Raw genomic sequence first — 72,089 nt, forward strand, 5'->3', positions numbered from 1 at the left:
TAAAACCTAATTATAATAAAAATACAAAGAAGGGGTCAAAGTATTAGACTTTGTGTTCCCGATAATAGCTTTGCATTTTCCTCAACCATGGGAAAGCTTTAGACCTATCACCTTTATTTTTATTTGAATCAGGTAAGTCCCAGGATTTTAACAGTATAAATGATGGTATTTTAATACAGAATGTTAATATCTGCATGCATCTGGGTCCATGAAAACTACTTTACAATGTGTGTTTGAAACTTAGGCAAGGCTTGTTTAGCCTTGAAGAGATTAATAAAAATTCTTAGTATATAGAGTATTTAAGCCACTATGAAAAGCACCTTTGGGTGGCTTTTTGTTTATTTATTTTGTTTGCTTTTTTATAAAGTGACAATCAAGTTTCTTAGTTACTATTTAGTTTGGATATTAAAACTAGGTAGTACACTTTTATTAAGAAATTTAGCAAAAACTGTCAGTAGTAAATATTTTTTTACTAATCTATATTTCAAAATATGTGAGAGGGCTCAGCAGGTAAAGGTACTTGCTCAGAAAAAATTGAGGACCTGGATAATATCCCTTGATCTTATGGTGGGAGGAGAGATCTGGCACCTGGGAGTTGTCCTGTGACCTCTGTAAACACAGTCTCTCTCTCTCTCTCTCTCTCTCTCTCTCTCTCTCTCTCTCTCTCTCTCTCTCTCTCTCTCTCTCTCTCACACACACACACACACACACACACACACACACACAGGCGGGGGAGGGAGGGACAGGAGAGGGACAGAGAGATGACATATAAAATAAAATTTAGATAGTTTGGCAATAACAACTTTGAGGTAGAATAACAACTTTGAGGTATAACAACTGAGCCAGAATGCACCTGAATTAGGAAAAGAAAGTGAATTCTATTACAACAGTTCTGCATAGGAAAGTAAATCTTCTTTGCTCTTTGAATCACTAGGTCTTATGTTTGAGATAAATATTTACTGTTTTGTACCTACCTCAGATAGAACCATGGAATTTAACAAATTACAATCGTGTGACTTAATTTTCCTCTTCTCAGAACTTGGTTATACATCTGTCTAACAGAGGGCTAGGGCTGAGTGGTGTCAATGAGCAACATCTGGTTACTTTAACTTGGCAAAGACCATGTAAGACACAGAAACCTAAATACAAGACAAAAATAAGAAAATTAACCTTCAATTCTCCTCCTTTCCTGCCTTGAATTTACCTAGATGCCATTTTTGTTCCATTCCTTGGTTATACCTAGGCACTGGCTGGGGAGACACATGTGTCCAACCTATTGTTTTTTTCATTCAACCTCAGATTAATTTTGTAGACCAAACAAGGTACTCACTTTTTGTTATACAAATGAACAAATATGCCCTATATTTTCATTTTCCTGAATCAGATAATAATTAGAATCTCTTATTTTTATACTGAGTCTTTAAAATAATATCTATAAAATTGATGATTTTTACTTGACATCATCAAAGACTATCATTACCTAAGGTGCAGAAATATTCATTTGCCTATGCAATAAAGACCTGTGTAATTCCCCTCCAAATAAATTGACATTCTAGAAATATTATTGAATTTTCAAATGGTGCAGGGAACTACAGTGCTTTCCCTGAGCTTGTGAACTTTCTCTTCAACAATACAGAAAAGCAAATCTATCAGAAAGGGTAATTCTCCTTTAATCTCCAAATCAATACATAATCATAGTGTAAAATCACCGAATTCCAGTGGATGAATAGCTGCTACCTCGGACAGCATGAATGGCTGTCAAACTTTGTTCTGGGGAAAAATGTCAGAGACGAGGCCAATAGGCTAGAAAAATGTTTAAAAGAGATAATCAATCAGCTGTGAGAAAATGATGAGATGTATTAAATTCAATCCCTAGAATCATATTGCCCACTCTCAGAAAGTCAATATAACAAAGCAAATGGATTTTCTAGTCTTTGTGTGTGTGTATGTGTAGTTCAGTCTGCAGAATAAATTGGAGCAAAAAATAAAAGGGAGTTATTTTCCTGTTTCCTCCAGTCATTGATGGTTTGAATTTGGTCCATAAGGTGGGTAGACATTTTTAATCAGAAGAAATGCATCTGAGTGACTTGATGCTTTTTGTCCTCCAAAAACCATTATCTGATTTCCCAGCCTAGGTTTTTCTGTATGTGTGTCAATCTGGATAAACATATTTAGCATGTCTTTCAAGCAGTGAGAGTTCCTAGCAAAGAACTGTGACTGCATGTGAAGATCGTTCCCCACTACAGCCTGAGATGTTAGAGAAGAAGTTTGTCTGCTTGTCTTCATTCAAAATAACAGCTATGCTTGAGCTGTGCATCATCACAGAGGGCGAAGCAGAGAAATCAGAGAAGCCAGTAAGCAGATGGCTTAATTGTCTAGTTCGCTCCATCCACTACTGAGCCATGTGCTATTTTGGCACTCTAGGAAATGGTATATCCAGGAACAGCAGGAGCGGCTGTTAGAGCCAACGAATAGATTTCTATAGTAGGACCATGGACCAGCATCACCAAATAGCACTGGCGTTGATGAAACAGTGGATGCTATCACAGATAATGGTATTAAATGCCCACTATCATAAGTATAGGGTATTATCTTTTAAGTATCTTTTAGATACCAGGATAATCTCTCACTATGAATCCGTGTGTGTGTGTGTGTGTGTGTGTGTGTGTGTGTGTGTGTGTGTGTGTGCAGCATACTCAGCAGGGCCTGAGGCCAGGATTTAGATACAAATGATTTGTGTCTCTCACAGTGGTGGATGCCTAAATTATAGCATTTATTTGGTCATAACCTAACATTATTGAAAACCTTTGTGGTAAAGAACAGTTTACTCAATATACTGAATGAAATGAGGTAGAAAAAGAAAAATATATTTTTCTTAAAATGGATTAATAATAAGTAATATTAAGTAATAATAAATCAATGCATTGAAAACAAAGCATTATATCAATTAACAAAGATATAAAAATTTTATATTGGTATGAATAAAGAAAGAGAGAGAGAGGGAAAGAAACAATATACTAAAAATAGCTCTTTTAAAGTTCAGTTTGGGGAAGTAGTCAGTTTTACAAATATCTTCCTTTATGCATTTGTGGATGTCAAACAGGATTAGCATAAGAACTCATAAAATTTTGTCAGCTCTGAGTATTTGGCAAATATTTGGTAATATTTCTTAAGAGTATCATAAATGTGATGTCTAGACATTTGTATGACTACTCTGCAAAGGGACACAATGGTTAGAGCACAGCTAATGACTATAAAAACCACCCAAATCTGAAGAACCTTGGAGTTTAGTCGGTTCTCAAAATCCAGATTTCCTTTTCTAATATGCCAAGTGATCAGTCTAAATCTATAGTCTGTAGATTTAGAAATCTATAGATTTCCATAGTCTGTAAAAAAAAAAAAAATAAGAATATTGGAAAAAAAATCCTAAATAGTCTCTCTTTATTCCCAGAAAACAGAGAAATAAAATGTATGGTCATTTTCTGAAAGAGACAGAAACTGCTTAAATTCTGACACTCCGGGGCAACACTGGAGCTGGGGTGTGAGTGCGGAAGGGGGTGCCCTGTCAAGGTCCTCCCTACGTTGAACACATTTAGGCAGGTAAGGCTGAGGTTCCATGTTCTGTAGCTGATAACTGAGATTCCTTCAGTCTCCTCACCACAAGTGGGTCTTGTTCTTCCCTCCTCAGTGGGCCCTGGGGCCAGGATTTAGATCCAGTGACTTGTTAAGGGAGTTCCCCCTGGAAAAGTCAATACAACCAACTGGGAAGCAGCAGCAGAACAATTGTTTGGTTTCTTTGGATCCTTGTCTCAACCACAGAACCCTTGGGGAGCTCCTGGGGAAGGCCAGGGAGACTTTGCTCTCTCAGTACCTTCTCTGACACTGCTGGCTCAGGCTGGGCAGCCAGTTAAGGCCTTCCGTGGGAGTGACCAGTAACATGTAGAAGCAGATGGCTGGAAAGCACAGTGATGGGATGGGGAAGTGTCCAAGTTTGCATAGGGTGCTCAGAGGGCACTGCCTGGGCCCCACAAGCATCTGCGACAGCCCCATTTGGCACCTGACCATAACGCCCACATCTACAGAGATGTATGCCTATGAAATCCCAGCAGAGGTCTGTTGTTTCCTAGTAGCTGTTTCTTCCCTGTCCCTTCTCCTGTCTTTTCTGAGCCTGACCATCAGTGGCTCAGACCACCCACTGGCTGCTTCACAGGGCTGAAACTCCCCCTTTACAGACTTGGAAAGGACAGCGGCCTTTTCTCTTTTCTCTTTTGAATCCAGAGATCACATTAACAGACTTAATTTCTTAAGGTAAAGGACTTACAGGGTAGGAAAGGAACTGGAAATAGGATGCTTGGCCTTTTCTCCACTCTGCCTGCACGTTCTTGAGACCTGAGCAGTTCCCTTCCACAGGGAAGGTAGGACAGCTCCTCTCACCTAGTACCCTTAACAACCCCTGCTTAACACACTGTGGGAGTATTTTTTAAAAGTTGTTATAATTCTCTTTGTGGAAGAAAAGAAAAAACCATCAAAACAACTTATCTAAGAAGCAGAATTCTTTTTTTCTCCCTTTTTGGTTCTTGTATCTTGCTATGTAGGTCAGGCTGGCCTGGAACTTTGAGTGGTCCATTTATCTCAGGCTTTGATTGTTCAGATTACAGGTATGAGTCCCTACAACCAGTTAAGAAACACTATTCTAATAATCCTGTCTCAGTTGTTCTTGTGGAATTATGTGCTGTCTTCATGCTGTCTAAGTATGTCAAGGTATTGAATAAGTACCAGTTTATGCTTGCCAGACCCCACAAAATACTGTCCCAGGACAGATTTCATCTTTACCTCTAGAATAAGAAATTGTTGGTAACTTTTTTAAAATCAGCAATGTCTTTGTTTTTTTCTTTCTTTTCCAACTTGTATATCACATTGTTTTCATCAGTCATGATAAAATATCCTATAAAAGGCAATTCTGTAGGTGCACATATGTATATGTTGATATATGTGAGTATAGGTGTATGCATGAGCCTGTCCAAGTATGTGCACATGTGTGGGGCATGGGATATCTTCCTATATAAATCTTGACTTTAGTTTTATTTTAAGATTTATTTGTTTTATGTGTATGAGTGTTTTGCCTATGGGTATGTATGTACACTATATGTGTGTGTGTCTTCTACCTGTGGGACTCAGAAAAGGGTGTTGAGTCCCCCAGAACTGAAGTTGTAGATGGCTGTGAACCACCATGTGACTGTGAGGGAATTAACTTGGGTCCTTTGCAAGAGCAAGAGCAACATATGCTCTTAATGGCTAATCTAGCTCTCCAGCTCTTCAGTCTTAATTTTTTAAGACAAGCTCTCATACTGTACCTGGAGCTCACTGAGTCAGCAAGGCTAGGGAGTCATCAAGCCCCAGGAATACTCTCTGTCTCTGTCTTCCAGAGCTGGGATTTCATACTTGTCTCTTTACAGGCACACACATTCTTGAGGTTACAATGTAATTACATCATTTCTCCCTTCCTTCTCCTCTCTAAATTCTCCCATGTACCCCAACCTCTCTTTCAAATTCATGGTCTCTTTTCCTTTAAATGATTACACACACACCACACACACACACACACTTCTACATCCAAAGATACCACCTGCTCATATTATTTTACATGGGTTCAAGGAACTGAATTAATGTCTTCATGCTTGCCTGGTCCTGGCAAGCACTTTACCAACAGAGTCATCATCTCCCCAGCAATTCAGGAACTTAAAAATGTTGTATTGTTACTCTATGACAGAAACAGGATCCCATAGCGTTCATCTCCAACTTCATATTTTTTTTACTGCCCCAATTTGTTATTAAAAGTATTATAGTGCTATGTCCCCCACTTTGGAGTACTTATTATGTTTTTTGAGGCTTTAGAGTTTCTAAGACATCATATTTTATCTTACGATATTCCAGAAGCAGGAAGAGGCCATGGCTATAAGAAAACTTGATGGTGAAGGTGCCTGCAATTGTTATGAACCAGAAAAAGTTGGAGAAGGTGCCGTACACAACATTACTATAGACTCTTGCACTCAGTCCAGAATATCAATAAAAAATTCACTCCTTTATCTAGGCGACTGAGACGATAAATAAGGTCATTTATGATCAGTGCAGAACTGTTCACACCACAGAATACATCATCAACACAAGGTAGGTTTTATTTAAAAAAAAGAGTGTGAAGGAGAAGAAAGAAAAGAAGGAGGAGCAGAAAAAAGAGAAGGAAGAAGGAGAGATGGAGGGGAGATGATTAATATTTTCTTGAAATGTTTTAATACATCTCCCATGCGTCAAGAAGGCAGTGCTGCTCCACTGCTTCGGTTCTAATGGCCTCCACCCAGGAAATGTTTCTTCTTTTCCCAAACCTCCTTTCTCCACACTGATGACCCCTATGGGAAAATGTAGTATTTCCAGGAGTCTCTGTGCCTCCTGGCATGCTATTCTTTCTCTAGAATTGCCCTTTCCTTGGTGATGACAGGTGTGCAGGTGTGTGTGTGTGTGTGTGTGTGTGTGTGTGTGTGTGTGTAAAGCATTTAAAGATACATTTTTTAAATTATGTCTCTTCTCTGTAACTATGATTTGAATTCTTCTTAGTATTAAAGGTAATACAGACTCAATATTGATTTAAGTATCTGATTTTCCACTCACCTTTTTAAGAGTGTGGAATATCCCTTATTTGAGTAGAATTAGTCTCCCCTTACTCCTTGAACTTCTTCAATGAACTAAAATAATTAAGTCAGAAAGAGTTGGTAAAATAAATGAGACCTTGAATCAAAGTAGTGTAATTGGTGAGACCAGCATCCACTCTTGCGAAAAGTCCAAGGGACAACAACTGACCACTTATCACCAAGTCCTTGATAACTCTCCATGTCAGTAATTGCAATGAACAACTTCTGTTTCTTGGCCTGGTAGATGTTCTAAAAACACTGCAACATCCCCCACATTGTTTCTCTTCCCTTGTCATCCGCCTCTACCAGGTATACTCTTCTGAGCATCTTCTTCATGCTCAAACTTTCTCCTGCCTTTCCTCAAATTCTTCATGTAATCATCTACAGCCTGGATCCTTTCTTGTTTGATATTCAAATCAGTATTTTCTCTAGATTCCCAAGGTATATTATGTTGTTTGACACACAGTAGTCAAGTTCTATTTGTTCAGTGCGTAACTGAGCATCAGCTAGGGACAACAACAATGCTCTGCTGCTCTCACATCCCCTGCTCTGGTTCCTAGGCTGAGAAACAAAAGGCCCAATAATTATTGTCCCAATAATGTACAGTCACAATGTGTAGACAATTATGATTAGACTTTTGATGGGATTGTCTGCTTACAACTGAGAAAGTTCTGTTATTTAGTAACTTTTCCTTCAGCAGACTCTCTACACATAAACTTTTCAAACTTGAATGTGTCAGGTGGGACATAGATTGAATTGACTACCATATTCATTCAAATGATGACCTGAACTCAACTTCAGGCTTGTGGTGCCTGAAAGAGGCAAGAGGAAAATCTTCCTATTCTTGAAAAATATTTAAATATTCCCTTGGGAAACTATTGGGTTTTGGATGTTATAGACTTGTCATTTTTGAGGTAGATGGACTGTCTGCAAATTTGAGAAGGAAAGAAGGATTATGAAGGAACAGACTAGCAAAAAAGAGATCTTCTTATCACATCTGTAGTACAGGGTTCTGGGATCTTTCCTGCTCTGTGATTTACATGTCAACTTAAAGTCAGTGGCATGAGAATATATGTGCTATTCTAAATGTTGATGTATGTGCTGTCACTAGATCTAGATTTAGTATCAGAATGGCTATATTGCCAAAGCATAGCACACATAAGTACTATATAAGAACTCTATGACCTATATATCATACCATTTCACGAGAAAGAACCTGCATGTACAAGAGAGTCAATCGAGATCTATCATTTCAAGCTGGGCAGTAGTGGCAGATGCCTTTAATCCCAGTATTTGTGAGGCAGAGCCAGGTGAGTCTCTGTGAGTTCGAGGCTAGCCTGTGATAAAGAGTGAGAACCAAGACAGGCACCACAACTACACAATACAACTAACTGATACATCTTGTTTTATTTCATTTAGCGTAGAAAATGTGTATTTAGAATTAGGTACCTGGGCTTCATTCAGATGATCACCATTTTCTTGTTTTACACTATTTTTAAAGTTTTAAACCTAACTATATCATTTCCCCTTCCTTTCCTTTCCTCTGATCCCTCCCAGGTACCTCATCCTTAGTCTTTCTTGGAATCATGACATTTTTTTACTAGGTTTCACACACTATATCTCAGAACATGGCTGCCTAAACAAGGCTTGAAAATGTACACTACCAATAGACACCCTAATATGGAAGGAGGAAATCTCACCTAAAGAGAAAGGTAACTAAGGAATTCTGAGAGTGGGAGATATATTCCTTCAAGGGATGATCCTCTGTTTTGTTTTCCAATACCAGGTGTTCAGTCTTGAAATCATATACATGCAAGCAACATTACACAGTACCAATTTTCCTGAAACCATCCATGGCTTCATAGCCAACAACCAGCATAAAACATGCCTGCTCTCCATCAGGCATGATTGTGGTGTTGAGCTGGGCTACATGAGTGTCCCAGTACTTTTCAAACCTAGTCTGTCCGATTCAGTGATTATTGGCCAGCTATAGAGAGAACAATAATGCTGTGTCTTAACTTCTTCATCACAGCCTCAGTGGTTGTTCGAATTGGATGATAACACTTCAGTCAAGCCTGTTCTTCTTGGAGATTCTATCCAAAAGATGCTGACTAACTAGAGGTAGCTGATTGTGATTCTTTTCCTTGGGAGGAAATGGGGGTGGCAGATGTCTTTTAGTACTGCCTCTCTCGGCTTTCAATTATCTATTTACTTAGTATTCAGCATTTTGGGTAAAGCTAAAGTTCCTTTTGCTTTTAGCACCATTTTGGTGAAAAGCTAGCTTTTTGTTTTAAAAGGTCAGTATTATTCATTCACTGAATGCTAATAGAATGGAGTCCTTACCAGTAGCTTGATTCTGGTAAACACTTAGATATGTTTACTGGATGAATGAATGTTTGCTGGAAAAAAAATCAATGAATGAATAAATTTTAAAAGTGACTACTATGCTCTAAATTTTGAAGTGCATCAGGATAGGAAAAGAACATTACTCTGAACTGAGCAGATGAAACATATATCTTTCATGATGTTTAAGAGGTACACAAATTTTCCTATGGCAAAATTAGATGGTAATCTAATCAATAGCTGCTTCTGCTTGTATCTCAAAACCACACATACATTGTAAGAAGGCTATGACAATCAGGATTGGAATTAATTTTAAAAATGTTGTAGCAAAGAATATATACAATGTTAATATAATAATAGGGAGGAAGTATGGTTAGTGATTGTCTTTTGATATTATAATAGTGGTGTTTATTTGGAGCTATTAGGCTCATATTGTTGATTTATATCTTTTCCTTCTGGAGGTTTTTACCTAGAAGTCTTCACCAGCTCTTTAAATAACAGGAGAGTTTATTAATATTCAGAAAATAAAGGCTTTGTGATACCTTCTAGGAATATGATGTGATTGGTATACATTTTCACTAGAAGTCAGTTTCTTTGATCATCAAATGTGCTTCATGTTTTGGACAGGTAATCTGCAATGTGATTATTTGCTAGATGTTTAACAATGGTTGATGAAGTATAGTTAATACAAACTTATCTCACAGGGGACTCATGTATAATACTGTTTACTGCTGTAATGGTGGTGGGATGGGACCTGGGAGAATGGAGCCAATAAGTGAAGTAACTAAAGTCTCCTTCTATAGCCAACTTTATTCAGAGGATCAGACAATTTATACGCCCAAAGCAGAAACATGTTTTTCCATAGAGGCACATAAACAAATAGCAACAGCCAGTTGTAATGAATAATCTGAGGTAAACTTGTTCCTATTTGCTACACCTGGGTGAGGGCACAAAAGCATAATCCAAGAACAATTCTGTGTTTTTGAAAAAACTGAGGTCATAAGACCCTTGTTTTCTCACAAGCACTCAGAAATCTCCTTACACGACTCCATTCCTAGACACTGTTCCTACATAATGCAACGGCAATTCATGATTTTGCGTTGAAATCTAATGATGTTCACACCTAGAAGCCTTCCTATGCTACACAAGCCTGGCCGGTATGACAGAACAGGACAAATGTGTGCAATTGTAGAGCTATTTGGTATACATTTTAAGGGTCATTATTATTCCTTTTATGGATGTTTCCCAGAACAATATTAACAGAAATTTAAGGGTGCTTCTTTCTTTTTTCAGCTGGTGTAAATTACCTAAGGGCACAACAGAGAATGCATCCAGGAACTGGAAAGATTAGAAGTGGTGGGATGAAATAAATGTTATCAATAAACGATGCTAAGTGTTGCATATACAGCTTCTTTGAATATTTATGAGGAATGCTGTTAAAATTGTATGTGAAGGTTATATACATTCAGCTGTCTAACTTAGTCAGTCTTATTTCAATTAGCTCAAGTTTCTGCCTAAAAATTTAGGAAATGATCATATAGAACAGAGTTCATGACAGCATTTGATGTCTTGAAACACACGGAGCAGTATTTATTTTCCTTCTCAAATATGTATTTGAAAGTACATATTTCTTAGGCTTACCTAATCCTTCTGCCCTCTTGACTTTGTCATGGTTTTATTAGCTTTGCTTAAATGACACCAATTACCCTTCTCCACAGACAGCACACCTGGAAACTTTGTTCCTGAAAACATCCATTAAGTAAGTTCACCCAGTTAAAACACAGGTCCTCTAGCTTCAGCAAACACAAAAAAGCATCCCAAATGGGAAATACAATTTTTAGCTTTCTCAGGGAATCCCTGTAGCTCTTCATTCTAAAAGTGTGATTGAAATTCAGGGATCCACACTTTTAGCAAACACCTGAAATGATTTACTGGTGTGGACTCATTTCCTGTCCCCATGAAAATCTCCATGCTGTGAGTGTCCATCAAACCCACCACCCTCTTCTACTGACTTGGCTGATGCCTGTTCTTGTCTAGGTGATACAGTGGGATGTCTCATACCTAATGATTTGGCTGAATGACAACTGGTACACTAGGTAGTACCATGAAGTGTATGTGCATCCAGCAACTGTTGGGATGGACAAGACATTATTCTGATGAGGACTCACCCTACCACCCAGCTTATTGCTTAACTATTATTCCTGCTATCTTGATTATCCATCTGTCTGTTCTCAAAAAAAAAAAAGAAATTTCTGAATATAAAATAATTTTCTTTGTCTTTGAAAGTATTACCACTCAGATATCTTAAGGAAGCTAGACCAAGTTTTATCTGCATCAATAACAAAAAATGGATCTTTATGTTTATCTCTGGTGGAATGACTTACACATTCCTAAACAAAATCCCACAATTCACATCAGCCAGTTCCCTGTAAAGATATACTGGCTATTTTGAGATCCATTGTGTAAACCTGAATCAAACATTTCTCTACAATGAACTTGAGTTTCACAGACAAAAGACACCTTTGAATCTACAGTTTTTAAAGAGTTTTCTTAGATGTGAGTTGTCCACAACCAGATTGCAGTTATTATCAGATGATTGTCCTGTTCTCTTTTGTGTACTGCAACTTTCTTGTTTTAAAAATGTTCATTTATTTTTGTGTTTGCAGAGACATGTGTAGGATGCCAGGCTTGTGTGGAATACCGGTATCGGACCCTCCATCCTTCTGATTACTCGGCAAACTCTTCTAATGCCTCACAAATTGCCTCACAAACTTTACATAAGTTTTAATACTTACACTTTTGTAGCTAAGATTGAGGCTTGATCAGGGTAACGAATACTGTATGGGGTTGTCTTAGACAATCTGTTTATTTTCTCTTGTTTACACTTGACAATAATGGGTGCCACTTTTATACAATGCAATACATATAGCTGGTCCTGGAGCAATATTTTTTTAAATAAGCTAGGAAAAGCCTTTTACTTTTCACATTCTGCCTCCTTATCTACTTACTATAGACTTTGAAAATGTCACACTTAGTTAATAAGTGCTAAAGATTTTTCATAAACATGTTTTTAAAAATTGTGCTCAAACCATTTCCTGGCCTTTTGGCTAAGATCACATATAAAAATCTGCCCTTAGGGAAGTTGGATTTACACCTTCGATTATGCATGTATAACTTCATTCCGACAATCTGCAGCATTTCATTTTATGACATTTGTTTCATAATAGATACTAATCCCTTATTTTTCTCACCTTTCAGATTTTGGCCTGTACCCTCATCCATCTGGTAACTTAAAGTAATTAATTTAATGATATACTTGGATGGAGTTGTATATATACACACTGATAAAGCTTATGATTCTCTCTTCTAATTCTATTTTTAACAATTCTATCTAATTAACAAAAGGGCAGAGTGTTTCAATATAAACCAAGCACTTATATGTTTGTACATTTGTTTTCCTGGGGGCATAAACATTTTTTAAGAGAAAGAACTGTTAACTGTGAGTATGGGTGAAGAAAAGAAAATTAGTGTAATATTTTTGTGCACTTTAAAAAAATCAAGTGTTTTTTTAAATATAAAATTAAAACATGATAAAAAATTAAAAACAGGCTGTTTCTGAAGGTGTTTCTTTTTTATCTTTCATAATAGTTCCTTGGGGGCATTGTCATTTGCTCTGCTCATTGGTTTGAAGCTCAAAAATTATATGAAACTTTTCTATGTGCTGTGTTCTTTTTTTATATATTCACCAGAATAATCCTGAAGTCCATGAATTTAAACTGGTTTAAAGTGTAGCTGAGCAGATCTGAAAGTTGCCCCAAAGGCAGCGTTATTCTGGTGGTGAACCCATGCTCACTAACATAACAGTATCAGCACTCAGCAGGAAGTAATGACTCAAAGCAAGGTTCTAGATGATCTTCTGATCAAATAGCTTTTCAAAGTTCTCTGATTAGATGAAGTCTGGGAGATGCTTCTATTTCTCTTTTGTATTTCTTTCCCCAAGAAGACATTGATTTCTCTTAAAATGTACAGTAGTAGTTGTACAATAAGCTAACAAAATCAAACAGCCGAATAAACACCCTAGCATGCTGCTTTCCTGTTTGTTTGCCTATGAAACCTAAAGATGTTAGTTGCATTAGAAGTGTGTGAATGCTTGCTTTTCTTTCTCGTGTGTCCTTTGAGAAGATACAAGGGGATTACAGTGTGAGTGAAATGGTACCCACTGGCTCATGTGAGAACATGGTCATTTCCAGCTGATGATGGAATATTGCTTGAGGAGACTATGACTTAGGGCCCAGTATAGGATTTAGATTCGCCAAGGGAAGATGCTCTGAAGTCCTAGACCCTCTGTGTGGTGATATTGTGTTCCTCAAAATATTGTGCACCCTAATAAACTTATTTGGGGTCAGAGAACAGAACAGCCACTAGATAGACATAGAGGCCAGAAAATAGTGGCACACACACCTTTAATCCCAGCATTCTAGAGGCAGAGATCCATCTGGATCTCTATGAGTTCTAAGCCATACTGGAAAGAGCCAGGCATGGTGACTCACACCTTTAATCCCAGAAACTGATGGCAGAAAGCAGAAAGGTATTTAAGGCTGTGAGGACCAGGAACTAGGTTGGTTAAGCTTTTAAGCTTTTGAACAGCACAGTTCAGCTGAGAGGCTTCCAGTCTGAGGAAACACGATCAGCTGAGGAATTGGTGAGGTGAGGTGACCATGGGTTGTTCTGTTTCTCTGATCTTCCAGAGTTGACCCCAGTACCTGGCTCCAGGTTTGTTTTTATTAATAAGACCTTTTAAGATTTGTGCTACACCTCTGCTTCCATCTGCCTTGAGATAGCAATGTCTTCTTCCACTTGCTGTCAACCTGTGATGTTCTGCCTCATTTCGGGCCCAGATTCAGTAGACACAAGGCCTATGCACTGAAGTCTCTCAAACCATGGATCACAATAAAACTGTCCTCTCTCAGTATGTGACTGCTTCATATTTTCCCACAGAGATAGCTACAGTAACCAATATAAAACTAATATAAAAGAATGCTACACAAAATGCAGGTGAGAGCCTAGTCATTTGATGCAATGTCTGAAACCATGATTGTCCATTGCTTTATTGTGGTCCCCCTAAGGCCAGGCCCGATTTCCTGAACTTTACACTCAACTGTCTTTTGCCAGAACCGCTGACCACAATTATTATCTTCTTGCCGATGCTGCCTATCACCCCTCCCACACCTCCATGCTGGCTACGGCTGTGAACTCCTGTTTTTCTGATTCCTTCAGAATGCATTTCTTAGGCTAAGTTATTGGGGGGGGGGACATTTCATCGGCCAACGCCCATGTCCTCATAATGGAGCGGGTCTTTCATTCCATTTTCTTTTGACCAATGGAATCTTTCATTTTAGGATGGAGAATAAGGGGTCAGCTCATTCTGATGTCTGAGCCTCTTGATATTGCTGGGTTAGATCAAGGCCTGGACAACAGAACCTATCTTGATGAATTGCACAATCTATGAGGATACATGGGCCAGAACATAAAACGAGCAGGAGATGATAGGGAACCCATAATGGTGGAGACAAGGGTCGTAACCATGGTGACTTTGGAACCATCCTTTAAACCATCTCTGTTGAGCATGGCTACTTGGAGCTGTCTGAATTGGCCGATCTCCATAAGAGCTGCGGTCCTGTATCTACCCGGCAGCTTTCGCCCATGGAATTTCAGTAACAGGGCCAGCGTCAGGGAAACAGCTCTGGTGATGCCCCCTAATATCAGGAGGACTATTAGGGGATCAAGGGGCTGGTGCTTTATCTTTATTTTTAGTCGTTGCTCCTCATGCTTCTTCCCAGATTTCGTTTCTTGCATTTATTCTCTCTGGCTGCCAGCCTCTGACCTACCTTGCTCTGCCAGCTAGACAGTTCAGCTCTTTTATTAGACCAATCAGGTGTTTTAGATCAGGCAAGTAACACAGCTCACAGAGTTAAAGAATGCAACACATTTTGCTTCATTAACATGTTCCATAGCATAAACAAATGTAACCATCTTAAAAGTACATTGCTCTTCCACAATTGGAGGTGCAGGTGCGCCTCTGAGGTAATTAGACTCAGTAGGGAGTCATGCTGGTTCAGTACTGAGGAATTTAGCTAATTGGCCTGGGGCAGCTCTACTTACATAATATCACAACATGTGTGTCACTCATGACAACACAATTTTGTGGAAGCTGGAGGACAGCCTGGGGGAGTTGGGTATCTCCTTTCATCATGTGGGCTTTGGGGATAAACTTCAATTTGGTAAAGTCTCCTTAATGGTTTTTATTTGTCATCCAGCTCATGAGTCCTAAAATGTCTTTTTATTGCAAAGAAAGATTAGAGCTTCACCAATCTTATAAATACTAAGAATTATCTCACTTCTAGAAATCAATAATGCTACATTTAATATATATTACACATATCATATTGATTCCAAAGTTGTGTTTTCAGATTTAACAACACTGAAACCATGATATTTTATCTTACAATGGCCTGCTATTTAATTCTTCCTGTTACTAACCCTAACTCAACTAAAGAATAATTTAGCAGATACTACAATAAGATTTGGAATTCACCTTCCCACTATGGGGAATTTACAGGCCCAGTCTCTTCTTCCAAAGTCTTTAAAATCATTTGACCATATTTTACACAATGCAAGCTACTAGCAAAAATTCCTCTAAGCCATATATTTGTATATTATTAATTATATTGAATAATAAAGATAGTCAGCTTATAGGATTAAACATTTTTGTTTCATAATTAGAAGATTTGGTTGCTTTGGCAGTATACAAAAGACTACAAATAATAACTGTGTGAGTCAAACAAAAACGTTTATTTGTGGCACAAAAGTAAAGAGGGCGTGGGAAAATTACCCAATACCATATACACTCCCTCAAGAATACGCTCCCAGAACACTCTTCCACTGTTGGTAGGAGTGCAAACTTGTACAACCACTCTGGAAATGATAGTTTATTAGAAAATTAGAACTCGGGGGCTGGAGAGATGGCTCGGAGGTTAAGAGCACTGTCTGCTCTTCTAAAGGTCCTGAGTGCAATTCCCAGCAACCACATGGTGGCTCACAACCATCTGTAATGAGATCTGGTGCCCTCTTCTGGCCTGTAGACATATATGCAGGCAGAACACTGTATATATAATAAATAAATAAATAAATCTTTAAAAAAAAAGAAAAAAGAAAATTAGAACTCAATTTACCTCAAGACTCAGCAATACCACTATTGGGCATATATCCAAAAGATGCTCAATCATTTCACAAGGTCACTTGCTCAACCATGTTCATAGCAGCACTATTTGTAATAGCCAGAACCTGGAAACAACCTAGATGCCCCTCAACAGAAGAATGGATAAGGAAAATGTGGTACATTTACACAACAGAGTATTACTCATCAGTAAAAAACAATGACATCATGAAATTTGAAGGCAAATGAATAGAACCCAGACACCAAAAGACAAACATGGTATGTACTCACGCTTAAAGGGACATTAGACAAAAAGCAAAGGATAACCAGGCTACAATCCACAACCCCAGAGAAGCTAGGCAAAAAGGATGACCCTAGGGGAGACATAAATGGAGGGCCCCAGAAAGGGAAAATAGTTAAGACCTTCTGGAATAGTTGTGAGGTGGAATAGAAGGGAAGGGATGGTGATGGGAACAGGAGGGACTGAGATGGCCAAGTGGAGGGAGGGATGGAGAGGGAGAAAAATGAAAGAGATATCTTGGTAGAGGGAACCCTTAGGGAGTTAGGGAGAAACCTGGTGCTAAGGAAATCCCCAGGAACCCACAAAGATGACACCAACTAATACTCCTAGCAATAATGGAGAGGGTGCCTAACCTTACCTTCTCCTATAATCAGTTTAGTGACTACCCCAATTGTCATCATAGAACCTACATCCAGTAACTGATGGAAGCAGATGCAGTGATTCACAACCAAGCACTGGGCTGAGCTCCTAGACTTCAGTTGAACAGAGGGAGGAGGAATCACAGGAGCAAATGAGGTCAAGATCATGATGAGGAAAACCATAGAGACAGCTGACCTAAGCTGGTGGAAGCTCATAGACTCTGGTTTGTCAGCTGGGGAACATGTATGGGACTGAAGTAGGCCCTCTGAATGTGGATGACTGATATGTGGCTAGATCTGTTTAGGGAGATCCTGGCAGTAGGACCAGGACTTCTCCCTGGTGCATGAAAGGCTTTTTTTGGAACACATTCCCTATGGTGGGATACCTTGCTTAGTTTTGACACAGCAGGGAGGGATTTGGTTCTGCCTCAACTTAGTATGCCAGACTTTGTTGATTGCTCAAGAAAGGCATTACCCTCTCTGAGGAGTGGATGGGGGTGGAAATTGGGGAGGTGGGCAGGTGGGAGAGAGGTGGGGAGAGGAAACTGGGGTTGATATGTAAAGTGGGGAAAAAAAAACTTTTAAAAAAGTAAAATAATAAAGAAAAAAAAAGAACATGCCCCCAGTGGCCAAATATCTCACAGTAAGACACATGTCTTACAGTTTCACTACCTCTAGATTGCACCATGCTTGAGAATGATAAACCTAGACCAGAGTCTACAGGAAAACTTGACTACTACCCATAGCATAATGCAATGTAGTTCTGGTATCTACATCTTTTGATAATATAACCACCAAGTACTTTTTTCTGCCCTCTTTCTCTTGGTATCTTTTTCTATGTATTTTTTCTCTTTCTCTTAATTTTACTGTGGGATATGAAACATCTCTGAAATCAGATGAGTTTTTAAATTACCCTTTTTAATAAATATAAAATTAAAAATAGGTCAAATGAGAAGAAATCATACTGGCATTGTTTAACTAAAAGTTCATTCTTTTGGACTAAAATGCTGCTAAATGATCATTAATAGCTTATCTTAGATCAAAGAATCCAGTAATCCATTGATACCTTCAAATCAGCACTACTGGTTTGTCTAGATTGTATGTTTTGCTTTCTAAATGCATGTTCAATATGGTAGTTACTTTCTCATTTCTAGTGTAAAATACCCTCAGAAAAGTGACTTGAGGGAGTGTTGATTTTGACCTACAGTTGAAGGTAAAATTCATTATAACAGAAGACAAGGCAGCAGGATCCTGAAATGTTTAATCACATCATATCCACAGTCAATAAGGAGAAAGCAGCACGTCTTTCCATTTATACAGTGCAAGATCCTTTCTAGGGGAAAAAAAAAGTATCACCCACAGGACATGGTTCTTATCACTTCAGTTGATAAAATCAAAACAATTCCTACAAGCATGCTCAAAATCAATTTCCTAGGTCAATCTAGATTCAGTAATGTTGAGAGTTAACACTAATCATCACATTCCTATATAACAGTTGGTGACTTAAAGCTGATCCATATCCAGGGTGGGAGGCAGCCTGCCATGTGCATTCAGTGTATGGGGACTAAGATCTGTGCCCACAGGAGACCTGTTTTCATGATTTCAAGACTATCCAGCTGGAGAAATTCAGGTTTTTGTGGAATAAGACACAGTCTTTTCATATGGAAAATATCCCATGGTAATTATCATGCATAAATAAAAGTTGCTGAGTATATAGAGGAATACTAATTAAAATATAAATTAAAACCTCACATAATGAAAAATACACTAAGAAGAAACACTTCTGTCTGAACGTTTGGACATTAAACATGCACTAAAATTCCTTTGATTTCAACTCCCAATTACAAATTTCACCTCGGAAAAACATCAGCTTTGCATGATTGATTGCACATGATTCAAGAATGTATAACACACTTTAGAAATATACACACATGACTGTAAGGTCTCATGGAACAGACACATTTTAGTAATCTACACTAATGGCCAGAAGAGGTTAATGTGCTTTTAAAACTATGTTATATTTACTTAGATAAAGAAGACATTGACAAAACTCTAATAACTTCCTTTCCTTTCATTGATGAATCTTAATCTTAAAAGTGTTTCAGGAATAGTTTTCAACAAGAGAGTTGGGTTTTTTTTAATCTCCTGGTGTTAAAGACCCACAATGACTTTCCTAACCTTTCAGAATTTACAGCAATTGGAGATTCTTAGGCTTTTAAAAAGGTGTTCCAGATTTAGCTATTGGTTAAAGAATTTTTTTAAAGAAACTTTCAAATGTTGAAAAACTTTTAAAGAACAGTGATTCCTTTAGCTAATGTCTTCCTCTTTGACTATTATTAAACAGTGACCTTTGGAAAACTTTCATTTTCTTTTGTGATCTCCCAATGAAGAAGCCATCCTTTGTTTATGGCATAAAAGCAACAACGTTCTCTAGAGAATGATAGGTGAAGGGCCAAGATTTCCTTTAGATTAACAGTACAAGTGAGTTATTAATATGAGAGCTTTTAGTACCTATTTATACCCTCAAGTAAAAAGGCAAGTATATAATAAAGTTAGGAACCCAAATCACTCCTTACAGGTACACATGGCTTTAACGTTGTTATTTATCATAAACAGATACCTTTGGAAAATTACATTTACTGGAGAAATTGGGGTTACCTTTTGTGGGATTTTAGATCACTAATAAATGAATTTATTAATGAATTCAGAAGGAAGATAGAGAAGAATTTTATTTGAAGTTGAGAGAAACAAAAACAGGCAATCTGTAAATCTCTTCTGGAAAGAAGGAGATGGAGACATGGAAGAGGAAAATTCCACAATACTTTCCAATAATGAATTGTGGTAAGTCAAAAATAAATAAATAAATACCAAAGTAAAAATATTAATATGAACACAAATGGAAATGTAAGATTATTTTAAAAATCATTTTCACCAATAACTAAAGTCAAATTATTACTAAAAGTACAATAGATTGTAGAAAAAATGAGGAACAAAAACAGACAAAAAAGAAAAAAAACGGAGAAAAATAATCATTAAAAACTAAGGTGAAGAAAGACTGTCCAATTATGAGAAAGATGCATAAAGAAAAGTTGCTTAGTGCATGAAGAGATATACCAATTAAGATATAAATTAAATTGCATAGTAATATAAACATGCTAGAAGTATAGCAAGCAAATTGGGAAACTACAAGAATCAACTGAAGGCAAAGAAGTGAAACAAAAAGAAAGGAAAGAAAAGACTCCACAGAGTGAAGTATTCAAACGGTTCTCTTCTGGTTTGTCACACTGGAGACTGGCAGGTATGTGTATGGAGAAGGGGAAGACTGGTTGAGTCTAATGGGCTCTTCCCTTCCCCATGGTTGATGAGTCTATCAGAAAGTGTCAGACAGCCTGTAGACTGAACTACCTTCCCTATGCTTGCTTCCCTCCTTTGCACACTAGGCTTTCTGCCAGCCATATCTAACTGTTTAAAATACAAACCCCTAAAATCCCCAGAGCATACCCTGAAGGGTTAAAAGTTGTAACTAATGTAAGAAGAACTATATACAAAAGTACAATAACTATATACCATATATACAAGCAATTAATACCTAAACAATGTCTAGTTCATTTATATTTGACAAATTCAAAGAAAATAATTCCATTATGTATCCTATTTTGGTAAGTCCAAAATGTACCTAATTTACTTTCTTTTCTTTTTTTTTTTTTTTTTTTTTTTTTTTTTTTTTTCGAGACAGGGTTTCTCTGCGTAGTTTTGCGCCTTTCCTGGAGCTCACTTGGTAGCCCAGGCTGGCCTCGAACTCACAGCGATCCGCCTGGCTCTGCCTCCCAAGTGCTGGGATTAAAGGCGTGCGCCACCACCGCCCGGCCCTAATTTACTTTCTATCCTAAATAATCTTCAACTATAACTAACTAATCTTCAACTATAACTAACTAATCTTCAACTCCCTCAGAGACCCAAGAAGGAAATAATATTATCTAATAAAAAATAAAAACAGGAAGTGCATGCAAGCAGCCTCCAAAAAAATATGAGTTGATAGAAACAGCCAGCTGCCTTGCCAGTCACCTGAGGTTTCTCCGCAGTGTTGGGACATCATCTTCAGCCTATAGGCTTAGTGTATCTGACAGACTCATTTGTGAAGTAGGATGTACACAAGGTCAATAGTTCGACCTCACATTGGGTGAGAACAGTTCATGTACCAGAAACACCTGAATTCCACTAGTGTCATGTCATGATTCAGGATTTTAAATTCTGGAAATTGTTGATGGTTTTTTAATTCAGCTGTCCCTTTTTTCTTGGCTGTGTATATGTGGCTTCATCTCAGCATCCTGTTCTCCATATCCCTCTATTAAATGCCAGTCTACTATTGAGAGGTGTGAGTTTAGTTACTCTTCAAGAATAACTGTTTCAGCTGTCGTTCCACTGCACATCAGAAGCCATCGGCCCACTGCTCTGATTGGTGGTGGTGGGATGCAGTCTCTCAAGTGCATGGAGTATATGGGTAACAAGTATATTTCTGAGATCTGTGGTGGCAAGAGACCTGTTTTATTGATTTTCAGACCATCTTGCTGGAGAAATGAAGCTTTTCGTATCAAGCCACTCATGGATGGCAGACAGATGGCTCTGGAGTCTGATCTTCCTGCTGGCCTTGGGCTAAAAACTACTACAACCAGTTGCTTATCAGTTGAGATCTTTTCCCATTTATTAAGGGAGAACTTATCTTCCCTAGGCACTTCCCTGCCTTAGATGAGCCTCTTGTAAGCTCCATGAATTGGCTTGTCAGAGTCTTACCCTTGAACTCTTCCTTGCCCTTGGGCTGTGGCAAGCCAAATCCAGGTACCCTGGTTTGTGTTTGTTCCTTGTTATTAGCCCCTTGAGGGAGCTCAGGTTTTAACAATAGGCTGTCTCTAAAGATGGTGGCTGTCTGCTGCTCTCTGAGTGATACAGGATGGCAGATGAGATTTCCTTCCACCCTTGATTCATACACCAGCAGGATATCGTATCACCAAAGCCCGCAACTGAATCTGATGCTTGTGGATGGTGGTATTGTCCTAAGGGTAGGATTTCCTTTGGTATACCTTCTGCTGTCTTTCCTACTAGCAGGAGGCTGTGCTTGGCTTACTTCTCATGTGTGTCATGCATCATCTTCTGTTTCTCATAAAGCACCTTCAGCTTATTTTCTTCCTTTTATTCTGACTCCCTCCTCAACTGGTCTCATGAAGACAGATCCTAGCCATTCATCTTGCCAGGAAGTCCTGTGTGAAAACCATTTTAAGTTGAAAGGCTACCCTGATTCTATAATTGATAAATAAGTAAGGAACTTATATTTCCTTTCTCCAAATGGATTATGGATCAATGTTTTACAAAGTATAAGGAATATTTTCATATTTTATACATGGGCATTTATTAGCTACCAAATACTAGCTGTCCTATAGTTTAAGAGTGCATTCCTCTAACCTATTAATTTAATAACTGTTCTAGAAGTTTTAGATTCAATCTTACCTATCAATGTAAGTGAATTCATTTTTCCCATTTATTTCTTTGTGTATTTGTCATTCATTCATTCATTCATTTATTGGTGTGGGGAGTAGAGGCAGTGCTTCACGTAGGCTAAGCATGCTGTTTGACTGAGCTACACCCTCGTTATTTTTTGTGTGTATTTTGGATAAACATTAGCTACATGGCATTTATAGTTGTGCACTGAATAACAATGTTATTGATAACACTTTTTCACTTAATGATGTGGCGACATATACCAGGGAGACCCTGTGATATTATAATGGGACTGAGGAATTTTTGTCCGCTAACACTTCTAATGTGTTTTTCCCTTATTTACATCTATTTAGATATACATACGCCATTGTATTTCAGTTTCATACAGTATTCACCATAATAACTCGCTATACTAATTTACAGCTTAGAGACCATGGGCTGTGCAGACAGCCTAGATGCAGTTGGCTTCACCTAATGATGTATTTCTCTATGCATTAGATGTCACATGACTATATTGAAACAATTGCCTTCAAATTTAAATTTGTATATAATAGAAAAATTATCTTCAAAGACAACAGCTGAAACACTGTAATATTTTATAACTGAAATAAATATAGTATAACTAAGAATGTTAATACTAATAAGTAAAAGTAATTTGTTTAGAATTTAAAAATGAATGTTTCAAACAGAAATTTTCCTACATACCTAAAGTAAACCTATCTGTAACATATTTTGTTTGTAACTATTATGATTGCTGTACTGGGAAGTTATTACTCAGAGATGTTCATTAATTGAGAACCTGGCAAGTAGAACCAGGATTTAAATGTTATTAATTTCACGTTGTTAACAGAAGTATAAAATTCAAACCTCACGTCACTCCCCAGTTCAAGATAACAGAAATGGCACATAGATTGCTCATGGTTCGCTAGTTTATATCCAAGTAGAGTGGATATAAACTAAAGGGAGACTCAGCAGATCATCTTGCACAATGCAGACTGAGCAGTCATCACACTGAGAGCCTGAAAGTCTGGGAGCTTCTCCGTTTGCCAGACTGTTGGCCTGGGCAGTTGGTCTGTCTAGCCGAAGGCCTGGGGGATTCCTGGAGAGGAGGTGATCATCACATGGCAGCGGGAAGATCCTGGCTTCTGACATCAGTGAAGGAATGTAGCAGCAATGGCAATAGCAGAGGCAGCAGCAGGATAGTGAGGCCAGAAACAAGGCAGGTGAATTCACAGGTGTGCAAGAATTCAAGTCTGCAAAAGTCAAAGCTTCTCCAGACCTGATCAAACTGATACCTAAGATTAATCATTACACCATACACAATAAAGAGGAGAATTTACTGTCCATTAAACACCTTTTCCCAGAAGCCGACTCCATTTTGGGAGTTGTCTAATCCATGCAATAGATACCAGAAGGATTTGTTGTTGTTGTTATTTGTTTTGTTTTTAAATGAGCCCATTTTCTCCATATTAAATTTTATTGAGTTAAAAAACATCTGATTTTATCAGGTTGCACACTGATAAAAACCCCTTCTAAAATTTTGAAGGAATAAACTGTAGAAAATATAGGACAGTGAGGTGATTTTAATAAGATGGCCCCCAATAGATTGCAATGTTTGAATACTCAGTTCCCATTTGTTGGAACTGTTTGGAATGGATTAGAAGATATAGTTCTTTTGGAGGAGATGTGTCATGTCAGGAACAAGGACAGAATCTCTAGTTAATGGAAAAATACAGACCCCGATAAGACAGGGACATCTTACGGTCAGGTTGCCTAGCAACAGGACATTGAATCAAAGCCTTTGCCCTTTTCCCCTGTCAACATCCTGCATAAACATCCTACACAAACATCCTGTTAGCTTGCCCCACCCTATGCAGATAACAGCTTCTTGCTTCCCCTGACCCTGCAGGAACTATATAAACCCTCCTGGAGAAAAATAAAGTTGCACCTTGATCAGAATCTTGTCTTGGTGTATTCCTTTGTGTGTCCTGTCCCTATCTTTCCATCCTTGGGGTGGTCGAGTTCCTGTTGAAGGCCTGCTGGCCAGGGCAGTGTCATGTGGGGTGGGCTTTAAGATTCAAAGCCCCTCCCTTTCCCAGTTGGCTTTTTCCACCTCATGCTTGCTGGTCCCCTTGCCTGTTGATGTCATGATTCCCACCATAATGATCGTAGATTCACCTACTGAAAATGTTAGACCCCATTAAGAGTTTTGTTCTGTAAGTTGTTATAGTCATGGTGTTTTGTATCAGAGCAGTAGAAAAGTAACAAAGACAGAGAGTAAGGTTTAAGTTATTCTCCAGAAGATAGTCATTAAGAGGCTTCAGAGGAGTGGGAAGGCTGGCCCTGCCCCTCACAGGCTCCAGCACTCAGGAGAGCAGGCACTGTATCTCACCCAGACAACACAATAGAGCTGACCCTTTTGGGGTGGGGGATGGAGGATGGGATGGCACAGGTAAGCTGGCCCTGCCCCCCCAATCTACCATGTGGTGGTATGGGTGGAGGATAGATGCCATCTCTTATACCTTGTTACCTGCTACAGGCTGGAGAGCTGGCCCTGGGGCTCACAAGAGTGGGAGAGTTGCCCCTGAATCTCACCAACTACAGCACATGGGAGAGCAGGACCTGCACCTCACCTGGGCAAAACAGTAGAGCTGACCTTGGTGGTGTGGGATCAGGCAAGCCAGACTAAGGGTATGAGAACCGTAGAACTGGCCCCATGCTGCCGGCTACACTGGGTGAGCTAGCTGGAGATCTTGCTCGGTAGTGATGATGAGGGACAGCTGGCAGCCCAGCTACAACCCAGGCCTAGAATCAGGGCCATGAGTTGGCCTACAACAACATCCACTTCATTTATGAACTACTGGAGCATGGAAAGGAGCTGGACCTATAGATCCAGAGTTGTAGAAGCTCCAGACACAATGCAACAACAGGATATCTGAGAAAAGTCCAGTGAAGGTACAGCATTGAGGATGCAGCAGAAGCCAGAGGCCTTGAGTCAGACCAATGACTCATTGCAATGAACACTTACAAGTAAAGATGTATGAACTAAAGGATATGCTGTGTGACTCACTGTGTCATGCTATAGCTTCCCCCAACATACATACACACAAAAAACATTTTGTTGTTTGTAGTTTGTTTTTGCTTTTGCTTTTTATTTTTTGTTTTCTTTTCAATTTTATCTTATTAGGGGGTGGGGAGTTGCAAAGCCAGAGGGTAAATATAAAGGGATGGAGTGATGCATGGGATCAGGATGCATGATATGAAATCCAAAAAGAATCAATAAAAGATTAAAAAACAAAAGAGGCTTTGGACGAGACACACACACACACACACACACTTACATGTATATATATTTAGATAACTGACTATTCACTCAGTAAGTCTAAGAAGATATTAATAATTTCTAAGCTTTGAGATAATTATAAGTTGAATCCAATGGTCACAATGTAAGAATTATTTTTGATCTGCTGAACCAAAGTCATGGTACACTATCTAAACACTTATTTATTTGATATTAGAAACAATATTACCTATTTCATAATTAAATGAATAAAAGAAAAACACAAAATTAGCACAATTCAATGTTTGGTTACTGAAAATACAATGAATATAATATCCTGCTTTATTTGGGAAATAATTTGCATATAATTAAATATTTTTCTACTTAAAAATTGTAATTCTTCTCATATATTTTAACACTAAAATTCTGTTAATATGAAAAGGAACTTTCCCATTTTGAATAGCCAATACTTATGATACATCAACAATATGTATACCTATACAAGACTTGAATTATGCCAACACCAGTATACATGCCCTCTTGGCCCGGGAACTCTCACTGAGCTCTATCCTTAATAAAAGATCTATAGGTGATTAAGGTCTGCAGAGAACAAGAGAATTAGTCTTAATCCAGGATGAGCCTTTAGTTGTTTACTCAGATCTAAGCGGTCAGTCCAGATTATGAACAAACAAGTAATAGTAAATGGACTCAGCATGTTGTATTTCTATGCATGTGTGTGTGCCTGTGCATAAGTGTATGTTTGAAACAATAAAAACTAAAGAAAAATAAGCCATTAATTGACAGTGAGTGATAGGGGCTATATAAGAATGATTAGAAGGAAGAAAGTGAAGGGAAAATCGTGTAATTATATTTCAAGAAAAAATATAAAATGTATTAATATGTTTTAGGCACAAGACAATATGTGCACACTAAGGCTGATCTTGAGTTGTTAGATGAGTAAGGAAAGAAATATGAAGAAGGAAGGAGCATGGGGAGAACTTCTCCCAAGCCTCCCAGTACAGTTCAGCAGTAATGACACATTCTTCCTGTTCCCCCACCACTGAAAGCAGCATTACTGTTATAACAGTGTATAAATACTGAGGTAATTATGTTGCATCCCAGAAAAAAGAAAACAATTTATTTTCAACTGTCTCAACATGTGAATTCTAAAGATAAAGGTAATCATAAAGGTGTAACTGGTTCTAACACTCTGAACTGACTATATAATTAGCACAAATCAATTTCTCTCAAGGTTTGTACTTTACTCACACACAAATGAGGTGAGAAAGGTTTTATTTGGTTGGATTTTTCTATCACTGGTGGAATTGATCCATCCATTCCTCAGTAGTGACTGTGCAATCTGATCACTAACATTGTTTTCAAGTTCCCCAGGTTAATTATTTCTATGTTAATATTATTAAAAACACATGGACTCTGTAATCTTAAACAATTATTAAATATGGCAAGCCACCAAGTTCAATCTAATGCAATTAATGAGATATCAAATTCTATATACTATATATAATAAACATATATATATATATACACATTTATAATAGCTATTGTCTAAACGGATGGTTAATTTCATTTAACCTATGATAAAAAGAAAAATATTACTGGCTACAATGAATAACAAACAAAAATATTGTATGTAAGTGCCAGGGAGCAAATCTACTTTGAAACAATGAAAATCATAACTTAAACTCAAGTCATTTCACCTGCTATTTGAACTTAGAAGTGCTGTTTAGTTTTCAAGAGATTACTCTCTTCATCAGTGAAATAGAGTATCATAAAGCACTCATCTTTTGAACCCCACTGAAATGCCATGACTTGTAAGAGTCATTCAGAAGAAATAGCTCCTGTAGACTTTAGGATATAGTATTTCAAAGAGTTAAATTACCATAGCACTGTTAAATTTCAAAGTGTGTTCTATCTAATTCTATATCCCTACAAATAACTTGCATCCTTATTTGAGAAGTATAAGTAATAGTTATTTTTACAGTTTATATAATTCTCAGAATTCCAAAATACATGCTTGTATATACATATCTCATCATTATTTTAAGTCTTTGAGAAATATCAGAATTTTGTAACATTTTGCTATTATTTTGATACTTGGGAGTGACTCCTAATATGTATTGTGGTTTGATAATGTATGGAGTAACAAATGAATTGTATACTATGACACCTCTCAAAACTTCCTTACCACCAATTATTCCTAGGATTAAAGGTCTGCCACTATCAAACTGTCTCAAAAATATACTGATCCTGCAAAGGCAGCCTCCTTCAATTCCTCTCCTTAGCATGGCCCAATCCAAGTTGGTGCTGTCACCTCCAATTTTAAGCTACCTGGAGATTATAATCTTCTAGCAACACAAGTGAGAAATAACTAATAGTAATTCAACAATATCTGGATACCTACTTTGCGGGGCTACTAATGATTCCCAGAGGTAAGTAACTCCCTGAGGAACAACTAGAAGGAAAGAACTACCCAGATAGCAATCAGGGAGTAAGCTTGTTTGAGCCATGCCCAGAAGCATCGCCCTTAGTGAGGTAGCAGGTAGCTGTTACACTTGCCTATGACCTTGAGGTACATGCCTCTGGGACATGGCCAATGGGGGACCCTTAAGACCTGGGATGCATGTACGATCTCTCTCTCTTCCCTACCTCATGGTGTTGGATGCTGGTACAGACCAGAGCACAGCTCGCCAGAGAACCTCGTTGGATAGTTGTCTAATTCTTCCAGGATCCTGCGACAAATTCCTTTATTCTGTCTTGTGAATTAACACCCAAATAAATTCCTTTGATCATTAAATAGATTCCATGGATTAATCCCATTATCTGGCAAATGGATAGGTATAAGATATTAAGGTAGGTTATTGTATATACTAGTAAACTAATTTATAAAAAATACCAGGTTTAGATAATTTGCACTGCTATGGAATCTTGTATATTGATACAAATGTAAACTATTTTTATATTCCTATTTAAGATAATTTGTATATTGATAAAATACAAAACTATATTTCTTGTATTGTATATATATTTTTACTCCTATTTGAAATATCTTGTATATTGATCCAAATGTAAACTTATATTTGTCATACTGTACATATGTTCTACCTCTGTTTAGAATATTTTGTATATTGATACATATTGTTGTCATATTGCATAATGCATTACATATTTCTACCTCTGTTTAAGATATTTTGTGTATTGTCACCATTTTGAGGTCATTGTCCTTGTACTATACATTTACTTACAGAATGTTTACCTTGTTTGTATGAAGTCTTAGTCCTTAGGTTATTTAGGTAGATAAGACTTACAGATTTATAGTCACCCATGCTTGTCATCTCTATAGTTATGTTAGTTAGGTTGTCCAGACTTACAGAAACATATGTCAGATGGACAGGTAATCTTTAAACACTTCACAGACCTTGAGAATATGGTATTTAAATAACTTAAAATTCTGTTGATGTGAGACACAATTGCTCCTGGTAGCACTGATCTGATCCTGAGACATTGTTGGGCTTTTAAGACACTTCATTTGAAAGTTTGTCTTCCTTCTGGTACAATGGTCTGCTGGGCAAAGAACTGCCCTTACCTTGACTGCTGACTGCACAAATGCTGTCCTTTCTGGACAATCAGGACACAAGGAAAAGAGACTATTGAACTCTGCCATGACAGGGTAAGATGGTCTTTCAAAATTCCTGCTTCTAGAAATGGTCTGTCAGATATTCTAGGCCTGTAGCCAAATTGGATGCCCCAATGGTACTGAGAAACTTTAGGTGACTGTCCAGGTTGCCAGCTGTCTCTGTCTATTCTTGAAAGATTTCCAAAAGTTGCTTACATACATTTCCTGTTTTTTAAAATAGGTATTCGTATATTCCTTCTCAGGTTTTTGATGAGGTTGAAAACTAACAGTTACAGTTACAATATTCTCATATCTTAGCTAGAACATATAAGATTCTTCAGGATAGGACAGCTGTTGGAACAATCTCTCTAACATACCATTTACCTATGTTCTGGACATCTCTCGATTTTAGTATGTGTCTCTTATTTGATGTTGTTCTTGTTGGTTGTGGTTCCATTTTGCTTAGGTCATTTACCCGTTATTTCTCCTGTTTAATATTTAATAATCATTTCTATTATGTATAGTTTTGTGTTAGGTTAGAACTTTCGTATTTAGACAAAAGGGGGAGATGTAGTGGGTGGCTATTAGAGCCATGCCCTGAAGCACTGCCCCTAGTAAGGCAGCTGTAGCTATTACACCTGCCTATGACCTTGAAGGACATGCCCCTGGGGTGTGGCTGCTGGGGGTGGTGGTCTTAGGACCGAGGATGCATGTATGCTCTCTCTCTTCACTACCTTGTGGTTTTGGATGCTGGTACAGACCAGAACAGAGCTCACCAGAGAACCACTTTGACCATGCCTCACCCCTTCCAGGATACTGTGAAAAATTCCTTTTTTCTGTCTTGTGAGTTAACCCCCAAATAAATTCCTTGATCATTAAATAGACTCCATGGATTAATTCCATTAGGACTGCTGTGCACACAGCTGGCCAGATGTTGCCAGAGAAGATGAGCTTTTCCATTCTCTAGCCATGGACAACACAATGGAGAATATCAGAAAGACAATGGAGTAGACAAGAAACATCATGAAACAGGGAATGGAGTCCCCAGAGTACTAGAATGAACTATAGAACACACAGCTTCCACAGTCACCTTGTTTGGATTGCAGCCTTCTCTAAGATGGTAATAGGAATTTAAATGCCTAACAGATTCCAGGGTCCACATATTACTAACACTTCAGCATGCAGCAAGAGTGAAAGGACCATTCAAGTTACATCCAATAGCAATTTTCTTTGGTCTAGCAATCCTTCCAGGAGACCTTGGATAAAGCATGCATGAAGGAAAAACATTTTTCTGTCTTGGTTGAGCTAGTAGGGAATCACCAATCCCCACAGCCATGGCTTCCATCCCTGAGACTACCATCATTCCTGGAAAGTTGATTATTCCAAGAATGTGTGTGTGTGTGTGTGTGTGTGTGTGTGTGTGTGTGTGTGTGTGTGTAATAGTCTCTTTGACTCTCTTTGAAAACTTGAATAACTTTGTCATATGAAGGTGGGCATTGGACCACCCACATGATTATGCTGTGTGGTCTATTGGCAGGCATCAAGCTGGGGCAAGTTACTGGGTATTTCCAAGAGTTCATAGTGAGAGTAGGAGTAATTGCTTGGACTCCCCTGGTACCTAGTAGTGTGGTAATCTTGATTGATTATATTTACTCTTTATACAAACCCTTTTGCCTCTCCATAAACTAGGATACAGCCCATCACTCCTGGATGATAGAATAGAGAGAACACTTAGTGTTCTTTATTGGATAGAATCAGAGCAACGTGATCCATACCATGATTTTTTAAAATTATTATTTTATTTTATTTTTCATTATCTCTTCTTTTAGAATCCATCTAAAGGCACAGTATACTTGACTTCATTGCAATTAGATCCCATATCCTTATCTTCATTTCTCATTCTTCCTTGCTTAATCATTTTAGGCATAAGTGTTGGACATGACAGTATGAATGGGAAAAGCCCTGGGTTCTACATTTTTCAAGGGGCCAAGCACTCAACTCCTCAAGATAAGAGCTTCTTTTTAAGTGTTGGATTTTTCCTTAGCACCCTTTACCACAGTCTTGAGAATTGTTAAGTTGGCTTGGGGTCTTAATTTCCAAGCCATGGATCTTTACATACACTGTGCTCTTTAAAAACAAACAAACAAACAAACAAACAAACAAAAACAAAGACAAACAAACAAAAACCACTTCTTTTGCCACTGTATGTGGATGAGTGCTTTGCCTGTATGTATGCATGTGCACCGTATGCATGCCTGGTGCTCATGGAGCACAGAAGAGGGCATTGGATCCCCTGGAACTATAGGTGAGAACGGCAGTGATCTGGTGGATATTAGGAATCTAATCTGGGTCCTCTGTGGAAGAAAGCAGTGCTCTAACCACCAAGTCATCTCTCCAGACCTCAGCTTGCACCGTTGTCATCAGTTCCTGGCACCACTCAAGCCATGGGCCCGTGATTCCGGGTTCCTCCCCCATTAAAACACCCAACCTGCCCCCTGTTTGCCCCACTTCTTCCTGGAAAGCACTCCTTACCATCTCACTGTAACTATGAACACCCAATGAAGCCCTAGTTCTTCATCCAGCTCCCATGCCTACCTCTTCTCTTCTGGGATGGATGTTGTTGATTATAATGTATTACACTTATTTTCTTTACTGGTTTATCAAAGAACATTTTTCTGTACAGAATCATAAGATTTTTTCACGTTTCATTCAACACTGAGAAAAGTTAGATGTTCCACTAAATCAAATAGCAACTAGCTTTTTCTTCAAATCAACATTGTAGATTATCCCAACTATACAATATCTGCTTCCACCAAATGACTCATGTATATAAAACTGATATCCATTGGTTTTTTCTTTGACTCCTTATCATTTCTCTGAGAAAAAGTAATAGTATCATCATCAGTGATTTTATATCACAGTTTGACAGTTCTTGATGTTCCACATACTTGAAATGAGCTAATATGTTCAGACAGATATTGTAATTTCCTGCTCCGTTTTGCTGCCTAATTTTGTTGCAAATATATTGTTTTCTGGTTCAATGACATATATGTTTTGCTTAGAACAATTGGGGTGTTTCTCTGTGTTCATGTTTGTGTATATAAATACACAAATACTCAAATCAATGAGCACATTTCAACAGGAATGTGCTGATTCCAGCTTAGTGCAAGTCCTGCTCTTCTTGGTTTCCTTATTCTGAGACATTCCACATCCCATGTGCCTGGAAGACAGATGGGTTTTAACTCTGTCTGGAGAGGTCTACAGATTGACCGATCCCAGCAATAAATCACTCCTATTGCCTATTTGAGACGCAATGAGTTTAGTGTTCTCCCATGCCTTTTCTCTGCTTGTTTTCTTCTGCTGCTGAGTTTATTGCTTAAACACACAGCAATTATTTATTTCTTAAGTAACTCAACTGAAATTCATGAACCTATGGATATCATAGTGGTCAAGATAACAGATGGCTAAATCTACATAAAATATTCCAAAGGCTTTCTCTCTAATGACAATGCATTGCTCAGAAATTTAGCAAAGCAGTTATCATTTGCTATAAGAGCACTATCAGAGGAAAATCTCATATTTCCACATTTCTTGTATATCTAATGTATAAATGAAGAACTAAACTTCACTAAGATCAGGATAGCAATTTTGTATGAATATGTCCTTTGTGGAAATGCACTATCTTTATGGCTTTATGAAATCACACATTTAATCAATTCTAGTATTTATGAAAATCTCAGACAGACAGCATTTGTTATTTACAAGTACAATGTGGACTTGGTGAAAATATTATAAGTTTCAGTAGATTAAAAAGACAGTATTCTGTTTCTTTTTCTGTTTTGTGTATATGTATATGTGGCTATGTGTGTATATGTATAAGTGGTGTGAGTACACACATGTGTCTGTGTGTTCCTAGAGAGGCCACAGATGGACTTTGAGGCCTCCCTCCCTCCATCTGTGCTTTATTTTCTTGAGAGTTTTCTCACTTAAACTAGACTTCTCTGTTTCTCTCCACTGGCTGCTCAGTGGGCTTGGGGAATCCGTCCATCTTTGCTCCTACAGTGCTAAGAAAAGAGATGCATGCTAAGATTTGTACATAGATAGTGGGTTCCTTCACCCATGTTTCATGCTTGAATGGTCATCACACTTTCTCTACTGAGCCATCTCCCAAACCCCAAAAGAGGTTATCTACTTCAAAGGTAGTTGAGATACATTATAAAACTGCTTCTGAATTTTATTTTTTTAATGAATTAATAGAAAATGTGGGTAAATTATAAAAATAATAGTGTGTGTGTGTGTGTGTGTGTGTGTGTGTGTGTGTGTGTGTGTGTGTTTGTTGCATCAGTTGGATTTTAGTTTTACCCAAACTTATTGTAGAAGCAAATGGAGCAGTGGGCATAGGCTCTGACAAACACTAGTGTCATTGAAATAGGTGAAATTAGAGTGTGGTGATTTGAATGAGAACAGCTTTCATAGCTCCATGTTTCTATACTTGGTTGGTAAAGCTGTTAGGGACGGATTTGGATATGTGGCCTTTCTGGAGGACGTGTGTCACTGGTGGAGGAGTTGGTATTTCAAATGACTCCTGCCATTTTCAGTGTGCCCTCTATTTCCTGTTTCCAGTTTGAGATGTAATTTCACCTCTGTTCCTGCTGCCATGGCTTCACTTCATCATCATGGACTCTAACCCTCTGCGACAGTAAGCCCAGTTAACCTTTCCTTTATAAGTTGCCTTGGTCATGGTGTTTTATTGTAGGATTAGAGAAATAACTAGTACAGAAGTTGATATCACTAATTGGGTATTGCTCTGACAGACCTATAAGACCTTTTCTTTTCCTTCCTTCCTTCCTTCCTTCCTTCCTTCCTTCCTTCCTTCCTTTCTTCCTTCCTTCCTTCCTTTCTTTCTTTCTCTTTCTTTTTTTCCTTCTTTTCCTTTCTCTTTTCCTTGAATATGGGAGGCTTTAGGGCTTTGGACTGTAAAAGCAGTTGAACACTGTAAACAGGCTTAGTGGGCCCTCTTAACAGGAGCTTTGAAGACAGGAGCACTGGGAGTTCAGTGGTCTGTGGGAGCCGAGCTCCAGAGGGTTAAGAGAGAATCAAGGACTTCAACAAAACTAGGCTAAAGGCCATTCTTTTGATATTTTACAAAGAATCTGGTTGCATTACTCCTTTGTCCCATGAATTTGACTGAGTCTAAATAAAATTTAATGGACTAATTTCTTTGGTTGTAAAGATTTCAACATAGCTTAATATTGACTCTTTTTGTTGTTATTAGTAATCTCTCATATGCAGGTTTATAATGGAAAGGAGAAAGTGGGGGGGGGAGAAATATAAAATGTATAGTTTAAGAGAAAAAGGAGCACCAGAAAATGTAATGTGATGGAAGAAATAACAAGATAAAGTAGAGTCCTAATGTGTATTGGAATAAAAGGGGGGGGGGTGTTTAACAACTTCAAATTTGTGAAAAGAAAAAAGGGCCTAAGGTATTTTCTGCAACTCTAAGACTACAAATCAAAGTTATTATAAATATGACTCAAGGATTACATGGCTAACCTGAGTTGGTAGCCAAAGTTCCCAGTGTCATCTGTGTGCTACTGGCTTTAGAGTCACAGAGGGCACACTAGTACAAGAGCCATTGCATCTTCTTCTACAGTTATGGAGAGCCACAGAAGGCTGTAGTTGGCAGGAGAGTCACTGTATGAAGTTGTGGGAGTAAAGCCTGAATTGTAAGGATTCCATTGCATAAGAGGCCACAAGATGTTAGAGGTGATAGAAGTATGGAATATCTGCCAAGAAGAGGTGCAGACAGGGAGCAGAACCCACCCCAGAGAGAAAGGGAGAGAGAGATAGTCTTTTTGAAGAATACAGCTAGAGGAACAACACCATCTTTGACACTGGATATTGAGCTGCAGGATTTAGTTTGCCCTGCTGGTTTTTATTCTTGCTTTGGTCCAGTATATTCTCATGATGTCTCCATTTCTCTCCTGTGTCTTTAAGCATGTGATTTTCCTCTTGATTTTTATAGGTATATAATTAAGAGTTGGCCTTGAATCTCAGAAGAGACTTTGTACTTTAAAAGTGCTGAGAATATAAAAGGCTATGGGGACTTTTGAAGTTGGACTAAATTCATATTCCATGATGAAATGGCTATGAGACTATGAGGACCAGGGAGTGGAATCCAGTGTCTGAATGAAAATGCCCCCATAAGTGCATGTATTTGAATACTCGGTCCCCAGTTAGTGGAACTCTCAGCCAAGGGTAGGAGGTGTGGCCTTCTTGGAGGCTGTGTGTCACTGAGGTCAGGGTTTGAGGTTCCGGAAGACTCTGGCCATCTCTAGTGTGCTGTCGGCTTATGCTGGCAGTTTGTGGTGTAAGCTCTCAGTTGTTCCTGCTTCAATGCTTTCACTCCAGCATGGGTTCTCATCCTCTGGAATTGTAAGCTCAATCAAACGCTTTATTTAACTGTTTGCCTTGGTCATAGTGCTTATCATGGCAATGGAAAAGTAACCAATACGTGTAGATTCAGACAAGTGGACACATGGATAGGCAATAATTTTTTTGTAAAGTTTGATTGATATAGATGACCACGTTAGATCAGACAGATTTTTATATAACAGCAGAAATCTAGGTTGTATTATCAGCTATCGCTTTTCAGTCAAGCAAGCAGTAGAAATCTGTGGAGAGATAGTAAGTATAAAACTGGGTTTCTAGATACATCTTAAGAAAGGCCCCCTGGCTAGGAGGCTGATAGCAATACTCATCAGAATGGTGATCCAGAGCATAGAAATCAAATCGGCAGTTCTGGAGTGTTTTGTACTGTATGCTATACTAAGCTTAGGGTGTGAGGAAGCAGCTGTTGGGAGAGAAAGGCTTTGGGGTTCTGGAATTCAGTAGGCTATGCCCGGCAGCAACAAGTACTGGGTAAGAACCAAAAGAGAAGCTGCCCCTAGCCAGGTGGAGAAGGAAAGAGGGGAAGGCAGTTGAGCAGTCATTAGAAACTTGGAAAAATAAACCGGGCGGTGGTGGCTCACGCCTTTAATCCCAGCACTCGGGAGGCAGAGGCAGGCAGATCTCTGTGAGTTCGAGGCCAGCCTGGACTACCAAGTGAGCTCCAGGAAAGGAGCAAAGCTACACAGAGAAACCCTGTCTCGAAAAAAAAAAAAAAAAAAAAAAAACAGAAACTTGGAAAAATAACCTAATACTCTTTCTAATATCCAGCATCTAAAACAATCACTTTATGTATCCTGTTGTTGTTTTTTTAAACAGGGTTCCTCTGTGTAGTTTTGGTTCCTGTCCTGGAACTCACTCTATAGAGCAGGCTAGCTTCAAACTCATGGAGATCCGCCTGACTCTGCCTCCCCAGTGCTGAGATTAAAGGTGTGCACCACCACCGCCCAGCTTATATTCTGTTTTTTTGTTTTTGTCTCCTTTTGTATTGTTGTTTGTTTGTTTTGTGTGTGTGTAAAGGTTGGATGTCAATATCAGGTTGCTGTAATCAATGCTACATTTTACTTTTCCAGGCAGGATCTCTCACTGAACCTAGTGCTCACTGACTCACCGAAACTGGCTGTCGAAGGAGCCTGTCTGTTTCTACATCACCATGTCTGGGATTAAAACCATGTGTCTCCATGGGACATCCAGTATGTACATGGTGCTGGGATCTAAACTCAGCTTCTTATGTTTGCACGGACCCTCTCCCTAGCCACCAACATTTAGATTTAACAGAGAAACACTTCAGACAAACATGGATTTTAAAAAAAATATATGCGACTGAACCTTGTTTCCTTCTGAATGCTAGATGTAGTCAATTCTAATTATGAATGTAAGGTTTTTAGGTAATTGCTGTCAAAACTCTTACTTATGTAGTAGATGTATGGTTAAATATACATATAAAGAGTAACTATTTTCAACTGTTTTGTTTAAAATTCATGAAGAAATTTCTTTAAAAACAGAAATGATATCATTAGAGATATGAACTTTGCCCTCTAATATATGTGTTGTATTTTTTACAATGGTTATGATTTTATATTAAACATGTTTGCTAATTTTATTTTAATCTGAAGGTCATAATAGTAAATTACACAAAATTGGTGCAATTAGCTATGTCCTTTGGAAACAACAGAGGTTAAACAGAAGTGTCCCTAATTAGCATTAACATCTCAGAATTATGGGTCTTGGGACAGCCTTAATTTTTTTTCTCTTCTGTTTTCTTTCTGTCTTCCTTTTCCTCTTCTCTTGCCCTTCCCTCTATTTCCCCCCCTCCTTTTCCTTTTTTCTTTTCCTACCTGGTGTTTTCCTTTGTTCTCTTTCTGGTTTTCATCCTTTTTTAAAGTCACACTATTCCATCCTTTTAATGAATGCAATGATGCTTCCAATATGCCATCATCTGTTTGGGACCCAGGTAGTGGGAGGAGAGGCCTTGTGCCTCCTTACCAATAGTTCGTCACCGGCCTCTTAGCAGGCAGTGTTGATGGCAGATCAGTGCTGCAGAAAGTCCATCCTCTTTGTCGGCCTTGACTCCTTCCCTGAATGCACTGTTACTCATGTGTTTGTTAGTTGATTTGAGGATGTTCTGATTCAGAACCCAGAAGGATGCTTACACAGATATGTCTTCCCTCTCTGTGGAGATGGAACCACCTAAGACACAGCAGCACATAAAACTGCCTCGTGAGACCGCAAGCTGGGTGAGGGGTTTCTACCCTTTCTCCCCTTATAATTGTTTCTTTAAGAGACTTTTATTCAGTATCACTCTCTCACTGAGGATGGTCTGTGATACGCTTTGGCTTTCCATGAACATTCATTTTTTTTTTTCAGTGCTAAATTGCTCTGTCTGGCACCTTGTTGGCTTCCATGTTCAATAAACAACTCTCTGCGTCCTAAAGCATTGTACATTATACACAGTTATGAACCACCTGCCAAACCTTCCCTTCATGCTTAACCTTCTGACCAAAGAACAACAACACTCTTCCTCATCCTCTTCATCATCTTTCTCATCATCACCATTATCTTATTAAAAGAGGAATTGTATGATGGTTCTTAGAACATCCTCAATGTAAATTGTGGACCAGCTTACAGAACCAGGTTCCAAATACAGAAATGGTTCCTTCGGAAGAAAAAAATTTAATTTTCGAAGGACTTATAAAAGTCTCTTTTTTTGAAAACCCACTTATTTGGAGACTGAAGTTTTTTTTAAGTTGGTTGTTTTGAAAGGAAGGACATCCACTTGATTCAAATTTCTAATTGCCAGTTATGATTTCTATTACTCTTGCATTTACATGTTCTATATGTTTCAGTGGGAGACACATCAAGCTAGGGTCACTCAAGAGAGAGGTTATCAACATAGAAGATTTGTTGTTGCCATACTTTAGTTGAATTCACATATTTTGTTGTTCAGATAACAATTCTTGACTTGTGAAGTATAAGAATTCATAAACTAAACAAGGACCAAAGACGTTTCTTCACAAAGTATGTATTTGAAAAGAAATTTGACATTCAAAAGTGTTTTATACTGAAATGGAAAAGGAGAAAGGGAATAAATCTATAGGATTGAATTTTAAACCCAGAGTGTTTTTGAACAGCATGTATAAAAAAGATGTGAAATGGTATACCTAAAGAGGAAACCTGTACTTTCCGATGAAAATTATGGGAGGAAGAATGAAAGAGACTCAATTTCTATTTGGAAAATTTAGACAGTGGAGACAAGTGGAATGACTCTAGGTGGAAGGGGGAAACATTAGAAATGCAGACATTAGCCACAAAGTACCAAGCCAAGAAACGGTGACGTGGTGCTTTCCTAACAGAAAAAGCAGCACCTGCAAATGGTGTGTGGCACTGGCTGAGGAACTGCACTCTTTCTGCAGGAGCCTTATTTGTTTTTTCAAAACTTGACTGTTTTTGAGAAAATAGTCAAGTTTCTATCTTGTGACTTCCATTTCCCAAAACAATGAGAAAATACACATGCTGTGCTGGTGATCAGGGGCTCAGGACCCATATCTGATACACAAGTTACGTGTGGCATGGGGCGTGGGGCTGGCACGAGCTTTGGCAACATCAAAGCCCACCCCCAGTGCCCCGGGTCCTCCAGCAAGGCCATATGCCCTAATCTTTTCAATAATGGTTCCAGGAACTGGGGACCAAATGTTCAAATATGTGAGCCTAGGAGGCCTTTTCATTCAAACCAGCATGTCTTTGTCCCCCCCCCTCCCGCCCCCCGTGGAAGAAGGCAAGCTGGGGTTCTCATTGTACAGGCCATGGGTATAATATGTCCAGGAAACTTCCTGTATAGACAACACCAGCCTCAGCCTTGTGAACCTTCTGCCTCAACTTCCTTCAATTGTCTTTATTAGGTTGCATACTGCTTCTTCCAACTCATAGATTCTGGATGGTACTTGATAACTTGTAATGCTTAAACAAGGGAACAAGACTTTCCATACCGTAAATTACAGAGTAGATGGAATATTAATCACACTGAATCTTTATTATATCAGAGGACCTGCCTATCTAGAACTGAGGACTTGAGTAAGTGATCTGACTTTTAACACAAATAAATCAGCAGTGCTTTGATGAATCTGTTTTTCAAAGGCATACCCAAGCTCCTTCACCCTACAGTTAACAGATGTATCTCTAGAGATATGTCAACTTCATCCCAGAAAACCAATTAATGAGAACAGTTTCAACAATCTATTCTTTAAAGCAGTATCTATGCAACTGGACAGTTTTATCTTTCCTCCTCTGACAAAAGCCCAGTTGTTTATGATTTCATTTTCATGTTTTGTTCTTCTGCATTTCTTTGAAGGAATGCTTTACTATTTTATTTTTAATCAGATAAAGTCTATCTACACAAAACTATAATAAACTGTATTTTACAGTGATATTGACAGTATTCTCTTTTATAGAAAGAAAAAGAAATAGACAAATGGCTTTATAGTATTTTTCAATTTGGGGTGCTTAAGAAAGAGATAAAGAAACAAATCAAAAGCAGATTGGGAAAAACAAACAGCAATGACCAAATAATCTCCAGACCACCAAACCACCTATTACATACACAATATGCTATGAATGAAGATAATTCAACATAATACACATGTGAAATTTAGAATTAATAATATAATTTAGTCAGACTGCCAGACACAAATTTAATGGTCAAATATCAAAACTAAAACATTTTGAAACATTAAAAAATGTACATCCATTTATATGGATTAAGAATTGATGAACTGGGGTCACAGAGATAGTTCAGCAGGTAAAGGCACTTATTGCCAAATCTGATGACTTCAGATAAAGATTTATCTTCCCTAAGTTGTCCTCTGATTCCACACATGCCACAAGTGCTATGATGTGTCATCATGTATGTATGCATGTGTATGTAGCACAAAGGATCACATACACACACACATACACACACACACAGAATAATTATTTTAAAATGTATTTTTAAATGATATGAATATATTACCTATTTCAAATGACAAAAATTCATACTACTTAGAAATTTACCAAAAAGTTTTACCACATTCATTTAAAAATTCTTAATAGGTCTACTTAAAATTATTTAAAAAGAAAAATAAATTGAAGATTTATCAAGTTTAGAGCTTGGAATATTCAATAATAAAAATAAAATTAATTTTAAATTTACTTAAGCAGTGCTAATTACTCAATGTAACATTACTTAATATCTTATTGTGTATAAACATATATTTAAATTAATAAACATATATTTAAATTAATTATATTGAATTAACATTTATATTGAAGTTAAAAAAGTATCTATAGATATTTCAATCTCATACATTCATATACACAAACATATTTCAGATAGATGGGTGAGCAGAGAGAAAAATTAACATGTTAATTTGAAATGTTAAAAAAGTTGGGATTAAATATTTCTTTATATAACAGAAGATTATAAATTGTAACATGAAAGAAAAGCCTATATAATATTAAGACTGCAATGCAAAAGGAATGGGGAATGTAATGTAATTATTCTATTTTAATTAAAAAATGTTTTGATAACTTTCAGAAATGGGGGTAGACAAAGATTGTAAAAGCCAGAAGGTCAGGGAGACACAATCTCACAGGACTGTGTTTCCTAGTATGGTCTGAAGCTGCACCCATAAAACATCACCAATATGATTATCTAAACATGAGATGAAACAGGCTGGCACTAATGATCATGATAGAGTATATGGAGAAAAGCCCATGAAGACACAATCACACACAAAAGAATAAGGAATTCTGAGAGCAGGGGCAATAGTCTTCCCCAGGAAAGAGCACATAAATTGGTTATTTGATATCAAATGGTCAGTCTTGGAAACATACATACGGACCACATTATATAGACCGAGCAGATTATACTAAAGAGGCCATGAATTGGAAAGAAATCAAGGAGGATTCTATGGGATGGCTTGGGTAGAGGGAAGCAAAGTGTAAAATTAGTAATAATATAATTACAAAAATAGTTTCAAAAGGAAAAACAAGGATGATAGATGGCAAATAGACATTTGAAGATGATCAATTTTGTGTGTTATTAGGGAATTGCAAAATTGAAATCACAATAAAATATGATGACATTTTTAAAAAATTAAAATCCTGAAGAAAATGTAAGATGGCAATGTAAGAGATTTCACAACCTCACCAAATAGGTGAAGCAGGAGCTACATGCAGAGTTAGGGATCAGCTTTGGTTAAGTGAGACCCTGTCTCAGAAAACAAATAAAACAGCTAGCAGCTGGTGTGAGCAGAAGCAGAGACTCACAGCCTCTCCTTAGGTGGAGCCCAGGGAATCCTGCAGCAGACAGGGAGGAAAGATTGTAGGAGCCAGGGTGGTCAAGGACACCAGGAGAACAAGGTACACAGATTCAGTTAAGCATGGCTAATAGGGACTCACAGTGAAGGAAGAGACAATCAGGGATTCTGTTTGGGTCTGAGCTAGGTCTTCTGCATGTATGTTACGGTTGTGTAGCTTGTTGTTCTTATGGGGCTCTTAACAGTGGTTGTAGGGGTATCTCTGACTCTTTTGCCTTCTCTTTGGACCCTTTCCTCTTACTGGGTTGCCTATCCTGACTTGATATGAGGGGTTATGCCCAGTCTTGTAACTTGTTATGCTGTATTTGGTTGATATCCCTTGTTCTTTTAATTATAGAATCTGAAAGTTAGTACAACTTACAAAGTGCCTCTTAAATTATGATTCCTCCCCATCCCTTTCTCTTACACACACACACACACACACACACACACACACACACACACATTTCCCAAATAAGCCAGTCATGCATCATACTTCTAGTTTTTTCCTGTTCTTTATCTCTGTTTGTTTGTTCTATTATTTTAGGATTTTGGAAACTTTTTGTGTTTCTATTTTACAGTTTATTAATTTGCTTTCCTGACTTACTCAATCAATTAAGATTGTATAGAAAACAGAAAATCAGTACAATTTTGGGGCACATTTCCAGACACTTTCTCACTTGTTATTACTCCATTTGATAAGAAACAACTCTTGAGTTAGCAATGAAACTTATTTCCTGAGTTCCCCAAATAATTATTTTCCTTGTAGTGCCATTACATTGTGTTATTTGCTTGAAGTTTTTACATTGTTTTATTCTTTCAGATTCTATTATTTTCCCTAATTCTCCTCACATAAGTAGAGAGATCTACTGATATATCAGTAATGACCAAGCTGGCTTTTATTGTCCCCCATTAACTCCTTTACTTCAGATGAAAGTTTAAGCATTTATCCACATACAACATTTATTTTGTATATTAATTGTTAAATTTTCTGGGTCATCTTTTATGTTCATAAGAGAGAAATAGAAATTAGTTCTGGAAAACTATTAATTTGTGTTACAAATAATCCTTGTTGTGTGGGTGAAACAACAGAAAGACAGACTAGCAGACTTCTTTTCTTGGTATTTCCAAACTGTATCCTACAGGATCTTTGTGATTCATCATGTTTGAGCAACAAAAATTTAAATGCCCTTCTGGTATCTGCTCTGATGCATTCAATCATGATGGACTTCTAAATATTTTTAAGAGTCATTGCTTCATTCTATAAAAATGTTTGATTTTGTGGTTTTCTGGAATATTACAATTTGGTAAAGAGACACTGTTCATCGAAGTGGAGTGAGATTAATCCACCTCCTGCTAAAAACAGCTTAAAAACACAAAACAAGTAAAATATAAGACACAATGGTTCTGAAAAGACTGTACATCAGGCAATGGCAACCAATATGTGATACCCGAGAATCAGGTTAGTTCGACAAACTCATTAGCTTGTTTATCCCAACATCTGATGTGGTGTCATGCTGTGTCTTGCAGCTCCTGAAGTGAGGTAGAAGAGATGCTAGTTTGGCAGAGACAGAGAGTTGGGACCACAGAGAAGGGAATCACAGGAAGTAGGGATGATACCTGGGCAGAGTTTTATAGTCACAGTGCTGCTAGGATCTATAAGAAAACCCATAAAATTGGTTCCATGAGTACATAAGAGCAAGAAAACATTTTGCAACTACCTAAGCCTGAGGAGAAAACCACTGAAGAAAACTGTATGCAAAGTTACCACAACCCAGACACACTCAGGAATCTCTTCTAGTCTTCCCAATCTGACTGAAGACATCTCACGACCCATGCATCAGGCACTGGGAAGTTTTCAAAAGCCTTTACTCCAGCAGAGGTGATTACTAATTTTCCTAACTGCATGCTGTTGTATTTCTGAATGACACAGAGTAAAAGAAAGGCTGGATGAAGTAAAACTCTAACAAGCTTAATTGTCTCCCCAAACTAATCATCTTATATGGATGTGTGTAATGAATTAAAATTCTTCTATACAACCAAATGAACCCACAATGTCTCATTCCAACTGATGATTTTCAGTTTCGCACAGAATCAACTACAATTAGGATAAAAAAAAATCACAATTACATAAACACTCATAACTGCTATGCTTGAGATAATAAATGATGATATTAAAATAAACTATATTTCACTAATTTAACAAAGGGAAAGATTTAATATCCTATTCAAAGATATAAAGGATACTATGATAATTTAAATTACAGGAGGTAAAAATTCAGTCTACAGTGAAATCTGTAGTGTAGGTGACTCATGACATATTACTATTGCAGAATTGATGATGAATCAGCTTTAAAACATCAGAAACTACCTAGAAAAATAAAACAAAGAAAGACTAAAATCATCAAATAGGAAATCATGGAGCCAATGCTCAGCTTTACTTGCCTGATATGGTGAATTTAAAATCTTTGACAAAGAGAGTGGGAGAGTTTAGAAAGATATTTGAAAAGAATAGCTCTTATAAAAATTCCATACTGGCTGGCAAATAAGATAATTTGATTAAAAGCATCTATACTTAGATTCCAAAGCACAGCAAACCTACCACAACAACATGGAGAAAGCTACACCAAATTTGTTATTGTCTCATTGCTTAAAGGTAGTGATAAGAAGATATATATAATCTCCAAATGAAAAATGCATTCTGCTCAGAATTACATAAAAGACGTTGTTTCATTGAAAATGTATACAAAACATTCTGAATATAACGTTGTTAATATAGAATCCATGGCTAAGCAAAAATGCCTTGCAAAATGAAAAAAATAACCTTTATCAATATTTTCTTATTTGTTAAAATTATAATACTTTCATCATTTCCCCTTTCATTTTCTTCTTCCTTCTGACCTCCACACACAAATGATTAAGAGTGCTCTTTGCTCTTACAGCAGACCATGGTGTGATTCACAGCATCAACATTTGGCAGTTTATAATAGCTTGGAATTATAACTCAAGTGGACTGGATGTACTATTCTGGCCTCAGCGGTTGCTTATGTGGGCAAACAGACACACACCACAAAATAAAAACCCAAATAGAATAGACTACAATAAATATGAGGCTCCACAGTCTTCTTCTGATTGGATAATTCTTCATTGTGTGGCCTGGTGTATTTACCATAGTTAGTGGTGTCCTCAGCCTCTGTTCACCAGATGCCTATAGTATCTCTGTACTTGTTGAATTGTGACAATCAACTGTGTCTGCAGACATTGACAAAAATCAAGTGGGTAGGAACATTTCTCCCAAGTAAGAACTGCCTGTTGAGAGAACATCTTTTAATTTGAATACTCAAAACACAACTAATGTAACAACAAAATCATAAACAGGGCTGTATTCACAGTAGAAACATTTGCTTCAAAAACACATGCTCAAAGAATGAAAAGATAAGTCATGGGCTTTGGGGAAAGATTTTCAATTTGTACATTTGAAAGATAACTTACAAACAGATATATAAGAATTCTTAAAATTCAGTAAGAAAATAGGACAAGTACAAGTAAAAAGCCTGAAGAGATTTTAAGATATATGTCATGAAATAAGATGCTTGGTTGGAATTAGTCATTCCACAATATGCTCATGTGTATATTTGTTTGTATGTAGATATAAAAATATGCACATAAATACATTAGCTATATATAAAAACATGTTGTACAGGAAAATATATACAATATAGCTTCAAGTTAAATAAAAATAAAATATATCTACACATCAAATATGCACATAGAATGTTAAGGAACATCCTTTTGCACTAAATGAGTACAATTTAACACCACTATGTTATTACACATTTATTATAGTATCAGAAATCAAACATTATGATAACAGAAATTGCGGCATGATGCAATTATTGCTGGCTTAAAATGTTAAAATTACTTTTGGAAATATTTTGAAAGTTTCTTAAAATACTAAGTGCATACTTATGGAATATTACTTTAACTATGCGAAGATGTGTTACATTTGATTCTGCTGCCTTTGTTAAAGATATAAAAATGTGTTATATTTGTTTGTGCTGCATTTGTTGAATTATGTAAATATGTGTTGCATTTATTTCACCTTGCCTGTCTAAGGCATCTGATTGGTCTAATAAAAAGCTGAAAGGTCAAATAGCTGGGCAGGAGAGGGATAAGAAGGATAGGCAGAACAGAGAGAATAAGTAGGAGGAGAAATTGAGGCTCAAGAGGGAAGAAGAGGAGAAGAAGGAGAGAATGAGAAAGAATGAGAGGGACGCACCTGGAGCCAGAAGCCAGCCAGACAATGAGAAACAATGAAAGTAAAATATAGAGAAGGAAAGAAAGGTCAAAAACTTCAAGGCAAAATGTGGGTAAAGATAAACAGATTCAACCTCTGGAGGCAATCACTGTCCCTGACCTCAAGCTCTAATATAGTAATAAAAACAGCTTGTTATTGGCATAAAAACTGGTATGTGGACCAATATATTAACCCACACACCTATGAACACCTTATTTTTGACAAAGAAACCAAAACTGCAAAATGGAAAAAAAAAAAAAAGCATCAACTTCAACAAACGGTCCTGACATAAGTAAATGTCAACATGTAGAAGACTGCAAATAGATCCACATCTATCGCCATGCACAAAGCTCAAGTCCAAGTGGATCAAAGACCTCAACATAAAACCAATTACACTGAACCTGATAGAAGAGAAACTAGGAAGTAGTCTTGAATGCACTGGCACAGGAGACCACTCCTAAACATAACACAAGTAGCACAGACACCGAGAGCAACAATCAATAAATGTGACCTCTTGAAACTGAGAAGCTTCTATAAGGCAAAGGACACAGTAATTAAGACAAAACAACAGCCTACAGAATGGGAAAAGATCGTCACCAACCCCAAATCTGACAGAGGGCTGATTTTCAAATATATAAAGAACTCAAGAAACTAGACAGCAAAATACCAAACAATCCAATTAAAAATGGGCTACAGATCTAAACAGAGAATTCTCAAGAGAAGAATCTCAAATTGCCAGAAGACATTTAAGGAATTGCTCAATATCCTTAGTCGTCAGGGAAATGCAAATCAAAATGACTCTAAGATACTGTCTTACACCTGTCAGAATGGCTAAGATCAAAAAACCCTGAAGACAGCTTTCTTTGGAGAGGATGTGAAGCAAGGGGAACACTCCTCCACTGTTGGTGGGAATGCAAACTTGTACAGCCACTTTAGAAATCAATATGGCGGTTTCTCAGAAAATTGGGAACCAATCTTCCTCATGACCCAGCTATACCACTCTTGGGTATATACCAATGGAATGCTCAATCATACCATAAGGACACATGCTCAGTTATGTTCATAGCAGCATTATTTGTAATAGCCAGAACTTGGAAACAACCTAGATGTCTCCAAACTAAAGAACAGATAAAGAAAATGTGGTACATATACACAATGGAGTACTACTCAGCAGTAAAAAACAATGACATGATGAAATTTGCAGGCAAATAGATGGAACTAGAAAATATCATCCTGAGTGCGGTAACCCAGACTCAGAATGGCAAACATGGTATGTACTCACTCATAAGTGGATACTAGATATAAAACAAAGGGTAACCAGACTACAACCCACAGCTCCATAGAAGCTAGCAATCAAGGAGGACCCTAAGAGGGATGCATAGCTAGCCCAGTGAAGGAGAAATAGATGAGATCTCCATGAGTAAAGTGGGGATAATGGGGAGCGCTGAAGGGTAGGGGATGGGGCATGTGAACATAAGGGAATGAGATGGTTGATCTGGAACAGGGATGGAGTTGGAGAGCAATGAAAGAGATACCACAATAGAGGGAGACATCATGGGGATAGGGAGAAACCTGGTGCTAGGGAAGTTCCCAGAAATCTACAAGGAAGACTACAGCTTAGACTACTAGCAATAGTGGAGAGGGTGCCTGAGATGGCCTACTCCAGTAATCATATTGGTAAATACCCTAACTTTCATTATAAAACCTTCATCCACTAACTGATGGAAATAGATGCAGAGATCCAGAGAAAAACACTAGGCCAAGCTACAGAAATCCTGAATGTACCAGGCTTTGATGACTCCCCATGGGAGGCCATTACCTTGTTGGAAGAGGGAATGGGAGGTAGGCTGTGGGAGGATAAGCTGGAGGGGTGGGAGGAGGGAAGGGATGGGGATCTGTGGTTGCTATGTAAAATGAATAAAAAGTTCTTTAACAAAAAAGTGTATAATAAAAATTAAGATAAACAGATTAAAACAAGAGTTAAGATAAAACCAATAATTCATAATTAATAAGTCTCCATGTCATGATTTGGGAGCTGACTCAGAAGAATGCCTCTAACACACACTCACCTTAAACTCTCTAAGTCATTCAAGAAAAATGAAAGCATATTTGTACTTAAAACACATGCAAATCACCAATTTAAAATTTCTAAATGGCTGCCAACATGTGAGTAAAGGTGTGTTGTACAGCCATTCAGTGCAATGTCGTGGAGTAACAAAAAAAGAGAAGAAAGAATTGGTGCGCACATGAAACTGGATTACTCTTCTGTGGGTTATACCAAGTGACAGGGTTAGAACCAAAGGGATACCACACAATGAGTCTTTTATGTAGAAAATTCAAATGCACTAAAAATAAAAAAGAGCAATGGTTGTCTACAGATGTGGGTATAGAAGGACTGAGATGAGCAAATTATAGAGTCTCAAGAAAACAGTTTTTGGGTTCATTAAATTGATTATACCAATGTTTTATGAGTCTACATAAATATATCACTCTAATTCCATTAATTATAATTTTATGAAATCATAAAATAATATGGAAAATGGCTTTACACATTAATAAGACTTATTCTGTCTTGCGTTGAAGATTTAAGTTGTGAATTATTATATTACATATTTGAAATGCCTTACAGCAAAATAATTTTATTTTAAACTAGCATTTCTCAAATGCATTTTATATTGAAATCTTTTAGTCAATATTTTTTCTTCAGATAATACATATAATTACCTCAATGTCTAGTTTTCCATAGATACTGCATTAAAAACTGTTGGGTTTGAGTCAGAAGCTATAGAAGAATGTGTAGTTGGTAATGGTTGGTGAAGAAAATGGAGCTGGAGTTGTTGGGTCAATGGAAAGAGACTGGATTTCTAATGCTATGCTTGAGGGTAGATTCCGTGGGAGTCCTAAGTCAGATACATTTTAGCTCCATAGTAACAAATCTAAATACACATTATCAACAAGCTTAATTTCTGGATGGTAGTGACAAAAACTCAAGGGATTTAGAGATGGGAAAGAGAAAAACATAGCCAGATAATAGGTCTAAAGATATTTGACACATTTTGTAAAGAAAGGGCTCTATACCAAGCTTTGCCAGAACACGACGTGTAGGGTGACCCAAGGAAGTGATTATATTTAATACAACACTTAAATGAGATTTAAACCTATTCTGAAAAATGGCCTATTATAAAAAAAGAAGTTCTTTATCATAAGTATTTTAAAATTATGATTGTTTGATCAGATTACTTGCTTGAGAAATGAATTTATATCACTTGCTTGCTTAATAAAGATATAGTCCCCTTGCTGATTTAAATGCCACCTCAGGAATTATAAGCCAGCAGATCTTTAGCCAACTAGGAAGATACAAAGCTGAACACTTGGGTTTTGCCCAATTTTATAAAAATGAAAAATTGTAGGTAAAATTGCAAATGCCACCAGATGTCTCTGACCACAACAGCCTATTCTAAACATGTTCCTGTCCTCAGCTGTGACTTCTTGGGGAAAATGGATGATGATACTGGATGGAAAGGGTATTAACTGGATGCATGTGACAGTTCCATCAAAATTATGCTTAATATTAAATCAGGGGGATAACTAAGAGGGGAGGTTGAATTTGAAGAAAGCCCTCTGGATTTAGGCAATGGAGTGATAGTCTTCCTTATTTACACTTCATTACTATGTCCTTGCTCTTCCAGTGCAAAAGTGATACCCTCTCTGATTAACATACCCATATTTATAGAAAATGCCAAATTGTTTTCTTCATTGCAATCCTAGAGGGAAATTTAGTTGAAAATATGTTTGATTTTGTGATTTGTGATGGCTTCCTTGGTATAAAAGGTTAGGATATGTCATTTATTAAGAACTTACTCTCTGGGGGATTACATGTAGGAAGGAATAGAAGAAAAGGAGTTGAGACAGAAGGAAGCCAGGCATGGGTGAGAGCTCATGCAAAGGAATGTTCGGACCTATATGCTGGGACCCATGATTTGTTCCAAGTGTATTTGAGGGAGCTGGACTTTACAATTCCACACTTTTTAGTCATTGACTAAGTGCTATCCAGGAAGCACATGCATTTTTAGGTGCACGTGGCTCTGTATGTTTGTGGTCAGGGCATTTCTGTCCACTCAAGAACATGTCTGCAGGGTGAACTGATGATGTGTCTGAAGGGAGCTCAACACTGGAAAATGCCCACACACGAGCTTGCTGAGTGACGTAACTAGTCCATTGACGTTTACATCTCCCCTTTCTGTTACTCCTTCCCTTCCTCTTCTCACTGTTCATTCTTGGTTTTGATTCTCTTTCTTCTTTCATTTGTTTAGAGAAGGGAGCCCATAGAGTGGGATCTGATGGTAGTACAAATGGTTAAGCAGAAGTTCACAGTAGCATTGTGAAATGGAGTTTTGATTCTTACATGCTTTCAGTTTCATTCAGATCCTAAGGTGTATTTCCCACTCTTAACATGTTTCATTTATCATCCCAATTTTGTTTCCACTGGCATGCCATTGTCTTTTTTCTTTGCTTTATCTTTCTTTGTAGTGAATGCAGCCTATGTTGGTCTCAAACTCACCATGCAACCCATATTGCCCACAAGTACATGATCTTGACTCAGCCTTCTAAGTATTGACATTGCATGTGTATATCAAAAGGTGTGGCATCAATGCTTCTCAAGGTGCAATTCCTGCCATGGTACACTTGATACTCCAATCAGTACTTGGTATTGCATGATTTCACTTCATATCTTCACCACTATCCCAGGAACAATGTCATGATTTGAGAAGTAGAAATGATTCCTCTTGCTGATGCTCTGCTTTTCTTAGAGATTTGTGAATATTTTGAAGGGATCAGTCATGGACACGTTTATAGCCTCATATGTGGATATTTGCTTCCCATTTATTTCACCAATATTTCTAGTAAATTAATATTTATTATTGTAAATTTTGTATTTATTAACTCATTGAGGCCATTTAATGTAGTAAAAGTATAATGGCTCCACTCATTTCTGTTTTAAAAGTCAAAGGTCAGCTACTTGATCTATATGCCAAGGGACTCTAGCCAGCCCAGGCCTAGCAAACATGGCTCTGGCAAGTCTTGCCCTTCTCCCCTATTCCCTCTGCCTTGCTAAAACTATTAGATTACATCCCTAAAGCTAGCCTCCAAGGTCTATTCCCTTATTTGGCCACTTCTTCCCACTGAGGCTGACCACCAACGTCTCCCTGTCAAAGTATTGAAGTCCAGTAACCAAAGCCCCCCTTGGCTTACCTAATTAACATGCCCAATTAAAATTGAACACCTCATCCTAACACAGAGTTCCACTTTTACCTTTATAAACCATTTTCCTTGTGTGCCTCATGTGTCTGCTCGCTTTCCAGAGGCAGTCTTTGTCTCTCTATGACTAATCCTGCTTTCCTCTCTCCCTTGTTCTCTTCCCCATCTCCCTCATCCTCTCTCTCCTGTCTTTGTCTCTTATTCCCTGCTCTGTCCCTCTGCAGCAAATAAATCTCCTTTGTGCTGAGAACTTGGTCTTTGGGTACCCTGAGCTGATAGTATTCCTTTCAATAGGTATAGACCCTTCACACATATTGACCCCATAAGCAACATTCTAAACTGTTTTTTTTTTGTAAACACACATCGAGAACAAATGTGTTCTGTTTAGCAAGAAGAAGTGATTTCATAATAAAAATTCACTACCCCTACTTCTATTATATGTTCTTAAAATTAATGGCATTATGAATGTTAATTACAGTCATGCCATGGTTTACAAAAGTTCTGCTCTAGATGTGATGCCTATATGTGTGAGTGCAGGTGTGCTAATGCATGCTGTGGAAGATAGAAGTCAGCCCTCTGGTGTCGTTTCTCAAGTACCACCCACCTTGCTTTCAGAGATGATGCCCCTCATTGGCCTAGATCCTAAAGAATCTTTTAGCCTGTCCGACCAGTGAGCTACAGAGATTTTCCATCTCTACCTCCCCAGTAAAGGAAATACAAGCATTTTAACCCCATGCCTTTCTATATATTTTTCATAGTTTTTGGGCAACAGATTCAGGTCCTCAGGCTTGCAAGACAAGAACTTTATCAACTGGGTCTTTACCCCAGCATCACTAAGGCTATATTTTATTTTTACAAGCAAAATAAAAAGCCGTGAGTCTTCACTGTTATTTTTGAACAGCATATGACAATGCTTTAATGATTTTATTGTCTTCTGTCCTCTGCAGCTTGGCTTTCATCCCGTGGCCCTCAGAATAAATGAATGAAACTCAGGTGGTCAAGGCTTGGGTTGGCAGGACACTTGATGAAGAGAATATTTCCTTGTGTGGGTGAAATTTGTACATCTCTCTTCATAAGAAGTATAGAAGTTCAGAAAGAATTTCAGACTAAGGTTCCCAGCAGGGTTGCAAATATTTTAAAGTTTATTATATGCAATTAAAGGAATCTTCTCTGTCAGTTCCTCAGCTTCCTCAGTATATGAACTGTCAGAGGTCAGTGAACTCCCTGAGTGTCTGTTTCCTCATTCAGTCCTGGAAGAAGTGACACATAGCTCTTGTCCTGTCAACATATGGAAATCTGTGTACATAAAGACTTAGTATTTAATCATGACTTGGGATCTAGAAACTAAAGTGATGTGATAGTACATTGTTATGATGTAGCGTACCACTAGATTTTTTTTTTTTTAAATCACTAGTATGTGGATTGTTAAAAACCCCTTTTGGAATAATTGTAAATGCCATAATTCTTTCTCAACAAAGATTGTAATATAGAACAAAATTATTGCCAAATTTACTATTCATATACTCCAAAACTCTAATTTTAAGATAAATAAGGCATTAAAAATTTAGCAGATTAGTATACATTCATTTTTGTTTGTTATTTAAAGTTTTAGTTGCCTGGGATGGTTAGTTTTAATAGAATGCATCATTGAAGTCTTCATAGCGTTTAATGTCTTACTTTAGAAGCAGCTATTATCCAAGGTAAATTTATGTTTTTAAAAGCTACAAAAATAACTGAAGGATTATGACAAACATATATATATATTATATAATATATATATTATATATATAATTAATAGGCATATTCTTCTTGTTAGTTTAAAGAAGAAAAATGAGAATGTGATGTTAGATGACTCAGTTAAAAGAAATAATTATGCAATTACTAGAAATACTGTAAAAAGCAGTTTCAACTACACATATGTATGCCTTTTCTACTAGTTCTGAGCTGGTGATGCCATTGATGAAGTGGGGGTAGAAAGCCATCTATAGTAAATATGATGTATATGCTTCTCCCCCAAAGGCCCCCTTCTATCACAAACTATATCTCATTACATCTTTTAGTTTTGTGTTTCCAATGCAGAGCATTACTGTCAAAGAGCTTATACTCCACATGCACTTACTTAATTAACAAATGAAACAAAAGTGTCAAAATTCCAAGAAGCATCTTTCTAAGGCATCAAACCAAGTGCAATAGCTTCTGTAGATGCAGAAAGGCTGTGGATGTGATCCCTACCCTCTAGCATTTAAGCAAAGAAGTCAAATGAGATGTTACCTATACACCCGCACAGTATTGTTCCTTCTATATTGGTAAGCAAGTGTTAGAGGATTGAAGAGCAGACTGATTCTCAATGAAGCATCTAAAATATTTTAGATGTGATGTTTCAGGAAACAATCCTCAAGTGCTTGCCATTGCTTACTTGAATAAAATAAACCAGAAAAGTACCTATGGGCCTGAGTACCTATGTAAGTAACTAAAGAATAGTAATTGCAATTATCTGTGCCTTTTTTGACGAAAACTACCACAGCATAGATTCACAGCAGTGGCAGTTAGGTATCTAAGTTAGAGGCATAGTAGATACAGTTAGTTGCTGGAGTTTGAGGTCTTGCTGAGAACTTTGAATTGTTTACAGATTTGGAGCCAACAGTATTCAAATTTGGCTCGTTACTTCTTTGATTGATTTGAGAAGGTGGAGTGAAGCTTCTCACCTAAGGTTTGCCTCACCCTGCTCTGAAAATAATTTTCATACCCATCTTAAAAAATCTTCAGCCGATAATGATCTGCACACCTGTCTTCTCTCTGTTATACCATGTTGACCCTCATAGGTCAAATTTTCTATTGTGAGGGAATTGTTTACAATGCCACTCTGCTGTGCCAATAAAACCACCTTGAATCAAAGGACAGAGTCAGTGATTGGCTGACCAGGATTAGCCATAGAGATGCTGGATGACTGAGGGAGTCGGACAAAGAAGGACAGGAAGAGAGAAGGAGAGACTGAGGGAGTTTTCCCAGGCTTTGGAGTTGGGAAAATGTGAAGAATAGTGGCAGCTGATTGTCCCTCTTCTGTTCTTTGGATTTATTAAGTTTTCATCTCAGTTTCTGACTCCCGAGTTAGAACAATAGAACAAAGCTATAACAATTAAGGTAAACACTGTATCTGCTTCATTGAAAGCTCTCTTCTCCTTTCCTTTGATTTATATTTCACTCTTGGGAAGCTGCTTTCAGGGAGGCATTCCTAATTTTAGGCTGCCTCATATAAGATGTGAAAGAGTAACACCCCATTCTACTGGTCACGGACTCTGCACTGCTCCAGTAACCAACCTACTGTTTCCCTTTCCTCTCTCTTTCCGTTCCAATCTTCTTTCCATCCAGTCTTTCTTCCTTCCATACTTCTTCCTTCCCTTCATACTTTTTCTTTTTAAGGGAAAAAAATCAAAGGTGGAAAAAGTCAAAGGAAGGAAAAGCCATTGCTAATCATCAAGGTAATTAGCTATCACTTAATGACAATGGCTGCTAAGATGAAAGTGTGTACCTATACAAATACATAATGCACATACACACACACATACTCTCTCTCTCTCACACACACACACACATACACACACACACACACACACACAATTGCATTTCATTCAATTGTAAAGAAAAATAAAATCATGAAATTTACAGAAAAGTGTGTGGACCTTGATATTATTATATTGAGATAACCCTGACTTGGCCACACAAATACTGCGTGTTTTCTCTCATACACATGCTCTAGATTGTAATCTTCATAAATATGAATAGATGTGTGTGAGCATTGATGTAGGTCATGAAACTGGAAAGGTGATCATGCAAGGGGAAAACAAAACTTAAATATGTGGGAGAGAAAAAAAGAATAGATTATATACAACATAAGAGTGGAAAAGTGAGGAAGAGTATAGGGTGGAGAGAGAGAGGATGAGAGAAAGAAGGGAGAGCAGGATCAACAAGATAGATATGAAAGTGCTGTAATGAAATTCATTGCTTTACATGTTAGCTTAAAACAAACAAGTAAAATAACTTTCTAAATAGATGCAGGCATGGACAGAGGGAAAGAATTGGCATCAACAAAGATTTGTTTGGAGAACTCAGCTGGTACAGTGATGAGCACAGTTACTTAAAGCCAGTGAAGATGATTGACTATGGTTGTGTACTCAGATTCATGGCAGTAATATAAAGATGGTATGATCAGTACTTCATCACTGGTGAGGATACCTGGGACCCCAAAGGTAGTGCTGTGGGCTAAGAGTTGGATGAAGGGAGAGATTCATAGAGAGAAAGAGAATATGCAAAGCCATTCTCCGCGCTTTCTATAGTGAAGTACAACACAATATCCTTAATTTTAATCTATGGACCAGTAGACATTATAATGCTTTCATGATTGATAATAAAAAGGGGGTAGAAGTATACTTTTATTGTATTTCATTACAAAAATCATGTAGAACAAGTTGATTTTGAAAATGATGCTTTAAAAATACAGATTTAGAAAAGTTATAAAAGAAAACTAGTGTAGTACACTAACAATCAGCTAGAGTTAGTACTGTGATGTGATTAATTGTGCACCACCAATATCTAATATTGAAATCTTATCTCCATTATGATTATATTAGACATGGCTTTGGTGAGCTAATTAGGTCAGGAAAGCCAAACCTTTAGAAGCTTCAGAAACCTGGCAAATTCTTCTCATTATATGAGCATACATTGAAGAGCTGTCATCTGTGAGTCTAGAGGTTGATGCCCATCAGACACTAATAGCAGGGACTGGATGAACCTCTAGTGTCATAACAAAGCAATTTCTCTTTTTAATAAGGTACCCATTGAGATGATTAATATAGACTATTAACTTAAGGGTGTCTAGAATCACCAAAGACAAACCTCTAGGCATGTCCATTAACAGGATTTCTAGTTAAGTTTGTTATGGTTGGAAAACACACACTAGATAGGGGTGGTATTCTCTCATGGGCTGGGGTCCTTGACTGATATCAAGGGAAACATTGGCAACATTCATCTCTCACTGCTTCCTGACTGCAGACGCACTGTAATTGGTTACCATATACTTCTGCCACCATGATGGACTGTAGCCTCAGACTATGATCCAAGATAAGCTCCACTTTTCTCAATGTTAGGCATTTTGTTCATGGCAACAACCAAGGTAACCAACACACCCAGTTGCTGTGGGATAATGCCCTTGTACACTGGTTTAATAAAATGCTGATTGGCCAGTAGCCAGGCAGGAAGTATTGGCGGGGCCAGCAGAAGAGGAGAATTCTGGGAAGAGGAAGGCTGAGTCAGGAGTTGCCAGTCAGACACAAAGGAAGCAAGATGCAAGGACAGAACTGAGAAAAGGTACCAAGCCACATGACTAAACATAGATAAGAATTATGGGTTAATTTAAGTATAAAAGTTAGTCAGTGATAAGCCTGAGCTAATGGCCATACAGTCCATAATTAATATAAGACTCTGTGTGTTTACTTGGGTCTGAGTGGCTATGGGACTGGCTGGTGAGAGAGATTTGTCCTGACCAGGGGCCAGGCAGGACACAGGAAAACTTCAGGTACACCCAATCTGGGGCTATAATAGTGTTAATAAACTGAATTAATTGGCTTCCAGTAATCCTCCCCTAAATATTAGACCAAGGCAAAGCTTAATGTTGCTTTTAAGTTACCTTTCTGAATACATGGACATACTTTGAAAACAACTTTCCTCTTTCATATTATATTTATCATTTCAATCTTATATGAACATTTATATCAAACAAGTAGTTAAACATATCCTACTTTTACTATCTACATACAAGTAATATGTAGTTTGTTGAGTATATCTCAAATGGTATCCCCATGAATAACTTGACATAAACTGTAGCTGAAGAGTTTTCTCTCCAGGTGCCGTCAAGCCCCAGCAGTCCAATAGTCCACTTATAAAATAAACACAAGGATGCTTATACTATTTACAAACTGTATGGTCGTGGCAGGCTTCTTGCTAACTGTTCTTATATCTTAAATGAACCCATTTCTATAAATCTATACCTCTCCGCAAAGCTCCTGGCTTACTGGCATCTTCACATGCTGCTTGTCATGGCGGCAGCTGGCAGTGTCTCCCCCTCCACCTTCCACTTCCCAGAATTCTCTTCTCTGCTTGTCCTATACTTCCTGCCTGGCCACTGGCCAATCAGCATTTTATTTATATAGAGTGATATCCACAGCAATAAACTAATTTTAATTAAATTAGGCTCTGATGACTTTTGCTCAGTAACCAGTTTTCCATGGTGTAATATATTTTCTTCAACCTTGAAAGGAAAGAAATGATCTATCATAGTAGAATGGCTTTTTGGCAAGGCAAAATACATTAAAAACTTAGATAAACCTATCAAATACAAAGAGAACTTCAGGTCTGCTTGGATAATCCACACATTCCTCTTATACCTGTAATAATTTGGGTTTGATAATTCTCTGTCAGTAATTATCTTCCCTTTTGTCAAAGTCTTATAGTGTTATAGACTATTAATCTCAGTTCAACTAAACTTATCAATACCAACAATATTTCTTACTGGTGACCTCAACACTTAGAGTTTTTCTTTGCAAAACTACAGCTTACCTAACATCTTTTCTCCCTTGTTCTCCCTTGGAAAAATGTTAGATTTTAAAAGTCATTTTCTTTCTTTTTATTTTCCTGTAAATATTTATAAATATTGACATTTTCTAGGTTTCAATTCACAGATGTCTCCCCACACCATGTCTTTTGGTAGGACCCTTGTATCCCCACAGTCCCGGACTCCCTTCTGTTCTTCTCATAGTGCTCAGCCCAATAGACAGATGGAGTATTATCCTCAGTTGCAATGTTCCTTGCCAACTCCCTGCTAGGCATCTCTTCTACATCTCCCTGAGTTCCTTCAATCCAATATGCCAAGAACTGAACCACATAGATTCATTAACAACTTGTCCTATTCCTTTTCCACACTTTTCACTGGCCATTCCTTTTCTCTCCATATAGTCCTACAAATTCTGATTGACAGGCGATAAAATAAGAAATGAAGCACAGTTCATGTCTTATGAAGATCACTTATTGCCAATTCGAGGAAAACAACAATTCTCAATAGACTGTGAGAGAGCTTGGGAGATATTGGGGATGTACCCCAGACCTTACACAAGCAAGGCCAGCCTTTTCCTGCTCAGCAGTCTTCCTAGCACTACAAGCTTCTGTCACCAATTTTGATGATGCTTCTGTGAACTTGAGGCAGCTTGTGTTTACTGATGACACTGTTCAAATGCCTTTGTAATCAAATCTCCCCAGCAAAAGGTAGGCCTCCCTCTTCCCACCCCATCTCCTTATCTCCAGGTGTTATACAAAGGTGTAAAAAGAGTTTGAGTCAATGTTTTCCTTCAGTGTTCTACCAATTTTTTTAAAGATTTACAGTTGCTTCAATAGACTCTTCATAGTAAAATTAAAAATCAGCAAAAGCACAAAGTTGGTCCAAGAGAGAAATCCATCGATCTTCAAGCATTTTGCCCTCAAGCTCTGCATTAGTGTTAATTAGATGAGCAATCCTGGCTGTTTATGTGCCTAATTGAGAGCCATTCTAGTTGAAGCTTTTGCAAACCAAGGTAGGCAGAAAAGTGAACATCCACACCAAACCCTTTCTACTTTGTTGGTAATTGGGATAAATTCTGGAACACTAAAACGCGAAAGCACCCTGCTAATTCTACCAAACCATTAGCCTCTAGGCATTATTTAAGGATGCATTGCAAATGGCTTTATGTGTCTAAGAGTAGGTCAGCACACTTTCTTCCTCACTTGCCAAGGGATTCTTGAATCCAATAGATCTTATATGCTTGCAGAAGCTCAGAATAGTTTAACAGCAAAGAACTTTTGGGGCAATCTTCTTCTGTAAGACCTGAAGATCAAGTCTTTTGTGTTCTTCTTTTTCTCATTTGTTGCCAGGATGCTGAAGCCAAATTTTAAGTGAAAGTCCATACACAGACCTTCAAATATGCTTTAAATTACTTTAGATTAGATTTACAATCAGTGTATTTATAAGAATTGCAATGCTAGTATAGCTTCAACACAGTTTGGCAACATGAGAGAGTAGAATTTAATATAATTTCTGTGGTACTTGATGACTAGTGCTACTGTAGGGGACCTTGGAGTTGGCACAAAACACATCCAGATACCAACTTCTCAGCACAAATAATATTTATTACCCCAGAGAGACAACTGGGGCAGGGGGCTGCCTCTAGATCAGAAAAAGGCAGCAGCAGGTGTTTCTGTAGGAATGGGATTTTAAGGAGAAAAGGGGGGAGTCTGCCTTAGGATGAATTCATAAGTCCTGTGTTAGCCATTGAAGCCAAATAATGAATTTTGACTGCTGGGCCTTGGTGTTTTGATAGCTGAACCTTGGAGTTTTAGTCAGGCATAAGTAAGTGGTGAAATTGGGGAATAGACAGTGGTTGCTAGCTTTAGGAATGCAAACTGACAGCTCAGCGAGGGGGAGGGGAGAGGGTGGGAAGACCTGCCTGCACCACATTTCCCTTGCTTGGGCTGTGAGAGAGTCCTTCAACTACTCCATCATTGACTGTTTTAGGGTTAGTCACAGTAAAGGAAAGGATTAAAAGAATCTATTTTTAAAAATTTCTGTCATTAAGTTAGGTGGGATTTTCTTAGAATTTACGTTACCGGATCTAAACTGAACACCATTCTTTAGCTACATCTGGTATTCATGAAGAATAATGCATGAGACTTTATATGTTTCCGTTATAGTTTGTTATAAAAGAACATAGTTTTATTCAGCATTTTAAGATTTACTTTTGTTGACAATGTGATTGCATACATTGTTTGTTTAGTGAAAATTCCAGTTTCAATTTTAAAACACTCCATCTCTTATTTAACACTATACACAACACAAATAAACTATACACAGGTGTGTGTGTGTGTGTGTGTGTGTGTTCAGAAGTACAAGTACCGTGTGTAACTTTCCTATTGAGATCACTACACACAACTTCACTTAGTGTTTCTGTTTTGACCATACTAAATTGTTGAAGGGCCCTGCTGCTTGAAGGTTGCAATCCACCATGGCTAGACAGTTCTCCCAAGCTCATCACAAAATGAAGGACTCCCTTTCCACAGCACAGGCTTCCTGCTCTCTGCCTGACCTTATTTGGAAGCTGTCTTTGAGACCAGATGCCTGACTTACCTTAAGTGTGACCTTTGATGACATTGTTCCTGTAAATGCCCTCCCCCTGCTGCCCACATGATAGGTAGATATTGTGTTCGAGCTGTATGACAACAGCATACAGTCAAATGCAAATTAGGTGATTCCCCAAGCGCTGTCCCCATCCTCACTCTGGAAGAAAGCTAAGCTGTCTCACTGGAGATGTCTCCTGGAAAGCTATTCCTGTCTTGCTCACAGGCCTACAAAGCCCTAATAACTGCTTCTGTCCACTTTGTCTTTGTGGTCTGGTGGTCCAATGGATGGCTGCAGGGCGGGAGACCCCACACTAAATGTGTTTCTCCTTTGCTTGTTCCTTTGATTTTACTAAAGCTCAGACTCATTTTCATTCCTTTTCCTGTTCCATGCTTTGTTTTGTTTTCTTTGTGTGTGTGTGGTAAGTGATACATCTACCTTATTTTTTCTTTCTCTGCTTTGAAAGCCAAATGCCATGCTGCATTTCTGTGGCTTCTACAACCTAGTGGAGTTTGGAAAAAATCTCAAAGCACAGATTATACACCTGTGAAGTGGTGAACTTACTTTCTATTAATTATTTTGTCGTATGTATTTACAATTAGTTCTTCACTATTTCCTACAATTTATGAATTTGTTTGCTGTTTCTTGGCCTTTCCTTTCATATATCAAATTTACAGACATCTATTTACTTTTGTTTCCTGCTTCTACTTTTGAAAGTTATATAATCCATTTTTATCATATGGTGAATGAAGTTTTCTACCTGTCATAACTGAATCAAATCCAGAATTCACTAATATTTGTGATTTTAAGAAGAACAAGTAAACCTGGGCATATTTTTACCTGTGATTAAACCCCTCTCATCTTCTATGATATTCTTATTTAGTACTTTACACACACACACACACACACACACACACACACACACACACACACACTGCTCCCAATTATTGGGCAGTTTTATTTTTCCATAAATTTCATAACTGCAGCATCGTTGCCTGTTTGTGCAACATGTCATCATTCTGACTTGGATCATACTTCAGCAGGGACTTGTGTTCAGCTACTATTTAGGAAAATCTGTAGAAGTGGTAAAAGGGCAGGTATTTTTGCCTTCCGTTTTTAAGATAATCCTCAGGGTTTTGTATTCCACACTGAAGCAGAGTAAAGACACATCTGCCAACCACAGTTGTCACTTTCTAGAAGAGTCTTCTGAGGGACATAGTTGTATGTCTTTATTACACTGCCCTTTACGTTTTTCCAGCTGCATTGTCTCTAGAAAATATTTGGCTCCTATTCTATATTTATGTGCACTGTGTGAACACAAACTTTCCAGTTTTTGACTAAGCACTTTCCCTTCCTAGTTTATTCATTCCTTTTCCGTGTATCTAAATTAGAACTTTCTGTTTAAGGTGTGCTGGACTTCATACTCTAACTCATGTTGCTTAACTGCTCTTCCAAGTTTTCCTTCTTGTTGCTCTGTGCTGCTTGAGATTAGTTTGAAAATAATCACTTTAGGATTTTAGTAGCCATAGGAATCATTATCTGGTGTTAATTTGGACTCCATTCCTATATTTGGTCTAAACAAGCAATTTTATTCAGTTGTTAAGTTTTTTTCCCATACCAATATAGAGATGACACATGATTCCTGAATCTTAGCTTTAAATTCTTCTACTATGCTCGACAGAACTTTAGTTGCTTATGGCAGTCTTAATCTCAGATTTAAGACTTATCCACCACTCTGAAATCTTGCTCTCCATGTAGTCCTGCAAATTCTATTTACCAGATGATAAAATAATAAATAAAACATAGTTCATGTCTCAACAAGATGTCTCACTGCCAATTAGCATAAAACCCCATTCTCAATAGTGCTCCAATGATGACTGGGTAAAGAGAGCTGACATCATACACAATCTTGTAATCGTGTAACCAAACAATTTTGAACCTCTGTTAAAACAGGTTAAAGGCAGTTCCTATTAATCCACAGATAAACTGGAGAATCTTTACCTTTGCCATGGGTCATCCCACCTCTTTCTAGTACTCATTTCTTCTTCTTGTGAATACCTGTCTCCACCCTGACCACTGTGTTTAACTTTATGTCTTTATGGTCTTTTTTATTTCTTTTTTGATTTATGTTTTCAAGCAGCTCACCTGGCCTTGGCTTCCCTATGTAGCCAAGGATGACTCTGATCTACACCTTGTTTTGTCTCACCTCCACTTCCTGAAATTAGAGTCAGGGACCAACAAAGACATCGGGCTGGACGTTTGGTTTTTTTATTGTCAAGTTTTTAGTCTCTAGGGCTGTAAAGAGCTATTTCTCATTCATTGGTGTCTCTAATTAATTTTGTCTTCTCTTTCAACCTCATTAAAATCCACAGCGTCATATAAACTCCTGTAGCATAAAGTTTTCACAACTTCACGTAATGAATTAAAAACTTTCCATACACGACTGCAATAACCTTTTCATTGTCCTCCTTACTAAACTGTAAAGTGCATGAGAGCAGCAGAAATGTATCTATCCTCTCCTCTACCATATACCTAGTACTGAACTTCAGATACATGCTATACATGCTGTTGTTATTTGTTTGATGAAACTAATAAGTATCCATATTGAATAAATTAAAAAATAATAGCTTGAATTTTTTTCATTAGTTTCTACTAGTCATCTCATAATTCTGTTGAATTTAATTACACTTGCAAGGTATTCAAACTCTGATTCAATTACATACTCAGAGATGCTTTCATTATCTTATATAAAACATGTTAAAGAAATTGGTGTGGATTTTTATTGCTTAATTTGTAAGGTTTGTATTATCTGCAGCTTTCTGGCGTTAGTCTCTATCTTACCAATTTGATGGAAATGACTGGTCTGTTTGTCAGAATTTGATGTATTAGATATTTTTAAACATCTTTTAATAAACCATGCAGTCTGCCTTTTTCCTTGCATAACTCTAGTTGATCCTCTGCCCAACTCCTGCCAGTAAAGTTTGTTTTGATCACAGCAATGGGAGAAGCTGGAACTGTGTTAATATTTCATTGTACTAAGTTTACTTTTTAAGGATAATCTGTGAATATAGGCAAAAGAAGTGGAATCCCACTGGGCAACAAACTAAGATAAATTCTTCCTGTAGAGACTGAAAGTCATCACAGGGAGAAGATGTGAAGGAGGCAAATAATGTGGACATGATCCCCAGCTGGCACTGGCCTGTCACTGTGGGGGAAATGCTGAAGTGAAACAGCCCAAGCTGCCTTCATGCTGCCTTCCCAGTGGGGACCAGGAAGGACTGTCAAGACCTGATGACCTGCCCTTCTAGAGGAAAAGAACTTGTAAGCATCAATGTGCACCTATGTTCAGCTAAGAGTGGAGGAGGTGACTATGTGTGTTTATGTGACTATTCTACAATAGATTGAGATAAAATGTATGCTATAGTTTGAACATTATACATATTTTCCTTCGTGTATCTATATATTTGATCTAGGCTTCCAATACTATTTTTGATTCTTTCATAAAGAGAGGTTCTTCTCCTTATGCTTTTCATGAATATTTTATGTCTATGTCAAATGAAGTATTAACTTAATGAATTTATTACACACACACACACACACACACACACACACACACACACACACACACAAACTTTTCTTATCTCTCTCCAAATAAAATAAAATAAAAACCTGTGGCTGAATCTTGTCTTAAACTAATTAGAAAAAAAAACAAGTGATTGTTTCTTACTCTGAAAACTTGTTTAAGCACATTCTCGATCTTGGTATTTTAAATTCTGCTTGTGTCTGTCTGTCTGTCTCTCTCTCTCTCTCTCATGTGTCCTTCTCTCTTTGTGTTTCTTTGTATGTTTGCTCTCTCTCTGTGTGTGTGTGTGTGTGTGTGTGTGTGTGTGTGTATTCTATAGTAGACTAATGTCCAATGCTTGGATTTCTATGGATTTTGGAGCAGATATGCTAAGCAAAGAGCTTGATCTCTGAATAGAGTGGCATACATTTAGCAGGCTGTTTCATGGTTGTTCTATTACCCCTAACATTGTTGTCAAGATGGCAAAGATGTTTCTGTCTGTGGAAATTCTCTGATGCCAAAGCTGAGTGTAAATCCTGCAGAGGAAGTGTGATTTGTTTAGACATTGTAGTAATATATAAATTTTGATTAATACCCAATTGTCATTGGTCATTCATTTCATTCATTCATATCATTATCTGTGTAGAGGAATACTAGATGAAATATTTTATAATGATTTGTGAAGCCTCTCATGTTTTTTTTTGTAACCACTGTGAAAACTGGTTTTGATTTAGTAGCAAGTTAAATTACTTTATAGCCTTCAAAGCAATAATAATCAATCAATACTAGATTAATTTGAGCAATGGTGTACAACATTGCCAAACCAGTTCTCTAGGATTTTAGATTTAGTGTGTGCATATGTGATTCTCAAGCTTGTTAAAAATAAAGCAAATTGGCATTTTCTGTATTTTAGCTAATTTCCACTAAGATTCCTTTTAGGTATATAGCATACAAAGGCTAGGTTAAGGATTAGTTGAAAGATTTCTGGAATTAGCTAAATTAAATATAACACATGTCCTAGATACAAATATTTCACTTTTGCAAAGACCTTGTTCATTTTATTACTATGTGCACAATTTTAAGGAAACCACAAAACTAACATAATATGATTGAGACCATAGCAGCACTTAAGAAGTGATTTCAGATGTTATTGGAAGAATAACTGAGCGTTTTATAGGCAATGTCACCAAATGCATGAACTCAAAACACTGAAGTCTTATATCTGACTGTGGAAGAGAAATAGCTTCTCTCCAAGCACTGTGAGGTTTCCATGGTGTTTATCAACATATAGAACCATGGGCCTCTGTCTGTTTTAGCTTAGTTGTGAAAAGAGGGCAATAAAAGTTTCACCTGGTTGCTTATTTTAAAAATTAATCTATAGCTGAATACATAAATCTTACAGCAGTGTTCAGTTAAATAAATCTTAACTTTTGTTAGCTTTCCTTATTTGTTGAACAAAATTAATAATGGTGGGATTCTATCAGAAATTCAATACTCCTTTAATACAAGTTTGATTGGCTTTATTTTCTATCATTTCATAAATTTTGCATTTAAGACAACAATAAATTTTTATTTTATTATGCAAATACTGCTTTGCAGAACTTTTCTGTTTTGAAACAACATGTTTTAAAGGTATTGAGTTGTTTTCTTTATCGTAGAAATGTTTATTTTTCTATCAAAGCTTATATTCTATATATTGTGCTCTGGAGCACTGAAAATACCATAAATTACTTTAAAATATTATTTTGGCATGGTTTCTGTAGTACAACTTTATAGAATGTTCTAGAATATACCATTTTCTCATTGGACTTTAAGATGTTTGTAAAGTTAGAGTAAATAAAATTCCTTCTGATACCTTATCATTTTTTCTGTTGCCTGAAATACTCTACTGATTTTGCCACAAGTGAGTTTCATACCTTGTGATAATAAATTGACTCATGGGCCATCCATGTTGCCTGTGTTTGCACATATCCAGGTTAACTGTCAACAATGTCACTCTTGAGACACTGAGGACTACAGTGTCTGACTTGGGGATTTCATCCCCTGTCATCTCAAATGTTACTACAGACACATTCATCACCACTCTGTGTCACTGGACAAATAATGGGTCTGTGTGATAGGTTCTCAAATACACACCATTTTCCAGCTTCAGTGACAGCTAGCACTGTTGGCTTCTTGTGACAGGAGGAAGTTCAGATCTGTAAGCTGCTGAAGGAAGAAGACATATGCTGGCAACTGAAGTGGCACTGTGCACGCCCACTGAGGCTGCCCATCAAGTGAATGGTGACATGAACTCAAGAGCTCCCAGGACAGTGATAGTGCTTTAGAAAAGATGAAACAACCTGGATCTCTCTCCTCAAGCTTCAGAGGGCAGGGGGTTATGAACTAAGTTCATCAGAATGTCATGTCCACTGGGACAGTCACTCTTTGAAACAATGGAGAGTCTTCTCTTTTATACCTCCATTCTTGAATGGAAGGGAGACATGTAGGGTGCCATGTAGTTAGAAGTAAGTGTCTTCTTTTGGTCCAAGTTGCTGTTTCCTTTTATTGTTTAATGTTTGAGATGTGTAGTCTGAGATGATAGTATCAGGACACTAAATACTCTGGGTAGTCAATAATACATTATAAGACTTATTAGCATGGTGCATTAATATGTCTGTTGGCAAGATTAGAAAACATGGCATGCCACAGAATCTCACTAAGTCATATCCTTCAGAATCCCATTTATCCTATTAATACTTTTCCCTTTGGCACAACAGCCATTTCCATCATTGTATCATGGCTCCTCCGAGTTAGATTTGTATTTACATAATATGAATTGCCTAATTAATATTTGAGGCAAATGTAATGCTAAACAATATAATGAATGTTATGAGAATAGAACTTTATGTGTATTCATTTGAGTTGTTTATAAAGTTGATGTGGGGCAGTAAGCTACCATTACCTTCAAATAAGATGACTTTTACTTTATACTATTCTGGCCCATCAGTATTAGTCACATTCCAATCATTATCCTGTTCCCATCTCAATATTTCTTACTATAATGTAATTATTTGAAGATTGAGTGTTGATTCCTCCAATAAGAGAGAACATGTGGCATTTGTCTTCCTGATTTGGGGTACCTCACTAATTATGATCTTTTCTAGTTCCATCAATTTACCTGTAAAATTCATGATTTCACTCTTCTTTACAGGTGAATAGTGTTCCATAGTGAATACATACCACATTTTCATTACCCATTCATCAAATGGAGGGCATATAGGCTGTTTTCATTTCCTAGCTATTGTGAACAGAGCAGCAACGAACATGGCTAAGCAAGTCTCTGAGGCCTGCGTGCATCTGCCAAGGAGTGCCATATCCAGGTCATGTGGTTTTTGAGAATTCTCCATACTGATTTGCATAAGGACTGTGGCAGTTTGCATGAAGGAATAGCAGTTCCTTTCCCCAACACTCTCTCTAGTATTTTGTTGTTGTTGGGTGTTTTGTTAATTTTTCCCATTATGACAGGAATGGGATGAACTCTACCAAGTTGTTTTGATTGACACTCACCTAATTGCTGGGGATTGTGAATATTTTTTCAGGTATTTCTTAGCCATTATTTTTCTTCTTTTAAGATTCTCTATTCAAGCTCATTTTTAAAATGGGTCATTTGTTTTTTGACTCTGCTTTTTGAGTTCTTTGTATTTTTTGGATATTAATTCTTCATCAGATGTATAGCTGGAAAGCATTCTTTCCAAAACTCCAAACCTTCAGATATAAGTGCAGTCTTTATCCCTTATCAAGGAAACTTCTCTTTGAAGCAGACAGAGGCCATTATACATGCAACCAAATGCAGAGTTGTGGATCTCAGTCCCAATAAATAGATCTACAAAACATTCCCATACCTAAAGCTGGGGGAACATTGTGGAAGAGGCGAGGGCAGGGGAGAGATTATAAAAGTACGAGGATAAGGAAGTTAGTAGTGAGATTTGTCTCATATTAATATAAGAAATTACACCCATAAAATTTTACCAATATGACTACCTAAATGTGAACTGAGAAAGGATGACATCAATGGACATGCTAAAGGGAACAAGGAAAATCCCAGGAAGCAAAAACCCTACGTAAGGAAGTATAGGCACCTGAGGAAAGCTAGGAGTGTGAGAGATGATCTTCCCCAGGGATAAATAAGCACACCGATGCATTAAGTGATGAATAACCCTGAAAACATACCTATAAGTAACATTATTCATATCAAAAAGGTTATATTTAGGAATACATATGTATACATATACATATCTATATGTATTTGTATATATGCATATAATAACAATTAGTGAAAAGAGGTCATGAATTTAAAAGAGAAAGGGAAGGGATATATGGAAGGGTTTAAAGTGGGGAAAAGAAAGGGCAAATTTAATGATTATATTATAACTTAAAAAAAAAGAAAAGAAAAAAAAAAGAATTTACTTTTACAGCCAGAATACTTATTATAAATGTGACCACTTTACTTGACTTTTTTAAAATACATTCTTAGCAAAAATAATTTAAAGTACATTTTTGGAAAAATGAATTAATGCAGGTTAACTAAATTCATACCATAAAATAATGTTATAGTTCTGTTTCTACAGTTTAATCATGCCTCTACTACTACTAGGGAGTGTTTGACATTCCCCTCCCCTCAGATTACTGAAAAGTTAGGGTTTTCCATGCCTATTGAGTTGTCTAGAAACTAAAGTACTTTGTTCATTTAGTGCCCCCATCTCAGATGAAATGCCTATTAATTCACCAGGATGGCAGACAGTGTTTGGCCTTAGGTCACCCTGCAATAAGGAAGACAGATATATTTTACTTTGGTGAGAAATTAATAATTGATGGGCTTGCAGACAGACCCAGGGCTTCTGAAATCCCATTCTTTAGACAGTCTGCAGCTTAAGTGCTGAAGCATATTCAGTTTTTATGAGAAAAGCTTTCTGTATTCATGGTTAATAAGAAGTCGGAGACTACTGAAAAATACATCTACCTGGAATGCATGCCATCAGTATTCTTTTGAGAACTCAGGAGTTTAGCCTAGGCATAATGTTTAAACCCACTGATCCTTTAGGCAGTTCATTTAGTAGAGCTTGTCTTTAAATTTTATTGCTTTTCTACTCTCTTCAAATTCCAATAGCACCAAGAAATACAATTATTTGTGCATTACTGTACTTAGAACTCCTCGATAGCAGTACTTTTAGCATTATCTTTCCTACTTAGCTTCTAGCATGCCAGATTTTTAACATATTTGTTGAGTTGGAATGTATGGAGGTTAGAATATATATTAAAAATAAATACTTCATAATGAATCGCTCAAGTAGAAAAGACAAAAAAAATACCCTTCACAATGCTTTTCTGCTGTTCTGCTTTTCTGTATGCATAAAATGAAGGCTCATTTTACTAGTTAGTGCTATGTCCCTGTCCTCTTTCCCCTAGATGTCCATATGTGTTTCTAAAGTAAATCAAATTATGGCTAAGGTAGATACTATTAGCATACTCAATCCAGAGAAATACAAGCTTATTCTGTCCCCAGGGAAAAAGAAACCTGATTATGTTCCATTGCATTGTTTCTATTTAGGCTTGCTATCCTGTAGAAAAACTGTTAAAGGAAGAGGAACATAATGGAGCTGGTCTGTAAAGGATGTTTCTTGGCTTACTTCCCCGTGATCTTTGATGAATCTGTATAGAGTAGATTATATTCAGCTGTGGAAACCTCACACTAGCAAGAATTAGCTACTACATATTACATGAAAGGAACAAGCCAGGCTCAATTACAGAATTTTGCAAAGTTCTATACCTGAGTCTAGACAACGTAGGAGGAATACAAACACCTCACCTGAGATCCAACATCTTCACCATAACAGGAAGCTCCCCCTTCCTTGTAGATCCTAGTCTTGATAACAACCTGAGTCTCAGAAATGCATTCCTGGATATTTAGCCCTCACTCCAACTCATAGTTCTAACACATGTATTTCCACTAAGCTGACCCATCTCGGAAACTGAGCAATAGCTTGGCAGTCAGGGTGACCAATAATCAGTGGATGATGGTAAAGTCCATGAGGAAGATTTCATCTAGCTTTTTGTCTTTGTAGGACAAGACAGTTAAGTTATAGATGAACTAATTTTTATTAGAACCTGTTAATTATACAAAATGGTGTGCTTCATTACTGTGGTGGGTAGTTTTATAACAACTTAACACAAGCAAAAGTCATTTGGGAAGCATGAACATCACCTAAGAAAAATGCCCTCACAAGATTGGCCTGAAGGCAAGCCTGTGAGGCATTATTCTGATTTATTTTTGATCTAGGAGGGCACAGCTCAGTGTGGGTAGTGCCATCCCTGGGCTAGTGATCCTGAGTGCTATAATAGTCTGAAAGAGTCATGGAGAGCAAGCTACGCAGCACTTTACTATGGCTTGTTTCAATTCCTGCCTCCACTCTCCTTGCCTGCCTGAGTTCCTGTCCAGACCTCCATCAGTGATGGAGTGTGTGACCTGAAAGTTTTAAGCAACAATCAATTTTTTCCTACCCAAGTTGTCTTTGGTAATTGTGTTTTATCACAGCAATAGAAACTTAATAAGATAATTACGCTGTCTTAGATTTTCTTATTTTGTTACATAGGCATACATAAACCATTTTCTCACTATTATATAATGTTCTTGAGCATATTCTACCCATTTCGCTTTCTTTGGATTTTCTTTACATGCCTCAAATTCTTTCCTCTCTTTTATTTCCTTGTTAGCATTCCCTTATTAATTTTTGATTTAAAAATTATTCTGTAGTAAGTTAACTTGAGAGGGAAGCTATCCTTCAAAGAGACTATCAGCCATTTATATACAGTTCAAAGTTGTCTTAGAGACATTCTAGTGCTTTCGAGATTGAGAACATCAATTATGCTTGCTGACTTGATTATGAAAAGCTTGTGTTAGGAACATGTTGGACAAGGATAACAACAATAGACATACCAAAGTGGACAGGAGAAAGACCACTGTACCTCAACACTACCAAAGACACTACAGACAAACAAGGGATGCTAACAGTAGGAGAAATAATCTTCTCCAGAAGAGAGTATACCAATTGGTGATAATAGCCCTGAAAACGTATATATGAATAACATTATATAGATCAAGCAAGCTCTATTTAGGAATATATGTATATACATATAGATACAGGCATGTAACAACAAAGAGGCCATTAATTTGAAAGAGAAGAAGAAGGGGTATATCAGAGTGTTTATTGGGATTATAGGGAAAACAAAAGTGATGTAATTATAATTTGAAAAATAAAAAAATTTTAAAAATCACTAAGAAATTTTGGGTTCATTGAGTATCCTTATGTTTAAGCATATATATATATAAAAAAAAAAGGCAAGGCAAAAGCGGTAACTGATTTTTGCAAATATCTTTTTAAGACCAAATACTGCTACCCATCAAGTGCTTGATTACATCTTTGCTTTTTTTTTTCCACTAAAGCAGAAACCTGTAATTCAATGGCCTAATTAAGACAGTTTGGGGAATAGAAAGTAAGCACAGTGGAGTCAAATTAAGACTCACTCAGAATCACCAGCCCAGGGACAATCCTGCCCACACTGAGCTGGGCCTTCCTAGAGTCTCAGTTTTTGCTATGTGTAACCACTCTCTGAAAGGAAGAGAATATTATTTTTCTATGTATTC

This window comes from Peromyscus leucopus, chromosome 19 (genome assembly GCF_004664715.2).
Source record: "Peromyscus leucopus breed LL Stock chromosome 19, UCI_PerLeu_2.1, whole genome shotgun sequence".
In the NCBI taxonomy this organism is placed as follows: Eukaryota; Metazoa; Chordata; class Mammalia; order Rodentia; family Cricetidae; genus Peromyscus; species Peromyscus leucopus.